Here is a 69,954-nt window from a genome sequence, read left to right on the forward strand (position 1 = left end):
TTGATGGTAGCTATCCCGATGGTGTGAGGGGTTGCTGCGGAAAGGTGTTTTTTTAAAAGAATTCTCACTCCAGGACGTGTTTACTGATTTTAGAGAGACAAAGGAAGGGACAGAGAGAGAGAGAGAGGTCGATGTGAGAGAGAAACATCCATCGCTGGCCTCCCATACATGCCCCCCAACAAGGGACCAAACCTGAAACCTAGGTATGCGCCCCGACCGGGAATTGGACCCGAGGCCGGTTTGGTGCACAGGACAACCTCCAACCAACCGAGCCCCCGCCAGTGCTGCCCTGGGAGGGTTTTAAGATAGAGACACACCTGTGCTTTCACGTCCCTGCGATGGCTGGTTGGAGAGCGGCTTGGGGGTGCGGAAGGGGGAGACCAGGCAGCTGGCTGGAGGGCAGGAGGGCGGGGAAGGCGGGCGGTCAGGAGATTCGAGGGCGATCGTGATGGCAGGGATAGAAAAGGCGCAGCGGGGAGGGAAAGTTATGCCTGGAAATCTCACTAGAACATGAACACAAGGCCCAGTGTCCAGGTGAAAATTTTAGGTCAACATCCCTCCATGGAATTTCCCCTGATTCATGAGCTGACTGCCGGCCGGAGTCCGAGCTATGTCTACATCAATGTCTAATAATTCATGGGGGGACCTGTTTTCTTGGAAGGGCACAATGTGCCCAGTATCCCGGAAAGTGCCCATTTACAGAACGTGAAAAGGTGTGAAGCCCTAACCGTCTGCTTTGCAGCGTGCCCGTGGTTCCTGGCTTTCGTAAGTTCTCCCCCGACAGTCAGGGTGGGGCCGTCTGACGCCCGCACTTGCCAATGCACCGAGGGCCTTGCGTATCGCCCGGCACAAAGGATGCTTCTCCAGCGGAATGAAAAAACAAATGTAACTATAAACCAATGGAAACAGTTTCACTTTTATTACTTGGTCACCTCACTCTGTGGCAGTGAGCAATTTGGGCCCCCAGGGGACATTTGGCAAAACTGTCTGGAGACAATTTTGGGGGCGCCACGGAGGGCGGGTGGTGCTACTGGCATCTACTGGGTGGATGCCAGGGGTACTGCTCAACGCGCCTCACCTCAGAAGGGCCCCACAGCACGGAGCGGGCCCAAACACGAGCAGCATGAGGCTGACAGACCCAGCGTTCTGGACACGTAGACACACACGGCAATACCCACAGCCATAGCCTGTTCTGCAGTGGATTCCGCTGTGTCATAGAAAAGCTGTACGAACAGGGCTTCGAGGGAGGTCTAGAGCTCCCAAAGCTTGTAAGCTAATGGCTTTTAGCGGAGGAGCTTCGTTTTTTCCCCTATTAGCCATGGAAAAGCGTTGGTTGCTTTGGAATAAGTGGTAAAATCTTGTTTGCGTGGGGGGGTGACCGCAGGGTGGGCAGGAACGGGGGCAGGATGCTGTGGGGAGCCCAGTGGGGGTGACCCAGGGGTGAGGCGATAGGGGATAGGCCAGGGGACCGGCCAAGGAGGCGGAGAGCTGGTCTGAAGGCGCTGCTTTGGGGCAGGGCCCGGGGCTCGTGGGACACGGAGACTGTGGACGGGCTTCGGGTTCACATCCGAGCTTCCGCCTCACAACTGTGATTGGCTTTTCCCTTCCCCCAAGAGAAGTGTATGGAGGACTTTGATTCCCCGAGACTTTGGGAGTTAATGAGCCCGGGGTTTGCTCCTTGAGAAGAAGCAACTCCGCGCATAGGATGACCGGCCCAAGCAGGACGGGTCTGGACGCAGCTCAGGCCATTTTTACTGCTCTCCCCCTAAGCCCCCTTTCCCAGGAGGCAGATTTGGGGAGCAGATCGGAAATGGCCAAGGACAAACTTCTGGATGGGTGACCCGGGGCTGGGTCACAGAGGGGCCAGGGCTCCTGCCACCACCCTATGGGGCTTGAAGTACCTGGGGGGGGGGGCTGTTTTGCATTCATGGTGATTTCTAGAAACACTGGTTGGAAATATTATTTTTCTCGGTCGCTGAGTCCTTTGGTGCCTCCTTCAGCTTTGGGAGACTCGCCTCCCCCGAGCCGAGACCCTGATGCTCTGAGAAGTACTGAGGGCTGGTTCTGACTTTTCAGCTGGGAGGACAGGGCCCGTAGGGAGAAACGACCCGACTCCCCGGGGCCCCTTAACACTGCGGCAAAGGGCAGAGCACGACGTAGCCGAAGGTTCACGATGGGCAAAGGAGAGGGAAATGGGCTGACGTCACCTCGGGGACGGTGGCCTCCTGAGTGAGACCCTGGTTGACTGGTTGGCGCCCAGAGGCAGGTGCATCCCAGGGAGTCCACCTCGATGGGCTCCTTCGTTCGCTGACTTCCCAGCGCGAGGTGCTGACGCTGACTGCTTGGCTTGCAAACGCGCTCGAGTCGGCTGAGACGAGCCATCATTGATCCGCTGAACGGGTTTAAATTGGATTCCGATGGCTGCTTGTTTCTCTGGCTGGAGACTATTCTGTCTCTTCCTGAGCTTGTGGGAACTTTCTTGTTCTCAACTTGTTTAACACCTGATGCCCCACAAGGCTGTCAGCTCCATGAAAACAGCACCGTGATCTCAATTGCTCGTCTAAATGAATCCCAGTAACTTGAACGTGATCCGTGGCTGGCACAGAGTAGGCGCTCGGTAAACACTGGAAATTATCATTATTCCATGAGAGGAGACATCTAGGTTTCTCAAATGGGGATGGCCAGCTCTGAGGATGTGCATGTATTCGGCTTCGATACCTGAAAGAAGGCAATAGAAGAAAGTGTTTTTTTAGAAAATTGATTTTTAGAGAGAGAGAGAGGGAGGGAGGGAGAGAGAGAGGGAACCATCCATTTGCCTTTAGATTGAGGAATGACAAAGTCAGATTTTCATTTTTAAAAGGCCACGGGCGATGGATTCGAGGGGGTGGAAACGCAAAGAGCCAGGATGCGGTTGCCGGCATCCGAGAGGAGGTAGGGGTGGCCTTGGCGGGATTCGAAACAATGAGACCAGGTTTGAGTAAAGAGCTATTTCAGGAAGCAGAATCGGCAAGGGCTGGTGACGGATGGGCGACGTCAGGTGTGGAGGAGACTGACAAGGGCAACAAGTGTCTACCCTGGGCCCCTGAGAAGAGCCACAGTTAAATATGTGTGGGTGGCGAGTCCTCTGCAGGCCCCGGATCGCGTTTCCACGTCCAGGACTGGCCAGAGGAGCTCGTGGAGAAGGTAGAGCCACGTGTGTTCACCCTCCGGGAAGAAAGAGGTTAACTCCTGAAGGCAGGATTGGCTACATTATTTATGGAACTCAGTGCAAAATGAAACCTGTTCCAAAAACATAACAGACTGTGCATTGAAGGCACTAAGATACTATGCTCTTTCCTTGCTCTTTCCTTTGCTAATTAATGCCATGCCCCCTAGGGTACAAGGATAGTTGTGGGGTGAATGCAGACCCTCCCAGGCAATTGGGGGTCCTCTCCATGATTCAGACACACGTGCAGAACCCACTGTCGGCTGGGTCTCTCCTCCCGTTGGATCCAGAGTGATGTATCATGCCCTGGGCAGGGCCCGGGAGGAAGCCAGGTGTTTCTCCTTCCTATCCTAACACGAGGTGGGTGAGCAATTCCCAAAGGTCAGAATCAGGGGTGGGTGAGTCCTCGACAAATTGCCCGCTGAATGCACCCTGCACCCACTTCCACGTCGCTTCGCCTGTAGGTCTAGCCACCTTCTGCCTCACTCTCATAAAATCAATTTAAAAGAAATATTTAAAAGAGGTCCCAGAGAGATTCCCTTACCCCTTCGTCCATGTGAGGAAAGCAAAAAGACAGCCAGCGATGAGCCAGGAAGAGGGCCCTCAGCAGATGCTGAATTTGCTGCCACCATGACCTTGGCATTCTCAGCCTACAGACCTGTGAGAAATAGTTTGTAGTTTGTAAGCCACCCAGTTTATGGTGTCTTTGTTACAGCAACCTGAATGTACTAAGAGAGTATCAGTGAAAGTTTGAATGGGTTGGCCCAAGCATTCTGAATCCAGGGAACGGTATTTTGCAGTGAATCCTAGATAGCTGATAGAACTTCACCATGGCCTGGAGGAAACATTTCTCTACACTGGGCACCTCCATTCACTTTCATTCCCTGTTTTCCCAGAAACCTCATGATTTACCTTTATTTACAAGTGGTCAACAAAACCGCAGTCTTCTGGTCCCTATGGTCCCTAAACTAATCTCTTCTCATTGCTCCCTGTGTAAATCACTAACAACACTGAGCTACCCGGCCAGGGCTAGATAAAAAAAAACTTCCTCCTCCCCGACAGGCCATGAATTTTGTTGTTAATTCTTACCTGAGGATACTTTTTCCATTGCTTTTTTCAGAGAGATTGGAAGGGAGGGGAGAGAGAGAAAGGGAGAGAGACATCGATGTGAGAGCGACACATCCACTGGCTGCCTCCCGCACCCCTTCAACCGGGAGGGAAGAGAACCCGAAACTTTCTGTTCTGTAGAGGCCCCATCAGATTTTCACACTTGCATAAACCACTGATGGCGAACACTTTAGGGCTTCAGGCAGTCCTCCCCACCCCCCAGCCAGGCTAGGTCAATGCTAATGGTTCTGGCTTGTTCCTCCACAAGTGCTCTTAACTCTTGTTAGCTATAGAAAGCAGGTTCAATGTGTTACCACGGAAACCGCAGCAGCAATGGGGAAGGAGAGGGAAGCTGAGGAATGGGCAGAGACTGGAATTTTCCAGCTCTGGAGGCAGACTGTGTGTGGAATCAAAAGACCAGACCGGCACACAGTCAGTTCTCAATAAATATTTTGGGGGTGACTAAATGAAAATGTGGAAACTTGAATAAGTGACCTCCTATCTCTGAGTCACTTTTCTCATTTGTAAAAGAAAAACAGTAATTATCCTACTTCATAGGTTTCTATTGAAATAATGTAAATACAATCCTTGGCATGGGGTGAGGTACTTTATAAATCAAAATTTCTCCTGTGGTCTTCAGACCTGCTTCAGAATTGTTTGGAGGTATTTATTTATTAATTCCAGGTACCATTTCCCCCCACTCTCCAGTTCTCTTTCTAAGAGGAATAAAATCATCTTTCCTCCCCACCTCAACACATTGCCTTCTCATTAGAGTGCCAGATAAAATATAGGAAACTCAGTACACCCTGAGACATACTAATGCTAAAGAAAATTATTTTTTGGCCCTGGCCAGATTGCTCAGAGTGTCATCCTGATATGCCAAGGTTGCGGGTTTGAACCCCAGTTAGGGCACATACAAAAATCGACCAATGAATGCATAAATAAGTGGACCAACAAGTCGACGTTTCTCTCTTCCTTCCTCTCTCTAAAATCAGTCAATCGATAAAAAATTATTTGCTAATCTGAAATTCAAATTTAACTGGGTTATCCTTTATTTTTACTTGCTAAATCTGGCAATCCTACTTCTCACACTAGGCTACTTTGTGATAAATGAAAAGTTGATTTTATCCGCTAATCTGGCAGATGATTCACTTTAACAGTAACTATAACTTTGGACATAGTACCCCCTTTTAAAGACTTCAGTCAATCACTTGAAAAATATTCATGCATCATCCATTCTGTGCCGGGCACCTTTACAGGCACAGTGGCTACTGCACCAACAGGTGCCCGCCCTCTCGGCACTTGCTTTCATGCTTGTCAGAGAATCAGCTATCTTTTCCCCAGAACATAATGAAATCTAGTAAAAATATGGCCTAATAGAATTCTAAAACCGAAACTTTTTTTTTTTTTTGACATGGGGAAATGAAATCTAACAATTTTACTTTAATGAGCTGTATTTCCTAAATTTTAAAAAGTTTCCCCCGTTTCATACAGGTGTCCATGTCCCCGGTGGCCTGTGCAGATGACCTCTACACAAGGATAAACGTGGTAAAGCCTGAAGCTCAGCCAACTGACGCTGAAAACTCTCAAAGGGAGTCAAGGCTCCATCTCAAAGGAATAGTACCTTGACTGTGATTTAATAGAAGAGACGGTCAGCTTAGTATCTAATGATTTAAAAGAACCTCCCACGAGGTTCCATGCCACGAGCCCAGCCCAAGAACAAATCAGATTTCTGAACGCGTATTACGCTACACGTATATATTTTGCGATCCTCGGGTGTTTGTGCCAAATACTGTCAGTAAGTCCTCCAAGCAGTGAAACTTATTTTTGAAGAATTAGCGAGAAGAAAAAAAGAAGAGCTAGCTCATTGCCTAAATCATAATATAAAACTAAACGCGGCCACACGCAGCACACCAAGCTCTACAATAGACGGCTGCGTGGAGCTACCCGACGTCCTGCGTTAGTCCGGACGCTCATGACCCGTTTCCGGTTCCGGCGCTGAGCTCCTCGAGGAGACAAAGGGTTTGTCTCCCTTTCTTGGCCGTTTCCCAGGAGCCCCTGCGCAGGGGCATGAGAACCTTGTGAACGCTCGCTGGCCAGGAAATGCCTGTTCCCGGGCCCCACCCCGTCCTCCTCTGGGAGTGGCACGACTTGGAGACCTGGGACTCTAACGCTGCGCTAAGTGGAAGCCGTGGTTCTACTGAATGTTCTCTACAGAGAGAGGGGGCGACTAGTTCACACCTCCGGGCGAGCCGGGGAGCTGGAGGCGCCGGCTTGGGCCTACCCCGGAAGGCCGGCCGTGGCGCATGCGCAGACGCCCTCAGGGCCGGGCGCCATCTTGGGCCGTCGCAGGAGGCGACGCGGCCTCCATTGTGGAGGCGTCTACATGCCCGCCAAGTCGATGGACGTCGCGGTGCCTCCTCGGGACACGGGACACGGGCTTTCTAGCTCTTCCTGCGTCTCTCCCTCGGGCGACCTCCAGGCCGCAGGCCCGACGTCCCCGTCAGGCGTCGCCCTTCGGAACACAGGCGTCCGCCAGTGACCTCACAACCGTACTCCCCTCGCTGAGGGTCTCCGGGCTGCGGGGCCGCCTCCGGGGTCTTTCAAAAAGTGAGGAGACCCGGGCGCTTCCAGAAACGGGTGCTGAAGTCCCGGGCCGCCCCCCCCCCCTTGGTGCGCACACTGGAGAGGTCGGAACTGTTGTGAGAGGCATCGGTTGGGCCCGGAGGCGGCTGAGCGGCGCACCGCCCCGTCGGAAACGCCCGTGGGCCCTCGCGATAACCAGCTGCCTCTGGAGCTCACCCACCGTGATGTGCAGCTCGGCGGTGTTTCATGTTTTATTTATTTATTCTTTTAGCACACTCATGCAGCCCTCGCCTCAATCCCCGTTTGGAAGGTTTCCATCGCCCCCTTCCTCTCCCGCCCCCCCCAATTCCCTGACGCCCCTTTGCAGTCGTGGTGGCTCCCAACCCCAAGCAACTACTGATGTTTTATGTTCCCTTTAGAGTTCCCTTTTCTGGACGCTCCATGAACACGGACCAGTAAAATATGTGATGATTTTGCGGCTGGATGCTTACAGTTGGCGTCATGCTTTTGAGGCTCCCGGGTGTTGCGGCGTTTTTAGCAGGAGTTGGGTCCCGCGTCTCCTAAAGGGTGGTGGTTTGGGCTCAGAACTGCTCTGCCAGGAGGTTGGGTGAACTGGCGCATTGCGGAGACTGCTGACTGTGTTCTGGAGGAACGAGGAATGCTTTGGCTCGGTTTTGTCTGTTTCTGGGCCCAGCACGCTGAATTAGAATTTTCAGGGTTATTACCGTGGACTCGTAGGGAGCCTGTTAAGGATGCGGACTTTGTTTGCTGCCTGGCTTCAGGCTTTGGATGGAGGTCCTCTCACCTGCTAGTTGTGAGGCTTTGGATAACCCTTCGACTTCTCTGTCTCAGTTTCCAGGGGATAAATGTTGTTAACTTAGATGAGTTACTGCATGGAAAGTCTTAGAATAGTGCCTGGCACATAGTCCGGCTAAAAATGTTAGCCTTCATTATGTTACAGGGATTCTTTTTGGGCGGGAGAGAGGGTGATGAGTTAAGAGATGGATGCTGTTGTAACCTACTGGACCCCAACTCTGTATAAAATTTGTTAAGAAGCCTGCTTTTTATGACTCGTATCAATTTGTGGGACATAATTATTTGCTCCCTGGGAGTTGGTAGGAAGTTTATAAGCTCCACCCCCCCCCCAAGATTATTTTAATAGTTTTGGTACATTTTCTCAGGAAATTAGGCATTTCCTTAATATTTGCAGATTCATTAGGTTAAAATTAAATGGTGTGTTGTTAAGAATCTAGTCTTTGAAGGCAGAAACAAGGGTTAGAGACCTGAGCTCTAACCAGCTTTGGTGCTTTGGGGAATGTGCTTAACCTCCTAAGGCCCCAATTTCACCCACAGAATTGAGGGCCAATTACCTTCCCTGGTTGTCGAGAGGATTAAATGGAAATCTTTTACTTAGCGCAGCACCTGGCAACATAGGGAAAGTTCCATAACTGTCAGCTGTTATTTTCATTATGTAGAGTTCTTGCCAATTAAAATAGCTTAGGGATTGTAAACCTCTATGAACCAGTTAACTAAAAGGAACTGGGAAGCCCTCCACTGTTTTCTAGGCCTTGGAACACATTATGGAACAGAGAAATTATTTGTTCCTTGAAAGTTTGACGGAGGTTTCCATTCCTACTCCAGTCACCCTTTAAAGCAGGGGTGGGGAATGTTTGGCCCGCGAACCATACATGGCCCTCGAAATCATTCAGTCTGGCCCTGCCAAAGCAACCCCACAGGCGGGACTGGAAATTCAGTAAGTCTAGGAGCTTTTTTCATAGCTAATTATTAAGTTGATAATTTTGTATGGCCCCGACAATAATGTTATAAATATCCAAGTGGCCCTTGGCAGAAAAAAGTTTCCCCACTCCTGCTTTAAAGCCATGCTTTTTCTTCCTTTTGGGGGATACTTTTTATATACTCTCCTTCCATTTCACTAAGAGTTTTAAATTTAATACTAACAGGGGTCAGTTAACCTTTTCTGTAAACGGCCAAAGAGTAAACTAGTTCAGGTTTTGTGGGAAATATGGTGTCGAAATTACTCAGCTGTTGCAGTGTGAAGGCAGCATAGTATGTGAATGTGGTTGTGGCTTGTCCAGTGAAACTTTATTTACAGACATTGAAATTTGGATTTTTTTGTAATTTTTGTGTCATGAAAATATTTTTTTGATTTTTTTCAACCATTTAACCACTTTTAACTGAACTGTTTTGTCTGTGGACTATACAAAAAACAGACCTTGGGCTGGATTTGGCCTGCAGGCTGTAGTTTGCTGATGCCTATCATAGAATTTTATGACATAGAAACTAGCAATGTGATGTGGAGTCAGAAAAATTGGCTCTGATATATATTAAAAACCTTGCTGACTAGCTGTTTTGAGTCAGAACTCGCCTGGGCAGCCACCTTGGTCAGCAAAGTGTTTAAAATTACTTAAATAATGTAAGTGCAGACACAAGTGATCTCATGACTGGTCAGCAATGTTCGGACACAGAAACACGTGTATGCTTGTGACCAGTCAGCAAGGTGTTAATTGGATGTATTTGGGGAGTTTACCCAGCGCTCTGAGCCTCGTGTTCTTCATGTTGCAAACAGGCATTATGCTAACACACCTACCTTCCCCAGCTTGTTAGGTTGCGATAACACATGTGAAAGCCCTCGCACACTGTTGAGAGCCTAGTGAATCATACACTAGCTATCTCAATTCTTTTTCGAGAGTTAGTCAAATAGAATAAGTGCTAGAGGGTGGAAATAGATGACCTGGATTTAAATCCTGGCTACTTATTAGCCACGTAACTTTGGGCTGGTCACTCAACTTCTTTTTGCCTCTCTTCCCTCATCCCTAGAATAGGGATTATAATAGTACCTATTTCAGACAGTTGTCTTGAAGATTAAATAGGCAGCACTTTGTAAAGTGCTTAGAAAAGTCACTGGCACATATACATTCTTAACATTAGCTGTTATTATTTCACAATAAGATATATTTGGGGTTGAAAACCTCTGTGCCATGGTGTTAAAATCAAAGACTTCTGTTTCTTTGCTGAAGTGGTACAGTTTATAAACCTTAGGAATTATTTGTTCCTTGAAAGTGTGAAGAAAATTGCCCATAAATGGCAAGGGCTTAGAGCACTTCTTGAAGAAAGCACTCCCTTGACATTTGCCAAGTTTTTATTATCTGCCTTCCTTTCAAGAATGATCCATTTCATTATGGCTTTCAAATTTAATAGCCTAAAAATGTACCCAGTGGTGGTTGAGAGCTCAGGCGTCTGACCGATTTGGGTTTGATTCCTGACTTACAACCTACTGGCATGCAACCTGGGAAGAGACACTAGCCTCCTGAGGCTTGCCTCTGATCTATAAAACTTGGATAATAATAGTATCTGCCTCATAGAGTTGTTATGAGGATCAAACATAATGCCCATAAAGTGCTTGGTGCCAGGCGTGGCCAGCTGTAAAAGTTTAATAAATGAAAGCTATTTTATTATCCTCTAGGGCACTCTTAAAGTAAGACCCATTTGAGATTGAAAACCATTTGCTAGGTTCTTACATGGGCAGCCTTCCGCCTTATTCTAGCTTTGGAATGCTTAATAGTATTTAGTAATTACTGGTTCTTAAGAAATTGCCTTCATGAGCCTGTTATTCATAGTTTATTTTTTCTCAAAAAAATGAACTTAAAGATTTCTTAAAGATTTTCATTGTATTTGTATAGGATTGTGTTGGGAAGTACATAGTAAGCAGTGTAGACAGACCTAGCTTTGAATCCTGGCTTTCTCTACCAGTTAGATTATGACTTTGAGTTGATGACATCCTCTCTGAGCTGTGGATTTCTCATCTACAAGACAATATGTTGGTTACATTTTCGCAGTTTGTCATCATGGCAGACAGTTTGGACATAAGAGACTGGGCTTCTGTGGGGAGTTCAGTGGCAGAGGGTTTAAATTTGAGAGCTAGTGGCATGTAGGTGGTGGTTGAGCTGTGTGACCAGGTGCGACTGCGACCCGGCAGTGGGTGTTGATGGAGAAGTCCAGTCACTGAGTTCTGAGTATTTAGAGGTTGAACAGAGTAGAAGCCAGCTAAGATAACAAGGAAGAGGCCACGGACATGGGGCTGGGGGGTGGACGGGACAGGGGACGGGACGGCCGGTCGGATGGCCAGGACAGTGTAGTATCACCAAAAATAAAATAGCATGGGTTTGAGTTATTATTGCTTGTTTTAATGATGATGTTGAATGTTACTGAAAGATCAAAATGAGATTAAGAACAAATTTCCCAGCCTCATAGAGAATTGCTGAAATTGACCCGCATGTGGAACGGATGGAGGCCCACATGGCACAGTAGGGAGAGAATGTGCTGTAAGGCTGTTGAATCAGTGACACAAGACGACTCTACCAAGAAAGTTTTTATTTGGGATGGGGTACAGTGCTGAGAAAAGGGGGTAGTAGCTAGAGGAGCTCTGAGAGCATGTGGTATCTGATAGGAATAGAGGACCCAGGATCCAGAGAGAAACTTGTATCGCAGAAGATGCCTTTGGAAAGGAGAGGGAGAAGGTGGGGTCTATAGAATGTGTTAAAATCACCTCCAAACCCATGACCAGATATTTAGTATGGCCCAGGGAGCTCCAAACAAACACCTCTGGGGGATACTGGGTGTCCACAGTGATTAACAGCTCCCCAGGTTATTCTGATGTGTAGCCAGAAATGAAAACCTCTGCCCTAAGGGAAGTGCCACATTCACTTTTAGGGGTGCCTCTAAAATGTCTGTGGCACTGCTGGGTGAGAAGAGACTGTTGAAGACTGGAGTTTAAAACACCCCCCACCGCAAGCCAGGAGCTTCTTAATGTAGCAAGCAACTACGGGTTTATCTTTATACTTACTAAATATAAATTTTACTTTATATTCACTTAAAACTTACTAAATATAAATTGTGACTTGGGGTATCATATTCTATATGCTCTTCGGTAATCTGCTTTTTGTAATTAATTGTATCTTGTGAATTTTTTCCTTTAAAATTCTTATTGGCCACATAAAACTGCAATGTATGGATTTATGAAGATACAATTTAATTCTTCTGCAGAGCACATTTTTCAAATAAAAATGATCCCTGAATATGCTTGTATTTAATCTTTTGTGCATCTCTACTTATTTCCTTCGCTTTCGATCCTTGAGAGGGAATAATTGGATCAGAGGCTACATAAATGAGCTTTTTATAATTCATTGATTTTACTATGAGAAAACAAAATACAGGTTTTTGGCAGGGACGTTCAAGCCGCATGGACTGGAGGGGGAAAACGCCGCCCTCACCCTGCTCCCCACCCTTTCCCTTTTCTCTAGAAATTAACAGCTTGCTGTATACTTTTCCAGAAACTTAACCTGCCTTCGGTGTTCGTGCCTAACGGACGAACGAAAACACTTACCAGGTCATTTCTACAAACTTCACCAGCGTGTGCATTTCACTAACTACCGCGGTCACTGGTCCTGACCAGTCGGCTCTAGCTGGCGAGGTCCCCGCGCCGCTCAGCGCCTGCGGTGCCCGGCGCTGCCCCAGACCGCGGGCGGTGCCGGGCGCCGCGCCCGCCGGGGTCGCGCCGCGCGTCCGGCCGAGCCGGGTCCCGGTCCCTTCGGCCCGCCGGCCGTCGGCGACTCCTGTGGGCTGCGCTTCCTCCCCGCCGGCCCCTTTTCTGGTTTGGTCCGGTCTGTACGTGCCCGGTGTCCAGCTCTTCGCTTACTGACCAGCGAGCCCCATGCCTTTCGCGTGTCCCGGGCGGAGAAGTCTCGTCTCTCGCTTTCTTGTTTGTCTTTAGAATTCAACATACGTGTTTTTGGCTGTTTTAAAATTTACATGATTTAAAAATTTTAAGACGTACATGTTTTTTTTACCCTTTTTCTTCGATCCTTTTGTATTCCACAGTTGTTAGCGGGCCTTCCTCCGCGTCCCCCCCTTTCTTTGTTTGGGGTCGCACAGCCCCCCGCCCCTCCGTCAGGACCCCTCTTTGGGCCCCTCGCGTGGGCTCGGTTGACGTCAACCTCCGACCCTGGCGCCAAGCGGTCGCTACGGCAACTGTGTCCTGATTGGCAGGGCGCGGGGCAAGGCGGGGGGCCCCAGGGTGGCGCGCTCCCGCTGATTGGCCCGCGCCCGCGCCCCGCCTCTGCGGAGAGCTTCACAAGGAGGCGCGGGCAGCGGCTCGCCGCAGAAGCCCGGGAGCCGGAGAGCGGGTCGCAGCGGAGCAGCGGAGATGTCCACCTCGGGCTGGTGGCGCCGCCGGGCGCCGGGGGCCGTGGGGGCGCGCTAGCCGGGGCGCGGGCTGCACCCCGGGGCCGCCGGGCCGGGGGCCTTGCGTGCGCGCGGTGCGGTGAGGTGAGTCCGGCCGCCGCCCGCGCCTCCGTGCCAGGCAGGCGCGTCGGCCACACGCCGCAGGTGTGGTACCCTCGGCGGGCTGGGGTCCTCAGCGGGCGGCAGGGGTTGCCGCGCTCGCCACGGCGGCGCCATCTTGCGCGGCAGCGAGTGGAGGCGGCCGCGGAGTCGGGGGGCTGCCGCGCCACTTGCCGCGGAGGAGGTGGGGGACAAGGGCGCGGTGACCGCTGTGGTCGCGGGTTCCTGTGGCCGCCAGCCCGCCAGGGTGGGCGTCCGAGTGGCCGGCCCTTGCCGAGGAGGGGTGGCGAGGCCTCTGGGCCCCGTGCTTCCCTGGGCTGGGGGCTGCAGAACTAGACGCTCATCCCACGAGGTCCCTGGTTGGCTGGGTCCATGGGTAGCCCCACAGCCTCGCCGTGTTTGGGGGTGGCGCTTGTTTTGCCGCAGTGGCGGTGGGAGGAGCTGAGGGCTGCAAGGGTGGGGCCAAAAGATGAGCCTTCGGGGTATTTTCTCTGGGTGGCCTTGGGCTGGGGAGCCCCGCCTACCCTGGCGCCCTGATAAACGAGGGCGGTAGGGTTTGGTGTGCGGGCGCGCTCCTGATTGGTTGGCTGCGGGCTGGGGCGGAGCCGAGGGCTGTCGTCAGCCAGGCGGCCCCGCCTACTAGGGCGCCATCTTCGGTGGGCGCCGCTGAGGTTTGCCGCGCGCAGGCGCGGTTTGGCTGGCGGGCCGCGCAGGGGCGGGGCGGGGCGGGCGGCGGGCGGCGGGCGCTCTTGGCAGTGATTGAGGGCTGCGGGGTCCCGCCCATACCGTACCTTGTTTTTCCGGTGGTATGTCTGGCTACAGAGGCTTTCCGTGTCGGCCCCACGCGGACTAGGATGGGGTCTGAGCTCTGACTCCTGAGGTTGGACCTCGGCTCGTGGCCTGGTTTATCGGCCAGCGCCACGTGGCACCTGGTGAAGCCGGGCACCACCCTGGAGTTGCCCGTAGCTGTCGCCGCTGCGGAATGTCTGTCTGGAGGGACGGCTACAGGCTGTCCGTGTGCCCGGGGTTGGGGGCCTTCTGAGGCTCACTCCATCCCTTGTGGCTGTCTCCTTAGGACTGTTTTCACGCTGGGGTGTGTCTGGCTGCGTGTTTTGGTTGGTAGGGGTGCTGGGGCGTGGGAGCCGCCAAGGTGCGCTGCACGGGTGGCCGAGTGCAGCCCCGCAGAGCCCCTCCCACTCTGTAGCTACGCATGCTGGCCGGTAGGTGGCAGCCGAGGTTCGTTGCGAAGGCGCCCTCGTGAGTGACGGCGGGGTGCAGGGGCGGGCCTGCGGGAGGGGCTCCTGAGCCCCGCCCACGCTGGCGAGCGCTGTGTTGGCCAACAGGTAGCAGCAGAGACTACTGCGCAGGCGCCGCCTTGAATGACTGCACGGCTGGCCCAGGGGCTGAGCCAAGGGAGTGCGGGGTGTCTTGCGTGACCAGTGGAGGGCTGCAGCCCCTCGCTTCCTCCAGGGCTATGTGGGCTGACCGGCGGCCGCGGAGGCTTAGGATGCAGGAGCCATCTTGAGTGATGTTGGAGCTGCCGGGGGCGGGCCCGAGGGAGAGGATGACGTAGTTTGAGTGACCGATGGTGGGGGGTACAGACCCCAGCCCATCTTGCGGTGTTTGTTGGCCAATAGGTGGCATCTGAGGCGTACTGTGCAGGCGCCATCTTGCACGGTCGTGGGCCTGCAGGGGGTAGGTCCACAGGTGGGGCTGCCTGTCTCGAGTGACTGACGGGGGGGCACCCCCTCTGCCCACTCGAGCCCTGTACTGGCCGACAGGCCGCAGCTGAGGCTGACGGCCGGGGCATCAAGATGAATGGCGGTGGAGCTGCAGGGGCGGCCGTGGGGGCGGGGCCATTGGAGCCCCGCCCACTCCAGTACCACGCTGCCCGAGGCTTTCTGCGCAGGCGCCATCTTGAATGACGGCCCTGCTGCCTGCAGGGGCCGGGCTGCCCTGTCCTGAGGGACGGATGGGGCCGAAGAGCCGCGCTCGCCCGGGCGCTTACAGTGCAGGCGCCGTCTTGAGTGCCAGCGGCGGCCTGCAGCCAAGGCTCCCTACGCAGGCGCCTTCTCGAGGGGCAGCAGGGCTGTGGGGGCGGGCGGGGGTTAGGTTTCCCGGGGCACGGCGGGCTCTGCTGGCTACTGCGCAGGCGCCGAGAGGGCCGGCCCGGTGCGCCCGCCGCAGCGGCGCCATCTTGGGCGGCCCGCCACGTGGTGGCAGGCGCCTTGTCTCCTCCGGGGGGCGCCAGAGCCGTGTCCGGGAATGTGGGGACCAGATTCAACTCCGCAGTTCTGGGGTCATTTAGGAGAGAACTAGGGTTCAGGACTTAAGGATTTTAATAGCTTTAAGGAAAGACAGGCTCTTAAGCTGAGAAAACAGGCGCGAGCTGTGGGATCTGTGGTTTGGGGGCTCGCGGGACAGTGTAGGAAGGACAGGGCCTGGATCCCGTGGGACAGAATGTGGAGCTGAGGATGGCCACCAGGGGGCACGGCGGGGCCGTGCGGGGAGCGGGCTCTCGGCGGCTGGGGGCGGGGCTCGATGCTGGGAGGGGTGGGGAGGGGGGGGCCTGCCCTGGGGGGCGGGGTGAGGGGCTCTCAGCAGCTGGGGCGGGGCCTGCCCTGGGGGGCGGGGAGCGGGGCTCTCAGCAGCTGGGGGCGGGGCCTGCCCTGGGGGGGCGGGGCTCGCTGCTGGGAGGGGCGGGGGCAGAGGCCAAGGCTGCGCAGAGCCCTCCTGGCGCTCTCCGTGGTCCTCCAGAGGACTGCAGTTTCCGACTCTGATTTTATTTTAAATTATACATCCGCTGATGACTGATAACATTAACATAAGCCAGAGCCATAGCACGACTGCGCTTTCCCCAGGGGCCTCTGCTGGAATGCATGCTCTGAGACAGAGGGACTTGAAATGAGAAACGTTAATCCACTGGGAGCATGTTGAGAACCTATAAAATGTTAAGTGATGATACCATTACTGAATAATAACGGTGAAACTAGCATTAAGGTCCTAATAGAAGCTGGTCTCTTCATAGTACTTACATTTGCAGTAGAGTTAAATTTCTGACCCTGGGTCACAGCCTATTAAAGGGCAGAGCTGGAGCTTCACCTCACTTTTCTAAGGGATACCTATGTCATTATTCCACACGGTGTCCCTGGGAAATACCAGTAGGTGTACTGTTTTTTTCAAAATGACATTAGGTTTATCTATAGTAGTTTGCATGAGCTCTGAGATTGAGTTCTCAGAGCCTCTGTTGCTTTTCTTTGAAATGTGAGCTAGAAAATGAATACTGGTATGGTGATGACCAACAGAGACAATAAACGTAAGGTGCTAAGTGCTGGACTGAGCATGTGACTAGCAGTAAATAATAGTACTTTCTTGGCCATTTTCTCTCCAGTTTTTAACCTGCAACGTGTCCCTTGCCTTTAGAGAGTGGCCAGTGCCATGTAGCTTATAAGTGGAAAGTGATATTCTTAAACTGATATAATCCAAAGCCCTGTGTCTTATTAGTTTTCTTTGCTTGTTAGAGAAGCTTCTAAGACCTCTGGAGATTGCACACCCATTGGCATAGCCTCACTGGGAAAGGCTATGATTACAGCCCAGGGTATAACATGGGCCTCCAAGAGCAATGCCCATGTGGCCCTGCTGTCCTGGGAGGGAAAGCTGTTTTTCCTCCTCTCCTTTGACCTGTGCCCGTGTAGGAAATAAAGGTACAGCTGTTGTGGGGTCATTTCCAGCTAGAGGAATCGAGAATTGCAAAGTAAATGTAGTGTCTCATGTTTTCCTTTCCTTCTCCAGCTCTGCCTTCTCGAACTTCTACCCCTTTTGGAGAGGACTGGCAAGAGAAAAAGGGACTAGGTCCAAACGCTAGGTGGCTGAGTCCAGGTGAGCTGAATTCCCTTCTCACGGTGCCACACTCATCCTTGGAGTGAGCACACCCTTCCTTGTCCTGGCGCACACATTCCATCTTTACGGCCATACACTGTTTTCTCTGAGAATTTATGGACTCTTCTGATGATCCTTTGTTTACCAGCAGCTCTCCGTGGCCTCATCCCATCCTTTTCAGGGTCCTAACTCTTTTCCCAACACTCAGCTACTACCTCAGATCCACTTTTTCTTTTTTACTGGGTGATTAAAGAAGCATGGGAGATTCATTATTCATTTATTAGACATGGCCCCAAGTGGGAAAGGAAGTGCTTCCCTGGAACCCATAGTGTACTGAGTAATGAAAGACTTTGAAAAAGTAATTGTGAGATGTATGTCTTCAAAGAGAACATTCACTACCGGCCATTATCTTAGTGTAGGAGAGGCATATAGGGCCTCCCTGAGAAAGCCAGGGACAGATGTTAAGCTCCAAGTATACAGTGTCTAGTGCTCAAGCCTGTGGAAACTCAGAAACCTTTGCCTAAGGACTCATGTTGGTAGATCCCCATTCATGAAGCTCATGGGACTTACATTGCCATACTGACATAATAGTTTATGTGGAAAAACAGCTCACTCAATTTTGGCTTATTGATTTATGGTGGGAGATCACTATAGCAGACACCCAGATACTCAAAAGTGTGTACGATCAGCATATCCTCTCCCTGTAGGCAGACCTACATAGGAAATGAAACCATAATGAGAAGGTTGCTTGGTGAGTATGGAATCAGAACAAGGGCACTTGGACAAACCTTAATAGCACTGGCCTGCAAGGTAGTGGGTGGTGTCCCCAACCCATTCATATTAGGTCTAATCAGGGAAACACGTCAAGAATGGACAAAAATAAGGAAGCTTTTCTGTGGTGTAGTAAGTGCTAAGCTTAAGTGGTAGAAGTGAGTCCAGAGTGAGGAGCTGCCTCACAGACCAGAGGGTGGAGGCTGTGGCTAGTGTGGTTGGGCAGTGGTCATTTACTATTTGCTCACATTCCCACATAAGAGTGTTACCCCAACAGCCCCTCTTATCCATAATGTGCCTGTCCATAGTTGATTGGACCAGGTGACACCTAAGCCTGGAGCAGTGGTTCTCACAGTACATATAGCTCCTGGAGTGTTTGTTGGAATGGCTCTTCCCTGGGGAACCACCAGCCTCCTATGTTGTCATACTGGAAAGGCATGTGCAGTTCTCCTAAGTGCTGAAGTCATCCCCAAGTGTGAGGCCACTGCCCTGGAAGGAGTGGGGCTGTGGTGTGCACTCAGAGACTTGGGCAGTGTGGGTGTATGGAGGGACCGACTGATTAGCCCGGCACTGTCGATTCCTACCCTGGGATGTGATGTAGGACTGCAGCTGGTCACCATTTCCTCCGTGTGTGGTCTGCAGAGAGGCAGAAAGGTACAAACCGGGAGAGAGAAAAGACCTCACACCATGCTGTCTCTGAGAAAACTAAGACAGTACAGTAACTGCCTGTGTTTCAGCCCCTTTGATGAGGTAGGTAGAAGGAGTGAGGGGCAAGTCCAGGGGCACCATGATGAGGGACCAGAGTAAGGAAGTAGAAACTGGGCTACAGGAGATACCAAGGAATGTCTCTCACCACTGATGGGACATGGGAGCCTGAGGTCTGTCAGGCAGTGGGTCACGGACTTTCTCTGTCTCTCCTCACACGTCCCAGCCACGCTTGCCACCTCGGACTCGTGTCCCTTAATGGAGTTCTTCCCAGTTCAGTTGAGGCTTCAGCCTTGACCCCCTGGTGACAGGGATGCTTGATGAATTCCATCTTTCTTGTGAAACCCATGCTTTTGTTTTCTCACTGTTATGAAATGGAAATGGAGTGTAATAAAGTATTCAAATGGTATAAGGACCACCCCATAAACCACAATGGCAACCCTGTTTCCAGCGGGCAGCGATACCGTCCCGAGGCTCCCAGACGTCCAGCGCATGTGTGACGCTACATGCAGTGCATATACCACACACCACAGAAGAATATTGAGAAACTGCAACCCCTGCCCATGTAGAGAGAGAGAGACTTCGTTACTGCTGCCCATCATTTGTCTTCTTTCCTTTCCTCCCCTTGGAATCAGTGGCCTCTCTCGGCCATTAGGACCAGGGTTGGACTGGGTCCCTGTGTGTCCCCACCTTTGTCCTCCAAATATAGTCAGACTTTTTAAAATCCTGCCCTTGGTGGCTACTTGACTCTCACTAGAATTTCTGCTCCAAAGGGAGCAGAGGGGTGTGGAAGCTTTAGTAACTTGGGGTGTGAGAGCCCCCCCCCATTCCCTGAAATGAAGGTGATGGGTTTGCCATGTGGCCAGAATTCTGCATGAACTAGGAGACAGAACAGCTGTCAGTGAGGTGAGGATCTGCAGTCCCGTCAGTGGTGCCCTGGCCCGAGAGGGTATTCAGGAAGTGATGTTTTAACCGTTTTTTTAAACCTTAGCTGTTTCCACCATTGCATTTAAATAAATCAGTGTATCCAGAGACTGGGATACTGAGAGGCCTTTAGGAAGAGTGATGTAAATCCGTATGTACTGGTATGGAACGAAGCCATCATAAATTACTGCCTTCCCATACCAGTACATATGGAAATAAACACAGTGGAACTCCTAGGGTGGTCTCATTTCATTGAGAACAACACATTTGCCCCTGCATTAAATATTCTGTAACGTTTGAATGTTGTACTATCTTTTGTATTTGTAATCAGAAAATAAAGCTACAAAATTTCTTGGAGACGTAGAACATAACATTCTATTAAAAATTTTGTTTTTATTTCTGTTTGATGCATATTTAAGGAGTTTATTACAAGTAGTTATTAAATTAGTAAGATCTGTCTCCATTGGTTCATAATATCTGAGTGCACAGTCTTCCACATAAGAGAGTGATAGTTTTAAGCCTTTTTTTATGCCTCAGATTTGTTTTTCTTTTCTTGTGATTGGTTAGAACTCTAGAATGATGTTCAGTAATAATAGTGTTCACACTTTTCCGCCTGCTTTCATAAATGAATTTGGTTGGCAGATTGTTAGTGCTAATCTTCGTTTTGTGTTTTTGAATTCTGGTTTCATAAAAAAAAAATTGAAAGCTTTTTGTTTGGTTGGTTTGTCTATGTGACATGGGAATTGGCCTTTTCTTGAAGATGATATGAAAGGCCTCACCCCTAATGATACCCACAGCCATTTCGAGAGAGAATTCTCTGACATTCTTTTTACATTTCTTCTGTTTTATTGTCACTTATTTCTTTCTTTAAAATGTCTGCAGGTCCCTGGCATTTTGACTCTGTTCCTGTGCATAGTGGCTTGTTCTGAAGTTTCAGAAAGGATCCTGTTCCCAAACAGGTGATTTACGTACCTGAGCGTGTCCTGTTGCCTCTGAGAGGTTGGGCTGGTGTCATGTAGGAGACCTGAATTTTCTCTTGAATCTGGATGCCACAGGGCAGGCATGGGCTCTGTGCTCTCCCCTGTTTCCTGTGGAGGCATACCGGCTTTTGAGGACTCTACTCTTGTCAGGGGCCATCCCTCTGAGCCAAGTCCGGGGTAAAATTGTGCTGTTGTCCAAAATGTCACTCTAGTGTTCTAGAGCCGGGACCCATGCCCTTTTCTCCTGCTCTGTAATTCTTCTGCCCTGCAGGGTGTCATCTAGTGCCCTCCTCTCTACCCTCACACCTCTTCCTGAAGGAGGGCAGGGCAGGCAGGGAGGGGGGATCAGGTTACCAGGTTGGTGCTGAAGCTCTAGGGGAGACAATGAGAGGACACTCTGCATGGGAGCGGAGTGCAGCCCTCTGAGCAAGGAGAGTGTGGGACTGAATTTACAGCATTTATTCCCAAATGTTAAAGTCTAATTTGAGACTCTGAATAATTAAAACACCCTTTTTTCTCTTTAGATGTTTAAAAAACAACTTAACTTTAGACTCTTCGCTTTCTTTTCAAAACAAAAGCAGGTGGTTTTGCTGCATGTGATTTTTCTTCTCTAGAAGAAGAAAGATTTGTTTTTATACGTTGCCTACTTAGCACCAATTGTGGCTGGCCAGTAGTAAAAAGGCTACATAGTAAAATTTACGTGCAAGTAAAGTGGTGTCAGTGGGAAACGCACAGCCTTCCTTGGTTGTGTGAGAGTAAAAAAGGATAGGAAGTCAGTTCTACACTGTCTGAGAAGTAGAAGAGTCCTTAGTGTTAAAAGTAAACCCGACTCACAAATAAATAGAATAGCGGAGAAGGTTACCAAAGGCAAAAGCTGGTTCTTTCAAGATAGATAAGGTAGATCTTTGCAGGACTGACCGAGGCAAAGGCAGGTGTAGTAGCATGAAGGGCCCTGTTGGTCCCTTAGTCACGTTGGCACCTGTGTGGGGCTCCTGTGGACTCACCAGTACTTAACTTAATTCTCCCCCAGTGCAGGAGGCCCTGTTGTAAAACCTACCAGTGCTTTCCCAAGTGGTTGTCCAGGAAGGGGCAGGTGTAAAGTGGGATGGGGGAGTGACCCCAGAATACACTTTGGACACAGTGGCATAGAGGTGAAGCCAGGATGTTCCCTCTCCCTGGGTACTGCTGTGCTTCCGCAGGCCATTGGCCAAAGATGATTTTTAACATGGGTTTGCCCATGTCCTCGGCACTGCATAGTCACTCTGGCAGATGGAACTTCCACGACAGTGGAGATGTTGCCTGCTGCCCAGTACAGGAGCCACTGCCACTTGAGGTATGGTTACTGCGACGAGCTCAATTTTTAATTTATTGAATTTTAATTTGGTCACAGTGTCACAGCAGCACAAGTGCAGAAAAATTGGTCAGCAAAGAGAAGATGATGGTGCCTGCCATCCCATTCCGTGGAGCTGAGCACTAACACGGTGTGGGTAGTGAGGGCTTTTAGGTATATTAGCTTATGGAAAGTTCAGTTCTGAAAGGGAGGTGGGTCTGTTCCTTATCTGTAGTTATGGGGACAGGCTCCAGGATGTTGAGTAAGTTGCCCAGGGTCATAAAAGTAGTTAGTAGTGGAGCTAACTCCTTCAGTCTGTGTGGTGCCCGGAAGTCACGCCTGTAACTTGCGTCCTGTGTCTGTGTCTTGGGGGATTTATGCTTCTCTCCCCCCCTTGGCCTGTTCACAAAAACATTGTTGATGCCCCTCGTAGGGCAGCCCTATACCACTGTTGAGTCCTCAACTTGTGGGCCATGTGTATATCTCCTTACGATCTGCAGGTCCCCGAGTACTGACTGTCACAGGCTGCTGCATCTTTCCTGTTGACTCATTTTGGTTGCTCCACTGAAAATTTTACTTAGAGAAATGCTGCCTCCAAAGTGCTTTTACGACAGCAGACCCAAGAAGTCTTGGGCCCCAGATCTGTATGAGCTAGACAGTGACTTGACTCAGGACCCGGATGCCATTGACTCTGAATTCTTTCATCAGAAGTTTCGGAATTACCTCTACGTGGAATTTGTTGGGCCTCGGAAGACCCTGATCAAACTCCGAAACCTCTGCCTTGACTGGTTGCAGCCGGAGACTCACACCAAGGAGGAGATTGTTGAGCTCTTGGTCCTTGAGCAGTACCTGACCATCCTCCCAGAAAGGGTCAAGCCTTGGGTGCAAGCCAGAAGGCCACAGACCTGTGAGAAGCTTGTTGCTCTGCTGGAAACTTACAAGGAGATGTATGAGCCAGAAGGTGAGACTGACGATGATGGAGGCTGCGGCTCCCAGGGCTGCTGAGCCTCAGCACTGCAGATGTGGGGCCACGCCATTCTCCGCGGGAGGGCTGTCCTGTCATAGGGTGTGTGGTGGCACCTTCTTCTCTCCACCCACAAAATTCCAGTTGCACCTCTCCCCCAGCTGTGACAACCAAACCTGTGACGTGCCTACTGTCCCAGGGGAGCAGAATCACCCCAATCAAGAACCCCCAACACCACCTGAGAGAGAGAGGACACTTCAGGTCAGGGGCTCCATGAGGAGCCTGCACAGGCCTCATGCCCTGGCTCCAGTTCCCTTTTGTAGACCTAAGGGTGTGGTGCCCCAGGAAGTCATACGTGGCTGCGGTTGTTGGGGGTGACGTAGGAGCGAACACAGCCGCATTCCCAGAGTGGCAGGGAACTAAGGCGCGATAGGCCTGGGACACTCCAGCTTCTCATGGAGGTGGGATTGTGCGCTGGGGGGCAGGATAGACCGCGTGATTATGTGGGGAAATGTGAGAGTATAGGCAGGAAATGGCCAAGCACTAACTTGATGTCTGGTGTCCTCTCAGACAACTGCAGTGACATCCAGAGCGAAGACAGCATGAGCCGGATGGGGGCAGAGTCCCCCCCGCCACACGCCGCCTATTTCTACAGTGAGTAACCAGTCAGGTTACGCCACCCATGGGGCGTGTTGCCAAACTTCAGCCCAGTGTGCCCATTGTGTGCAGGCGCTCAGTGTGCATCAAGACCTTCCCCCAGGGCAGCTGCTGCTACTCAGAGACCTGAGTGAGACGAGGTTAATTGATCACAGATGAGACAGTTTTACATCAAAGTAGACATTAGTTTACAGAGCAAAATACAATGCATATGTTTTTAACGACGGAAGCACTCACTGTTGGAAATTTGCAGTAGGCTCTTTCAAGTGGTGTCCATAGCCTTCCCAGGAGGAGCAGAGGTCATCACACCTTTGCCTCTAAAGCTATTTCACTTGTTAAAGCTTCCGCAGTGAACTTTTAAAGGGAACATTGCTCTTGGGGAGGGTATGTGCTTTGTAAGTAAAGGAACGTGCACATTAGAGAGGCCAGGGTAAGCCAGGCAGCAGAGGGGCTGGCGTCCATCCTACTGGTTGTGTGGACTTGCCTTACTAGGAAGCAGAAAACCAGCAGCAGTGTCTGAAGGGGGGGGCCAAGCATCTAAACTAAGGGTTGGAACTTGCTTTAAAGCAAGCCTCCCACTTAGGAGAAGCCTTTAGATACTGTCCCACATCTAAGGTGTTGGGAATAGTCACAATCGCCCTTGGGTGGCTGGAAACCTTGATTTGGGATCTGTTTCCTCAAGGTAGGAACAGGGATCATGCTCCTGTCTGAAGGGGGGGGGGTGCACATGGAGGAAAACAGGTGTGTCAGAGTGCTGTGTTCATGCCTCCAATGTCTGGCTTTCTCAGGAGACCGGGACCGGGACCGGGACTGGGACCAGGACTGGGAACGAGACCGAGACCGGGATTGGGGTCATGACCGAGACTGGGACCAGGACTGGGACCAGGATCGAGACCGAACCTGGGAGCGAGCCTGGGATCGAGCCTGGGACCGAGCCTGGGACCGGGGCCGGGCCTGGGAGCGAGCCCGGATGCAGGAGCGTGAGCGGAGGGGCAGAAGCAGGGAACTTGGGCTCCGAGAGCGCTGGCCGTACAACAGAAGTCTCAGAGGCAGTAAGTCCTGCGTTTCAATCTGTTCCCCGATGTACTCGCGAGGCTGGCCATGGCCTTTTCCTTCATGGTACCTCTCTCTCCCCAGGATTTCCTCACCGGGATCTTTCCCTTCCTGTGATGGATAAAGCTTTTGCCATGGAAAGAGAGCGCAGACGTAGGAGCTTCATGATGGAGTGTGAGGTATGCTTCAGTTCCTTTCTTCCTGGAAAGGCCATCTTTGTTTCATGGCAGAGGTGCCTTCTCTCCCAAGAGAGGATGTGTGTGTTCATTTGCCCCCTAAAATCCCTCCTTTCAGGAGCCCCAGTTACTCCTGAAAGGATCCCAGGCCTGCCTCCAGAGGTGACGAGTGGCCAGGGTTACTCCTACCTATTTCATGACTCATCAGTGTAGTTAGAGGGACTCTTTCCCACTCAGCACTCATTTGTGTCAGTGGGTTGGTCATGCTGGCTTACCCCAGAGCGAAGCTGCAGAACTTCCTGCCCTCATTAGGAAGCCAGGGGAGTTGCAAGTCCACAGAGCAGACTGGCAAGAGAGAGCAAAGGCTCTGGAGCTGACCAGAGCTGGGTTTGAAGTTCAACTCTGCCACTTGCTAGCTGTGTGGCCTTGGATCAGTTACCTAACTAAGCTGAACCTCAGTTCCCTCATCTGTAAAATGGGTGCAGTGATGGCCTCCCCAGGGCCGCTGTGAGGAATGAGCGAGTTTCATACATGCACGTGAATTGCCTAGTACAGTGCCTGGCACATGGCAGGCATATGCTTGATGTGAGCAGTCGTGGTAACAGGCAGTGTGCTAGGGAAATTGGTGATGGGAAAAGGACATCGGATTTGAGCTGAACTGACCTTTAGAGAGGAAGGAAGGTCGGTCACATGTGACTCGGCAGTGTGGAGGAGGGCCATAGCACCGACAGGGCTTTGAAAGGAAGGAGGAGCCCAGTGCACAGCCCGCATCTCCTTTCACATTTCAGCACCTGCCTAGGTCAGCCCTTGGGGAGTATAGGGGTGAGCAAGACAGGGTCCTTGCCCTGGAGGCTTTCAGTCTCATAACAGCACAAATCTCCAGGTAAATAGTGTCTGTGACTGCTGATTGGTCAGAGTGCTCTCAGAAAAGAAAGTTAATGAGAAATTGGCACAAGGGTCTCAATTTGGATTTGAAAGAAAATGTTTTGAAGGCAGGAGCACTCTGCATGTGAAGGATGGGAAGCTCTTGGCCAGATGAAGCGCCGGGTGAGGGGAGCCCAGGTAGAGGCCTTCAGGTAGGAACCAGACACAGGGTAGATTGGCTGTAAGCGTGGGCTGGCCTGATTCCTGATGCCCTGTGCCCTGGAGCCCAGCAAAGCACTTGGGTCTGTCTCACGCCCTCCAGCCTCAGTGTGGGTCACGTCTGCCTCCTGGAAGTACCCTCTGTTGGCAATGCACTTAGCTTGTCACAGGTTTTGATTTCTTACTCAGAGAAACCAGACTGACCAAAATTTTAGGGATCCACATAAAGATATTAATTGTAGAAATTCCCTTAAGCTCGGTTTTGAAAAAGAAGCCTCCGCAGGTACACATGTGCTACCTGTGAAGGCCATTCAGTGGTTTCTGACTTTTCTGTGAGCCGGTGACAGAGTTTTCAGTCATCTGTGGGGAAATGGGAAATGCAAATGTCTTTATTTTGGGGGTGTTAAAATACTCTTTTATGGAAATGAAGGTGATAGTTGGGTTTTGTCTTGGGCTGCTCTTCAGATGCCCTGCATGACACTAAGAAATTGTCCCCATGCCTGCGTAGTCCAGAAATCTGAAAGCCCCTGATTCCTGCTAACTCAGTGTGCTAGAGATAGCAGCTACCGAAGATTTAAACTACACTTTGGGAGTGTACAGAACAGGAATTTCTCATCATCTTTTAGCACGGTGTGTAAATCTCTTAATGTTCCATGTGTGTGGGTCAGGTGAAATTGAAATGGTGCTCTCCAGATTGCATCCATTCAGGGAGGACTTGAGTGCGGCTTGTGCAGCTCTTGGTACCCTTGTTGATTACAAATGCAGAGCGAGCAGCTGCTTCAGAGCTGCCCACTTGTGATAGATGAACAGTTTTAGACCGAAGCATCAGGTTTTTTTTCATAGAAACATTGTCATTCAAAATCTAATGTACATTTATTTTACTCAAATCAGGCAAATGGAGACAAAGAGGAAAAATGCTCCTTCCCTTTTGCCATTGCCCTTGGGGTCTGTCAACACCAGAGACGGTGACCCTTCTCCTTCAGCCCCCCGAGTTCTTGACCTCATCTGTTCTCTGCCAGCCCCCCACTAGGAGCGCTGGTCTCCTCCCTGTCTCACAGATGCATCTTTATGGTAACAAACCAGTGCTGAGACCCGAGGAAGCACCGATGTTGCAAACCTGAGCACAGCGGAGCTCTCGCTCTCAACCTTGCTATCTGATCAAGTGATGCGACTTAGCTATACTGATTTTGCAATGTCTCCTGAGCTTTTATAGCTCGTTTGTTGTCCTAAAAGTTCTCACCCCAACCTAGAGTTTTATTTTTGAAGCTCTGCTTAGTTTTGGTGGTTTCTGCTGTTTGATTACTGGACATGGACAGTTGCTGTCCTCCTAAAACCCAGTGCATGTGCTTATTTATCTTTCTCAGTAGAGATGTACCTAATTGTGCAAACAGGTTTTTTGCTGAATTTCCATGGGGCTATAATGTCCATGCTACTTTCCAGCAATGAAACTGTAATCAATCATCAAAGTATTTTACGTAGAAGTTTGGAGTAATAATAATATGTTTTGTTTACATAATTTTTCCTAATATTTAAACCACACGTCATATTGCAGGACAGCCTCACCCACAATACTGCAAGGTGGGCTGATGCCCTTCTCTCCATTTTACAGATGAACCTGAGACTCAGAAAGATTTCTGATCCCAAGGTTGCATGGCTCAGAAATGCTGCAATCCTCTTTTAACCCTAGTTTTCTCTGGCTCTGAAACCTGTACTTCCCAGGACCACCACCCTCTGAAAGCAGTCATGTTCTAGTGCAGCAGTAAGGAAAGGTTTTGGAAGATTCTGCATAGAACACTTGCCTGAGTAATGCAGGGAACTTAAAAATTCTTTCTAGGACAGTATCCATTAAAATAGAAAAGGCAGCTATGAAATGAAAGCACTCAGTGCTTAAAGTTACTTCTGGGTTATTTGGAACCTCTGTACACCTAGAATAGCCCACAGTGTAGCCAAGTTGTACAAAGCATGTGTGTGCAAGACACGGGGCGGGGGCCAGAAGGTGAGGTGGGGTGGGGCGGGATGGAGGAGGTAGGCTTAAGTCACGCGTCTGACCAGGTGTCTGCTGAAATACGTTTTCTTTCTGTTCCCTGTGTATGCCATACATAGTTGATACTTAGCCTGTTGAAGCTTTCCTACCAGCCCCGCCCCTCCAATGTTAAAATCCTGCCCACCCCTGAAGGCCCCACCCAAGGCTCTCTACAAAAGCGTTACTCACTGGTCCATCCCACCCTGAACTGTCCCTCTCCTGAGCCCGTTGAGCACTGATGATCTGTACCCACCTTACTGTTTACTGTTCTCTAATTCTTTCATGAGTCTTTTCTCTCCAACCAAATTATAAGCTGCATGAGGGCAAGGAATGTGTGTCATACGTCTTTTGGATCTTCCTCAGAGTATAGCAACAAGGTAGGTACAAAGTAGGTCCCTAGTAAAATTTGACTTGGACCACTCAGAACCCCAAGCGCTGTGAGCACTCCTCATACCTCTGTGTGTATGTTGCTCCCATGTCGCCAGCATTCCTTTCTGGATGCCATGGGGACAGACTCCATTGAGAGGCCTTTGCTTGCTGTTTTAGGATACAGTGACATACCAGGACGTGTTGGATTTCACCAGGGACAGGAAGACCCAGAACTCAATTCAGGACAACATGGAGAACTACAGGAAGCTGCTTTCGCTGGGTAAGCTGCTGCTGCTCTCGTCAGTGGAGCACTGTCACCTTATTCTTTCCAATTGCAGGATATTAGAGTCCATGTTAATATATCTGGACTTCAAGGGTAATAAAAAGCCTTTGAAAGATCTTAAGCAGAAGAGTAAATGAAGAGATTTATGTTTTTAAGAAACTACTCTTGTTCTGGGTGAATACCATATTGTACAGGGTGGGGGGAACAAGGAGATGGCTCCTGCCACAAGAGTTGATACTTTTTATAGAGTAATGACAGCAGAGATTTTAAAATGCACACTTAGAATAATGGTACCCCGAGTTCCAGTTTAGACTCTCCTAGAAGACACCTAGCTGGGTCGTAGCAGGCAGTTGACTTTGCCGGTCTAGTGCTATGAAGAGAGAGCTGTGCTGAGAGTGCTGTGTAAGGTAGTAGAGCCCTGAGGACCTCCAGTGTTTGCAGAGTGGTGGGGAAAGAGAGTCAAGAGGTAGGAGGAAAATCCTGGAGGCCATTGAAAAAGGATATTAAGGTTTAGGAGGTGGTTATGAGAAGGTGAAACCCAAAAGGATGCACTGAATTTAGGGACACGGGAAGGTCTCTGTACAAATTTGTAGGTGGAGTCAGGAAAATTGATTAAAATTCAGAATTGAATGAGCTAAGGAATGGTACTAAGGAGATGAGACTGCAAGTAGGAGACATCCAAAGGTTTGGCTATGGGCTACTTCATACTTAGTGGCTCAGAGAAAGACATCAGTTTATGGTGATGAGTCTTGGTCCCCAACTTGAGTATGAGCTGTTGTATTATTGTGAACAGGGGTTCAGCTTGCCGAAGATGATGGCCACTCCCACATGACACAAGGCCATTCACGGTCAAAGAGAAGTGCCTACCCCAGCACCAGTCGAGGTAAGCACTAGGCAGATCATGGGTAGTGGCCACTTTAATAGATGAGATGGGCACTATATATATACAATGAGTCCTCACTTAATGTCCATGGGTTCTGCGACTTTACATGAAACGTCTGATGAAACCAGTTTTACCATAGGCTAATTGATATAAATAGTTAACTTCTTATGGCATTTCATCAGTGTTAAAATGAAACGACATTGAACAAAATGATATTACTCGAGGACCTGCTGTACTGGTAAACCTTTAACAGTTTATATTCACACCACCACCATGGAAGACCTGTTATTTTGCACAGGAACTAGGGAGTATTTACATTTGGTGTTTCTTTTCAGGCTTGAAAACTATGCCTGAAGCCAAAAAGTCAACCCATCGCCGGGGAATTTGTGAAGATGAGTCATCCCACGGGATGATCATGGAAAAATTCATCAAGGATGTTTCAAGAAACTCCAAATCCGGGAGGGCGAGGGAATCTAATGACCGATTACGGAGGTTCCCCAGAAGGCCAGACCGTGATTGGAAAGAAGTGTCCTTCAACAGGAGAGAGTCAGTGATTCAGGAGAGGGGCTATGGAGGGAATGCCTTTGGGGGAGGCCTTCATTGTAACTCAAACCTTGTTTCCAAAAAGAGAGTTCTTGAAAGAAAAAGGCGCTATCAGTTTGACACAGATGGGAAGGGCTCCATTCAGGATCAGAGAGGCTGTCCACGCAAGAGACCCTTTGAACGTAGTGGAATGAGAAAAGCCGTGAGCATGAGCAGCCTTAGCTCCCCCTCCGCCGAGTCACAGCTACTTGATTTGGGGGCAATGCCCTATGTGTGTGATGAGTGTGGGAGGGCTTTCAGTGTGATTTCTGAGTTTGTCGAACATCAGATCATGCACACTAGAGAGAATCTCTATGAGTATGGTGAATCCTTTATTCGTAGTGTGGCTGTCAGTGAGGTTCGGAAAAGTCTGGCACAAGGGAAAGGCTTTGAGTGTAAGGAGTGTGGGGAAACCTTCGATAAGAGTTCCTCTCTCACTGAACATGGTAAAATTCACTCTAGACAGTCTCTCACTGAATGTAATGATGAGGAATATGAGGAGCCCTTCATGCCTAGCCCCACTTTCAGTGAGCTTCAGAAAATATATGGGAAAGATAAATTCTACCAGTGTAAGGTGTGTAAGGAGACCTTCCTTTATAGTTCTGCCCTGATTGAGCACCAGAAGAAAACCCACGGGAGAGGTGACAAAGATGATGAACAGGGGGATGCCTTTAAGCCCAGCCCAGCCTTTAATGAGCTTCATAAAATGTTTGCTAAAGAGAAAATGTATGAATGTAAGGTGTGTGGGGAGACCTTCCGTCACAGCTCATCTCTGAAAGAACATCAGAAGATTCACACTAGAGCAAACCTATTTGAAAGCAAGGGTAAAGTATGTGAGGAAACCTTTATTCCTGGTCAGTACCTTAAAAGGCAACAGAAGGTTTACTCAAAGGGGAAGCTCTATGACTTTAAAGATGGTAGGGGTGCTTTTAGGCCAAGTTCAGACCTCAGTGAGCATCACAAAGTTTATTCTCGAAAGATCCTCTATGAAAGCAGGGGGTATGGGAAGTCTGTCATTCATAGTGGGCCCTTTACTGAGTCTCGGAAGAGCCACACCATAACCAGGCCACCTGAAAATGAGGACGAGAAGCCGTTCACCATTAGCTCTAACCCTGATCCTGATGACAGCCAGAAACTTCCCACTGAAGAAAATGTCCTTGAGAGGAAAGCAAATGAGAGGTCTGTTATCCATAGCTTATCCTCAGCTGAAGCTCAGAAGTGTCATACAGTGGGGTCCAATAAACCAAATGTGATTGCAGAGTCTACCACTCAGAGCTCAGATGTTACTGAACAGAATGTCCATGCTGGAGAGAAGACCGCTGAAGGGAAGAAAAATGAGAGGTCCGTTATCCATAGCTTAGCCACTTTCAAAGTTCCCAAAAGCCCCAGTGGGAATGAATGGAATGAGAAGGGAGAATCCTCCATTTACATCCCAGAGCTTCATGATAAGCTACAGAAAACTGCCAGGGCCACTCCTACTGAAGAGGGTAAGAACAGCTACAAGGACTCTGTTATATGCAGTGCATCCAGTACCAAACCGCCAAGAAGTCTTGCTGGAGAGGGAGCCAGTGAGTTTAAGAAGGATGGCCAATCATCTGTTTCCACCTCAAATGCCCCTGAACATCAGAAGGCCCGTGCTAAGAAGAAAAACATTGAGCGCAGGAATTGCGAGACCTCAGTGATTCACTCCCTACGCTTTGGTGAACCTCAGACATTTCGCCCTAGAGAGAAATTCTATGAATGTCCAGAGTGTGGAGAGTCCTTTGTTCGTAGCTCTGACCTCACTGAGCATCAGAAGATTCACCACAGAAAGAAGCCTTTTGGAAGCAAAAACTACGAACTATCTGTTATTCGCAGCTTAGCCTCCACTGACCCTCATACAAGCTACACTGAGCAGCCAGCACAGGCGAGTTATGCTCAAGAGCCAGAGGGGATGACTTGCATTCAACAGCCAGTGCAGATGAGTTTTGTTGAGGAGCTAATGCAGATGAGTTACGCTGAAGAGCCAGCACAGACGAGTTACGCTCAAGAGCCAGTGGGGATGACTTGCATTCAAGAGCCAGCGCACACAAGTTATGCTAAAGAGCCAGTGAAGATGACTTGCATTCAAGAGCCAGAGGGGATGACTTGCATTCAACAGCCAGTGCATTCGAGTTTTATTGATGAGCTAGTGCAGATGAGTTATGTTGAAGAGCCAGTGCAGAGGAATTACTCTCAAGAGCCAGTGGGGATGACTTGTTTTCAACAGCCAGCTCAGACAAGTTACGCTCAACAGCCAACCCGAACAAGTAACGCTCAACAGCCAGCCCGGACAAGTAACGCTCAACAGCCAGCCCAGACTAGTTACGCTCAACAGCCAGCCCAGACTAGTTACGCTCAACAGCCAACCCAGACTAGTTACGCTCAACAGCCAGCCCAGACTAGTTACGCTCAACAGCCAGCCCAGACTAGTTACGCTCAACAGCCAGCCCAGACTAGTTACGCTCAACAGCCAGCCCAGACTAGTTACGCTCAACAGCCAGCTCAGACAAGTTATGCTCAACAGCCAGTGCAGCAAGAATGTAAGGACTGTGGGCAATGCTTTGCTACCATTGAAGACCTTGGTGCACATCAGAAAATCTATATCCAAGATGAGTTCCATGGGAGCTCTGTTATTCAGGGTGCAGGCCTTGACAGGCCTGAGCAGGAAGAGCCTGAGCAGGATGAGGCGGATTCTGAGGAGGATGCTGAGGACTCAATCTATGGCTGTAAGGACTGTGGTCTGGGCTTTGCCGATCGAGCAGACCTTAAGGATCATCAGAAAGTTCATGGTAGAGAGTATCTCATTGACACTCGTGAGTACACACATTCTGTAATTCACACCCATTCCATCAGCGAATATCAGAGAGATAACACTGGAGAGCAGCTCTTTGAATGCCCAGCGTGTGGGGAATCTTTTGTTCATAGCTCATTCCTTTTTGAGCATCAGAAAGTCCATGAGCAAGATCCATATTATGGCCATCGGAGGTATGATGAGCCTTTTATGCATCCTTTTGTCATTAACCCACAGAGATTTCACGCCCCACAGAAGAATCCTTCTACAGGGATGTATCTTCAGTGCCATCTGTGCGGACAAGACTTCATTCATGGTTCTGTCTTTAATGAGCATCTGGCACTTCACATGAGAGAAGATTCACTGGAACAGGGCCAGAGAAGTGGGGGCGCTGTCAGCGCAGGCTTAGCCCTCACTGAGTTGCAGAGAAGTCAGACGGAAGAGAAGCACTATGAATGTGAAGCTTGTGGCGAGTCCTTCCTCACTCCCTCAGACCTGAGGGACCACATGAGGATTCATGAGAAGGATGATGAGCCCTACGATTATGGGGCTTCCTTTGTTCACACCTCATTTCTTACTGAGCCCCCCAAAGGAGATTCTCCTTTCTTTGAGTGCAAGGACTGTGGGAAGTCCTTCATTCATAACACAGTTCTCACTAAGCATCAGAAGTTTCACGTTGAAGAGGAAGAGGCAGCAGCCCAGGAAGTTGAAGCCAATGTTCTTGTTCCACGAGAGGTTCTGCGAATCCAGGGGTCAAATGTAGAGGCTGCTGAGCCGGAGGTGGAGGCCGCAGAGCCGGAGGTCGAGGCTGCTGAGCCCAACGTGGAGGCCGCTGAGCCCAATGGAGAGGCTGAAGGGCCAGATGGGGAGGCTGCAGAGCCAAATGGGGAGGCCGAACAGCCCAACGGGGAGGCTGAACAGCCCAATGGGGATGCCGATGAGCCAGACGGTGCGGGGATTGAAGACCCTGAAGAAAGAGCTGAAGAGCCAGAGGGAAAGGCTGAAGAGCCAGAGGGAGATGCTGACGAGCCTGATGGTGCAGGGATCGAAGACCCTGAGGAAGAGGGAGATGAGCACGAGATTCAGGTTGAAGAGCCGTACTATGACTGCAGGGAGTGCGGAGAAACCTTCACTGCCAACTCAGCCTACGGGGAGCACCTGAAGACCCATGCCAGGGTAATAATATTTGAGCCTGGAAATGTCTATGGGGAAAGCTCACACTACACTGGACATGCCAGCACCAGCACTAGTGACAACGACAGGGCCGACGACAAGTACTTCAAGTGTGATGTCTGTGGGCAGCTCTTCAGTGACCGCCTGTCCCTCGCTAGACACCAGAATACCCATACTGGCTGAGAACACAAGTGTAAAGGTTGGAACCTGACCCTCCCAGAGAATTCATGCCAACCCATAATAATGTCAGAAGGAAACTTACTTTGGCATATACATACTGACTTTTAACATGAGACAATTTGGACTGGAAAGGAACAAGGTGGTGGAGGTTCCGTCGGTCTTAACTCCCCCATCGTGCACCAGTGTGCGTGCGGGGAAGCCACAGCACATCCTTCCCTTTCACCCCAGGAATCCGATCGAGTAATCCGATCGAGGGAAAGCCCCAGGGGATCCTGAGATGGAAAATAGCCCCAGCCACCTGTAAGGGACACTTCAGTAACCTATAGATAATTTTCCTGAGATGTATGTAAACTAGCAAAGCATAGCAGACAGTAATCACACACACTTAGATTTAATGATGCATAGTCACAGTTTACTGTACCTTCCTGGTACACTTTTGACTTTTTTTTTTGGAAGAGAACATGAGCACCAAATTAGAATATATTTGTAAGCAGTGTAGGTCCTGTAAAAGATTTATTGTGCATTATTTTAATCCCTTTGGCATCTTTTTGAGTAACTGTGTGTTGTCCCTGACTCTTAAATATCCCTGTAAAGGTGTGGGCATGGAAGATAAAGTGTCTCCTACTCTGCTGTTTGGAAAGAGAAGTTCTTTGAGCTTCCTTTTCAGTGTCTTGTCTACACCAACACTTTGGAGCCTAAGGCTGTATAAGCCTTTGCAATATGTGGATTGACCTTTGTGACCCAAGTTGATCCGTTGCCATATTGCACCTTGCAGTGATTCTCATGCAGAAATAATACACTTTTGTTGTTGTTTGTTTAACCAACTTAATGTGTGTTCAGTAGTGAATTCACAAAAGCTGAAGCTTTTCCCTGTAAATCTTATTTCTTTGCCTTTAAAAGAGTGGGTTGCAACCATCACTAGATCACGGCAGTGTCTAATGAAGGTTGAGAACCGCAGGGAGAGGCTCTCATGTTGTAAATAAGGGTGCAGGTGACAACTTTCATCACTTTGTGTGTGTTTCCTGCCTTAAGTAGCAGCGTGGCTTCATTAGTATGTACTGCCACAAGTAGTTTGCACCTGGGCGCCCAGGAGCTAGTATCGTTAGAGCTTTCTGTTGCTGAACTTAATTCTTGTCACCTGTCTGACCCTCAACCCCATGTCTAACTTGCGTTTCAAAAAAAGAAAAAAGCTTTCTTTACAGTCAACCCAGGCTTAATATGGACTCAGGTTCCCCAGCAGCCTTAATTTGTTTCGTTACCATCTGTCCTTTCCTCTCAGCTCAGCCCTCCTAAGTATTTCTGAGCTATCTGTTAGAGTCGCGTTGGTCTGGTTGCCTCAGTTTTCCATTAATTACAGATTGACCTCATAGCTTGCGGTTTCCTGTCTTGTTCTGTGGAACACCTGTGCTCCTCTTGCTTCCCCTCCCCTTGCATAATGACTATTGAGACATTTTCTTTTTACTTTGAGTTGCCTGGAAAAATAATTTTAAAATTAAAAAAATTTTTAAAAAGTGGATCTGTAGAAGTGAGCAAAAGATAAGAACAGATCATTTGAGAAAGAAAATGACAATATTGTCTGGGGAATGAGCCCAACTCTCACTCTCCTAGATCTGTGTGGTTAGGACTGGAGGAGAGTGTGTCAGCTGCTGGGAATGCCAAAGTCCAGGAGGTGGTTGGGCTGAGAGCATGGAGCAGAATCAAGTAAGCCAAAGAAAGGAGCCCTAACACAGCAGCAGGCCTAGGAGGGGGAGGAAGCAGACAGTGGGAAACTTCCGGAGTGGATCGCAAGGCCAGGTCACTGAAAATATGTCCTGGGTAGTTTAGAAGGGCCATTTGGGTGGCATGGTGTAGGTGAGGGCCAGCTGCATGGAAAGACCAGAGGTTGGAACAGACATCCGGGAAAATGGGGGCAGTGAGGCACTGTATCTGAGCAGGGCCCGTGAGGAGGGAGCCACTGCTGATGTTGGGGTGAACTCCGATTCATCACTGTTGGCAGCATCAATTGGTAGAACCCTCTTGGAAAGCAGCTTGCCAAATGTCAGGGTGTCTGTTCCAACCTTGTGTTAGTGAAAAATTAGAAATGACTTCAATGCCAAATGGTAGGAGGATGATTAAGTGAGCACCTGTGATTCCTACGCAGCTGTTTAAAAATGATAATCATGAAGAATTATGTAGTGATGTGGAAATATATTTACAAAATATTAAGTGGAAAAAGCAGGACACAGAATTATATTTATACTACAATTATAGCTGTTTAAAATGTAGGCTTATAGTCAGCAGCTGTTGTGGTGGTGTAGGCTTATAGCTGAGCATTATTTTTCTTAAATTTCTTGAGATCTTTATGGTAGTGTTACTAAAAAGTCTATAGTCATGTCTCCACTGTGAACATAATTTGAACTCATCAGACACTTGGAAAATAAAAGTGGAGGAAGAAAATCCCATATTCCCACCATCCAAAGACAGATACACTCTTTAGTATATTGTTTCTTGTTTCTGTGCACAGGTTTATGATTCTAACTGTCAAAAGGTGTATTCAAAGTTCCTGTTAATGTTATCTTTGTGGAATTACGGTTAAACACCTTCATCTTAATGTTTTCTAACGTTCCTTTTTAATAGTGTTCTGGAAACAAAGTTTATTATGTGTGTTTACGTTACAAGCATAATACATACCCAGAGGAAAAAATTGGAAAGTACAGTAATTTAGAAAGGAAAATAATCACTCATATTCCCAAGACCCAACAACTGTGGACATCTTGGTCTGTTTCCTCCATCTGTTTCCATGCACAGCTGGTGGTGAGTGTTGAGTGTGTGCATCCAGTCTGCGGTGAGGAAAAGTATGGAAAATCGTTAAAACTGTGTTGTCGTTGTGGGATTATGGTTAAATATTTTGTCTCTAATTCCTTGGATGATCTTTGGTGTTTTGGTATTAAATCTTATGTATGTACTTTCCCATTACAAATATAATACATACTCATAGCAAAATTTGGGGAATTCCGAAAAGAAGAAATTCACCCATATTCCCAGCACCTAACAGCTCCTATTAACACCTGTTTGTACAGCAGTCTGTGATTGTTGGGGCGTTAATGATAAGTATGCTTAGAGTCAAAGATGGGGAGAAATTGGGAAAACAATTAAGAAATAGTTGTGTGGTTGTGGGATTAAGGTTAACTATTCTGTCTTGGTTTCCTTGAATGGTCTTTATCATAGTGTTTTGGTGACCCACTTCATTACATGTGTTTCCATTGTAAACACAGAACATGCTCCTTATAGAAATTTGGAAGGTGCAGAAATGTAGAGAAACTCACCCGTATTTTCATCACCCAGAGGCTGTGGTTAACATCTTGATACATTGTTTCATCTTGTTTCTGTGCACAGGTTTTTGGTTAATATGGTTGTGGTTGTTATATCTATCTGTAATAGTGTCAACAATAAAAATAAAGTTAAAAATAAAATATTTCTCAGTCTCTTTTGTCCATTTTAAGTGTCTGGGATTAAAATTATAAATCAGAAAACTTAATGCCTTCATAGGCCTTAAAGTTTGCCTTAAAACTCTTATTTCAGTTTTAAGTATTGTATATTTCAATTCTAAGGGATTTTTAAATACTGCGTGATTCCACATTTTTAACTACTTATACAGTTAAAACACTTTTAATAGCTTTTTAAAGCTTGATAACCACAAGTAGATTTCAGTTACTTGAGTTGGCATTAAAATTTTTAATCTTATTTAAATATGAGATTCAAATAACAATGGTCCTATAACATAAAAATGAAGCTATCATGGTTTAGTTTGTATTCCTAAATCTTCCCTGGGTTAAAAAGTGTTTATCCTGAGGAGTCATTTCCCTTTTCTTTAAGCCTGATCTCACCACCAGGAACTCGGCAGGTAAATTGGGAGGTAATTTTAAAATCTGTAATTCTATTATGACCAGAGGTTTTCAGCCAGGTTGCTAACTGGGGCCACTGCTGTGGGTTGCCCCCATATCCAATGTCCCTGACTCCATGACACAAAGGATGGTAATGTACTTAATATCCCTCTGATCCTCTGCATGTCACGTGATTGAATCTACTGTTTTTTTTAAAAAATGTATATTGATTTCAAAGAGAGGGAAAGAAAGAGATAGAAACATCAATGATGAGAGAGTCGATCGGCTGCCTCCTGCACACCCTTGACTGGGAATAGAACCCAGATCGCCTGGATCCTAGGTTGACAATCAACCGCTGAGCCACACCCAGCTGGGCTGGAATCTACTCAAGACAGAAAAGTTTAGACAAATGGATAAAAAACCTGGTACCCAATAGAATACTATATAGCTGTAAAGAAGGATCTCTTACCCTTTGGGACGGCATGAAGGGACTTGAAGAGTATTATAGTGAGTGAAATAAGCCAGTCAGAGAAAGACAAGCATCACAGGATCTCACTCATGTGGAATCTAATGAATACAATAAACTGACAAAATAGGACCAGAGGGCTAGAAACATGGAACAGACTGACAGATCTCAGAGGGAAGGGGGTGGAGAGAGGGAGGGAAGAGATGAACCAAAGAACTGACATGCACATGTGCATCACCCATGAACACAGACAACAGGGTGGTGAAGGCCTGGGGTGGGGCAGGAACCCGGGGGTGGGAGGCAAGGGAACAAAAGGGGGGGACATTTGTAATACTCAACAACAAAGATTAAAAAAAAGAAAGTGTTCCCGGCCAGCATGGCTCAGCGGTTGAGCATCAACCTGTGATACAGGAGATCAAGGTTGGATTCCCAGTCGGGGCACATGCCCGGGTTGCAGGTTCGATTCCCAGCAGGAGGCAGCCGATCAGTGACTTGCATCATTGATGTTTCTATCTCTCCTCCCTTCCTCTCTGAATTCAATAAAGACATATTTTAAAAAATAAAATCCTTTAAATATTGGGTCTTGGAATAGGCAACTAGAAGACCAAGGCATGTGGCAGTAAAAGATCTAATTGTTGCCTGTGGTCAGTTATCTGTAATTATTTGGTTCCTGGGGCGAAGAGCTTGACAGCTGCTGTCAGAGACAAGTGCAGAGACTATAAAGAATGTCTAGACCTGAGGTATAAGGGAATCTAAAAACACCTCGATCCTGCAGCCAAATACATATCAGCCAAAACCATGGCCTCCCCCTATTCCTACTGTGAAAAGCTTGGGTGGCCCTAGGGAAACAGGATCCTGGCAGTCAGAATGGTGGTATCTCCTTGGCCAAGTGGCTCTGTTGAGCATCGGTTCACCTAAAGGTGAGTTCGATTCCCACTCTCACACACATCTCTTTAACATGCTACTGCAATCAGGCAAGAAAAAGAAATAAAAGGAACCCAGCCCTGGCCAAGATGTCAGACTCATCAGTGCAGGGGTTCTTGGCTCCTCCGGGCCTTTGCTTCTATGTCTGTGCACCGCAGCCAGGCCAGGACTCATTCTGTGCCACAGGGGGAAGGCAGGGATCTGCCTCAGACCTGGGTTATCCAGTGCTTCCCTGTCTCACCTGGGCCTAGCCCCTGGATGGTCAGGGACAGACTTGAGTCTGAGCCTTCTCCTGACTTCACCTGCCAACCTCGACTTCGCAGTGCCAGTTCTGTGCTTCCTGGGGGCCAACCAGTTAACCTCTGGAGCCTCCATTTACTGGGTTGCTTAACACTTCCGTGCCTCAGTCTTGTCATCTGTAAAATGGTGCTGATAATAACTACCTGCCTAAAAAGGCTTTGGGGAGGGGGCATTACATTATAGTTATACAGCGTCCTCATATATCTTGAGGCCTCAGTAAATGTGCTTTAGTTAAATATAATGGTTCCTAAAAATAGAAAGATTTGCTCTATCTTGCTCAGGAAAAGAGAAATGTAGCCTTGACTGATTACAGTTTCTATTCCCAGTCAGGGCACATATGGGAGGCAACCAATTGATGTTTCTGTCTCACATTGATGCCTCTCTCTCTCTCCCCCCCCCCTCCCTCCCTAAAATCAATAAAAGCATATACTCAGGTGAGGATTAAAAAGAGAGAGAGAAATGTAAACTAGAACTACCCTGAGACACCATTTCTCTCAGCCCTTGCTTTAGAAAACTTTAAAAAGCCTAATATAATAGTGGGAAAGCAGGCATGCTCACAGACGCTGGTGGGGGCCCAGTATGCAACATGTCTAGGGAAGGCAATGTAGAAATCTATCAAAACGACACGCACCTGCCCTTTGCCTCGGCAATTCCACTTCAGGGGATTGAGCTCAACAATGTACACACCAGCAGAACTGCTGAAGGTCAAGGTTATGCACTCAGCAAAAGCCTGAAATCACCTAAGTGGCCCAGCAGTGAGGAACAGGTTAAATAAATTAGATCACAACCATACAACAAAATGGAAACAGCTGTTCAAAATCGGTTCTTTGTAGTGATACGAAAAAATTTCTCTTTGTAGTGATATGAGAGGCTCTCCGAGATATACTGGTGAGTAGAAAGAAATGAAGGCACAGAACAGTGGGTAAAGTGTGCCACCTTTTGTATAAAAAATCGAGGAAATGAGAATACGAATATTTAAGCAAAAGCAAAATACTTGTATTACACTTGTACAAATATATAATTATAATAGTGAATATGTATTTTAACAATATATGTATTATGTATTATACAATTACACTTATATTACATTTATGTCATAGTGTATACATAAATGTGGTATTATAGCTTACATCTTTAAAATGTTATATATTTATAAAACATTTTATATTTTAAAATATATTCATTCATATTACAGATGCACTTATATACAGGATATATATTTATAGTGTAGATATACGTACATAATATAGATCAATGATAATCACACACGTAGGAATATGCACGTGTGAATGATATTCATGCATATATCTATATATTCTGATACGGGCATAAAAAAACCGAAAGGGCACAAAATAATTACAGTGGTTACCTGCGTGCATGTGCAATTAAAACATTTACATATAGAAAAGCCAAGGGGAATTGGGCGGCATAAAAATTTGGTGGATGACGCGCGCACACACACTCACACACACACACGCACACACACGCGCACACACACGCACACACACGCACACACACGCGCACACACGCGCACACACACGCGCACACACACGCACACACACACGCGTGCACACACGCGCACACACGCGCACACACGCGCGCGCACACACGCACACACACGCGCACACACACGCACACACACACACGCACACACGCGCGCACGCGCACACACGCCCCCAGAAGCCTCACTGAACACTGTTTCCCTAAAAAGTTTTTAGCCCGCCCGACGGAGACCACTGTGTCCGGCACACAAGTGAGGCCTGTCGGTGCCTAGTCGCTGTGCTGTGTGCCTGGCAGCCATACACTGCATGCCAACGGTAACCGAAAAGTAGTTTAAAAAATTCTGAGTATTTCATTAACCATCGAAACCGTACAGCATTTTAACGAGGGAAGCCCCGGGACCGTCATTGCCACCCCTCCCCCGCTCCCCGCTCCAGCCGCGGCCTCGAGCGCCCCCCAGTGGAACCCGGCCCGGCGCTCCGGCCACCCCGCAGGGCGCACGCGCAGACCCAGCACGGCGCACGCGTCGCAAGTTAGGGCGCGAAGTCCGAGCGCCGGCTGCTCGGTCGCGCGAGGCCGTGCGGAGGACGAGGTGAGCGGGCGCGGGCGGGGGCGCGGGCGGGAGGGACGCGAGGGTGAGGGCGCGCTCGCGGGGGGCCGGGCGGGGCGCCTTCAGGGCGGGAGGAGCCGGGGCGCGGCGCGGGCCTCCCTGAGGAGGGGGACGCGTGACAGGCGCGGGGTCGGGGGCGCCTCAGGGGCTGAGGAACGACCCGGAGGGAGGTTCGCGCGCGGGCGGGGGGGCTTCCCAGGTGGAGTGTGGGGGCCGGGGAGCCCCGGGAACTGGGGGGCAGGGCGCGGGCGGGGGGCTTCCCAGGTGGAGTGTGGGGGCCGAGGAGCCCCGGGAACTGGGGGGCAGGGCGCGCGGGGGCGACCTCTCCTCCCTCCCGCCGCTTTCTGCCCCCTCAGGCCCCAGTTCTCCTGCTCTTAGGCCTGGACGCTGCCGCTCCACCTGCTCCGCCCCGACACCCTGACCCCCGACACCGGGCACCCGACACCCTGACGGGACCGGAGCCTGTTCCCGGCTCTGACATCTCTCGGCCCTGTCCCTCCTCTTCCCCGCCCCTCATCCCGCCCCGTCCTGCCCTTCCCCCCCCCCGCCCTGCCCTTCCCCCCCCCCCCCGCGCCCTGCCCTCCCCCCCCCGCGCCCTGCCCTCCCCCCCCCCGCCCTGCCCTTCCCCCCCGCCCCTCGGCCCCAGGCCCCTCCCCCTCATCTCGGCCCCGCCCCCGACTACTGGCTCCGCCCCTCGTCCTGGCCCCTCCCCTCATCTCGGCCCCGCCCTTCGTCCCTCTCCCGCCCCTCCCCTCGGCCCCGGGCCCCGCCCCTCATCCCGCCCCGCCCCTCTGCTCCTGGCCCCGCCCCCTCTGCCTCAGCCCCACCCCCGCTCTCCGTTGTCTCGCCCCCTCTGCTCTTCTCTCCCAGCACCGCCCCTTTCTGCTCCTCTTAAAAACTTATTACTTACTAAAAGCTTTTTAAATTCATTTTTCAATTACAGTTGACATAATATTACACCGATGTCAGGTGCGCAACAGTGATTTGACATTTACTTAACTTAGGAAATGATGGCGCCATAAGCCTAGTGCTCATCCAGCACCTTGGTCCTGTGGTTCCCCCCTCTGCTGACCCCTCCCTCTTCCACCCCGCCCCTCTGCTCCACCTTCTCTACCCCAGCCGCTTCCCTCCTCTCTGTCTCTCCCCCTGGCCCTACGGCTCCTTGTCTCTCAACCCTGTTCCTCCCCCTCCACCTGTCCCACCCCTTCTGTCTGTGTCCTTCCCCTCAGTCCCTCTGTGGGCCCCTTCCTCTCCCTCAGCTGCGCCCCTCCTTTCTCTCAGTCCTCCTCCACCTCAGTCCTGCCCCTCTCTGTGTCTCCTCCCTGAAAACTAATGAGGCTGGGCCCGTTTCATATGCTTATTTGCCATTTAGTTATCTTCTTTGTGCAATACCTATTGTTCAAATCTTGTAACCTTTTTGCTCTTATTTTGTCTGCTTTCTTCGTACTGATTTGTATGAGTACTTTATATATTTTGCATATGAATTCAGTCCTTTGAAGAATCTTTCCTCATTCTGTATAAAACATAAATTATGTTTCAAAATGAAATTCTATGGCTTATCAAATTAGTTCAGTTCATTGTGGTTTGGGATTCAAGTCTCTTTTCCAGGGACTGAGGCAGCATGATGTCTGTAGATATGTAAATCTCCGTGAATATAAGGGTGTCCCCCCAAAAATATATACACACTTTGAATAATTATTAATTCCAATGGGTTAAATCTGAAAAGAAACATCAATTGAGCTATCATCTGTTAAAGGTGTATACATTTGTTGGGACACCTTATATATTTGTGTGAAATGAGCTAACTCCCTTTGCTTAAGATCACCTCCACCCCACTGTCAGGTCCTAATTATGCAGAGCATTTATAAGTCTCTCTGTGTAATTTCTGCAGGTCCAGAGGTTTCTGTGTTCTTTCTTCCTCTGATACAAATCTTCCACAACAGTGTGTTCTGGAGCAGCTTGCCTTTTCAAGTATCTCCGTCCTGCAAAGGACCAAGCTGTAAAGATGGCGCACATGACAAACATTTTGGATATCTTGAGAAATCCTCAGCTCTTTTGTATGCATGATCCAGAAGCCATTCCAATAAGAAATCCAGGGGTTCTGAAAATTTCTCATGAAAAATTTATGCATTTTCAGTCCCTATCTGTGACTGGGCCTCACCGAGCTGTGAGCCAAATCTGGGAGCTCTGTTGTCAGTGGCTGCAGCCAGAGACCCACACTAAGGAGCAGATGATGGAGCTACTGGTGCTGGAGCAGTTTCTGAACACCCTGCCAGAGGAGGTTCAGACATGGGTGAGATCAAGACGACCCAAGAACAGCAAGGAGGCAGGAACCTTGGTGGCAAACTTGATCCAAGCATGTCGGGAGGAAGGTGAGAGAGGAAGGAAGCACCTGACCATTTCCATTTATTGAGTATTTGCTGTTTGCCTGGCATGTCATGGGAACTGAATAGAAATGTGCCGAATGAATGAAGCAATGAATTTTATAATCCCGTCTAATCTGCCTCCTGCGGCAGGGAAGAAGCTTTTTGGTTTGGACTTTGCTTGTAATATTTATTATTTCTCTGAGAGTACCCTTCTCTCCAGCTTTGTCCTCTCCCCCCAGCTTCTTACCCAGCCTAAACTTTAGTATCACCATGAAATAAAACCACACCCAGGCAAAAAAGCAGGGTATAAAATGTGGAAAATAATGCTTAGAAGTTTAATCTCTGCTAAAATTTGATTGGTCTCTTGGACACTCAAGTTATTAGATTGAATGAAGGGCATTTCAATAATGAGAAAAGAATGCTGTTTACTCCTCATAGTCCTTTGAATAAAATTGCGAAGGGGAGAGAGAGAGAGAAAGACAAGAGAACAATAAGTTAGAATTGAAGACCATAGCTATCTCTGGAGAGAGCTGGTGTGTGGACAGGAAAAAGTACATGGGTAGATGTAAATTAATTGGGAATGTTCTTGTTTTGGGGTTGGGTAGTGAATTTGTAGGCCTTATAGTTAAAACTATAAATGAATAAATTTAAAATAGACATGAGAATCATGCAAGGCTCAATGCTGATGTCATATATCAACAAATGAAGAATTAAGATTAATCCAGTTCTGTGTGCTTGCATTCCTTAAAATAATTTTGAAGATACTGATAGTGAACATGTTGAGTGCTTCAGTGTACTATATTCTAGGTGTTATATGTATAGTAATTTATTTGCTTCTCTTAATAGCTCTTGGTATAGGTATTACTCTTGCTCTATAGACAAGGAGACAGAAGCACAAAGAGGCTGAGTAACTTGCTCATGGCCCCAGGATTAGTCATTGGCAGTCAGGATTCCTGCAGGCTCCTGCATCTGCACTTTTAATCGCAGTGTTTCACTGCCTCTGGTGGACACAGGGAATATTGTCCCAGAGAGATTAAAAACTTGGCCAAAGACGGAGTTATTGATGGAGCTGGAATTCTGGGGAAAGGAAAGAGAGCTTCCTAGGAGAAAGAAACATTAATGCAAGGTGCACTTGGAAAGACGGTCCAGGCAAGAAAGGCCTTTAGGGTTCAGGTTTCTGTCGGGAAGGTGTGAGCTGTCTTCTAGATAAGGGAATTAAAAAGATGTAGGGGAAGTGTAATAGTAAGAGCTGCCATTGTTCTTCATGCCTATTTGAGAAATGGGTTCCCTGGTGATTCTGAGTGTATAGTGAGACTGGGAACCACTGATATAGAGGGAACTTCCACTGTAGTTGGAAGGCAATGGGGAGTCATTGAAGGGTTTAGAGCTGGGAAATGACTAGACAGCTTTTTAAGAACTTGCTATATTGAGCTGAGAAATTCCTATGGTCTTTCTCTTATATGTAAGTCCAGGACTGCCACTAACCTCCCATGGCAGGATAGGGTGCTGTGGGAGTGGCAGGCCCCTCTCTCTGTCAGTGGTTGCTGTCAGACTAGACTCAATTTCAGAGTAATTTCTTTCTCTCTTCTAGGTTTCCCTGCTCAGAGCTCTGTCCTTGCAGACGGGAGGAACACCAAAGAACATCCAGAGGTGGAACCAAACACGTTGGACAATTTGCCCTCTGCTGGATGCCAGGTGAGTCAGGCTTTCCCCTGACTTGGTTCTCCAAGAGGGGGATCTCACCTTCCTGGTTTCCGAACCTTCCCTATCTAATCAGCCACATCCTCTTTAAGTTTTCATATAACTATCATGTAACTCTGCGTTTTCCTGGCTTACCTGTGTAAAATTTTCTTCTGACTCTTGTATCCCCCTTTGTGGCTTTATTTTTCTCTGTTGTACTTACCACTATCCCACATAGTATATCTTTAACATTTTTTTACCTCTCTTTTAATTTTTGACTTATTGATTTTAGAGAGAGGGGGGAAGGGAGGGAAGGAGAGAGGAAGAGAAAGAGAGAGAGACATCGATTTGTTGTTCCATTTATGTAAGCATTCATTGGTTAACTTTTTTATGTGCCCTGACCAGGGATCGAACCCACAACCTTGTGTATCGGGATGACTCTCTATCCAACTGGGCTACCCGGCCAAGGCCTCTTTCTACTTGAATTAATGTTTTTGTTTGTTTAGTATTTTGTTTTATCTTTGGTGTTGGCTTATTCAAAGCAACCCTCTGGCTTGCACTATTCTGCTCCTTTTTACATACACAACAAATGGCAGTTAGTATGGGGATATGATGCTGTTGTGGGATTTTCTTTTTTTCAAAAATGCACTCCTTAATGTTCTTGTTCAATTGTAGTTTGAAACCTCAAAGACAATCAATGAAATTAATACATTGCTCTTCCTTTAGAACCATAAATAAGTCATGGGGGGGTGATTAGCAAAAAATTGTCTAAGACGGCTCCCTGATGGGGAGGTAAGAGGGGAAAAAGGTAGAGAAACATTGTTCTAGAAGATATGCTTCTGAAAGTAGCACTTTGTTCCTGCAGAGTCCATCTCAAGGATCCCAAGTGGAGGTGCCCACAGGAACTGCCCAGGTAATATAAATGAGGAATTTATAAATGGGTGGATTATGAGAAATCGGGGAGTGCCTGCCCCACCTGAGGGCAGCTATGATTGAGCTGCAGTTCATGGTGCCATGTGAGAATGTGGGTCTTCCGACTTTTTAAAGAGAAGCCAAAACTCCAGTAAATAATATTAAATCTACCAATTTTTTTGTGTTGGTAGCTAACAATGAATTTTTAAAAATGACTAAAAAACCCATGTGAGCCAAATAAACCCCTCTGTAGGAGCTTGGCAGCCAGTTCATGATCTCTAGTTTCATGTTCATTAATTTGCATGTTTCCCTGAAAACACAAACTGTGAATATTAATAAAACAGGTGTCATAGTCTTATGTAGTCTTCTAATACCTGCTTTTTAAGTTCAACCTTAGGTTACCCAGATTGTTGTGTGGAACTGTAGTTAATTAGTTTGTGTTGCTGGGATATTCTATTGTGTGACTGTACCAAAATATATTTATCTCTTCTACTATAAACAGACGTTTGGATTGTTTCCAGGTTTTGGATGTTACAAATAGCACTGTTATAAACATCTCTGTCTCTGAGTACACATGAGCAAATATACCTAGGAATAGAATTTCTGGGTCCAGAGTGGTTTACCAATTATATTTCCTTAACATCTTTTGTTGTTGTTGTTAACCCTCACCCAAGGATATTTTTTCCATTGATATTTAGAGGGGGGGGGGGGAGAGAGAGGAGAGAGAGAGAGACAAACATCAATTGGTTGCTTCCTGACCCAGGCCAGGGATTGAACCCGAGACCCTTCGGTGCACCAGCCGACGTTCTAACCACTGAACCACACTCACCAGGGCCATTGGTTGATTCTTATATGCGCCCTGACCTGACATCGAACCCATAACCTCAGCTGCATTGGGATGACGCTCTAACTAACTGAACTACCTGGCCAGGGCCTGAGCTCTTTGTGTTTTACGGATGAGTCACTGAGGCTTCACCTAACCCACACTCACAAAGCTTATAAGTGAACCAGAGCCAGGATTTCAACCCAGCTCTCTGAGTCCTGAGGCTGAGGCATTCCTCCAACCCAAATTTGTAGTAACTGGCAGCAGAAACTGTCTCAGAAATGTTTCCCTTCTCTTGGACAAGACAGAGGTACATTGCCAGGTCGCTGTAACCCCCAGTTAGAATACTCAGAAGCATCCTCCTGGTCTGCACATGAGCTTCACGTTCAGTTGTCTCTTGTCAGGCTCCTTCCCCCCTGGGGTAATTTCTGGGTTTTGAGCATTTGTGATTGTGTTTGTTGTTTCAGGAGTTCGTGACTTTCCAGGATGTGTTTGTGGACTTTAGCCTGGAGGAATTAACCTCCCTGAGCGCTGCTCAGAGGAACCTGCACCGGGAGGTGATGCTGGAGAACTACAGGAGCCTGGTCTCCTTAGGTAAGCCTGCCTCCCCGTGGCAGTCAGCATGGTTTACAACTCTTTTCTGTCCTCTCATGAGTCACAGTGGTTCACCAAGTCAGTGAGTCTCAACCCAGATCAGAGACAATATTTTATTATCAAATTCACTGTCACTCATAATATAGCTAGCACTTTTTGGGCAGTTACTATGTGTCAGGTATTAGTCTTTATAGGAACTTATATGTCTTAACTCCTTTAATTCTTATACTAGTCCTATGAGGAAATACACTTGTTATCATTATCATTATGGCCATTTTACAGATGAGGAAACAGAGTCATAGAATGAAGGTTGTCACAGGAGGAAAACAGCCCTATGTTGTTCCCTTTTCAGCAGTTCCAGCATCAGATCCTGTGCTGAAGTAGAGAGCCTGGATCACTGCCCTCAGGCCCCCTCTTCAGTTTTCATTTTAGAGCAGAGTTTCTCAACCTCAGCACTATTGACATTTGGGCCAGGTCATTCTGTGTTGTAGGGGCGTCCTGTGCACTGCAGGACATTGAGCAGCATCCCTGGCCTCTACCAGTAGCACCCCTTTTCCCCACCAAAGTTGTGAAAACAAAAATGTCTGCAGACATTGCCAAAGGCCTCCTGGGGGCAAACTGGTTAGAAACAGGCTTCATTTTTCTTTTATTTTTTTAATATATCTTTATTGATTTCAGAGAGAGGAAGCAGGAGAGGAAGGGGGGGGAGAGAGAGAGAGAGAAACATCAATGATGAGAGAGTTGTCACTGATTGGCTGCCTCTTGCACGCCCCCGACTGCAGATTGAGCCTGAAACCCAGGCAGGTGCCCTGATTGGGAATTGAACCAGTGACATCTTGGTGCATGGGACAACGCTCAACCACTGAGCCACACCGGCTGGGCCTCTTCTGTGTTAATTAGCATCTCCCTTATTATCAGCCTTTAGAGCCCAGCCTGGGAGGTGCCGTGTGTTCAGGACAGAACCCCCAAGTCACGAGTCTTTTTCTTTAACAGGGTACCAGTTCTCTAAACCCGACATTATATCACAGCTGGAAAAGGAGTCATGCGAGATGGAGGCAGATGGTGATACAAAGACAGGTCAAGGTGAGTAGGGAGGGGTAAGCCTGTGGAGACTGAAATCACGGGACAACCACCCCACCCAGTCAGTCTGGTATGGGGCTGGGGGCTGTTGGTCAGGGAACAGTCTTCAAAGCCCACTCAGGTCAGGGAAAAAGCTGGTAGGTGCTCTCACCTCAGGCTCAAGAGGAGTCGCCACCTCATTCGTGCTCAGTGCTTCCTTTCATCTCATCTCTGAAGCTCATCTCTTCCTACAGTTCACGTTCCACTCCTGCCCAGCTCCAAGGCCAGTTTCCTTTTCTCTAGTGTCCCAAACTCTCCACTCATCTGTGCCTTTGCTCTTGCAGCTAGAAATCTCAGGTTTTTCCTCTTTCAGCGAGATGAGCAGGAAACCACGGGCTGATTCCACTTGTCTTTCCAGCTGTCTCCTGTTTTCTCTCATGCCAGCTCCTCAGGCTTGTTAACACCCAGAGGCTTCCTCCGGCTTCCCTCCTTAACCCCACAGCCTGGTTTCCATCCCCTACCTCTGCCATTGCTCTCTCTCTCCCTCTCACTCACTGTACAACTACCCCCAACATCCCCACTGACATCCTTCTGTGGCTCAAGGAGAAGAACTTTCTAGACTTTACCTTCTCCAAGCTCTATGGCTACAGTGTGATAACATTTTCCATCTTTACAAAATGCTCTCCTGTGAATGTGTGTCAGCCAGGATCATGGTTGTCATTCAGTGGCTAACAGAAAACCACACCCAAACTGGCATAAGTCATCGAGGGGTTATTAGCTTCAGTACTGGTCATTGATTGGGCTTCAGGGATGGTTGGACTTAGGGGCTCGCTCCGTGGTGTTATCAGACATAGTTTCATTTTGTTTTTTCACTTTGCCAACAAGTCCTAGAAGTGCTCTTCCGTTCCTGTCCTGGGAGGCGTGTCCAACCAAGAAGCATTCTTAAGAACCAGGAAGCTTCTGTCCTAGAAGCTGTTAACACACCCTCCTCATTTTGGGCCACAACCCATTACTGAACCTGTAGGTGTGCCCAGTGTCGTGCTAATTGACACAGCCCTCCTGCCTTTTCCTGTTTGGGCGGAGAAGTGGGTGTCCCCTCCCTCCAGACAAAATTCAGAGACGACATAGGGGACTCCTCTACCTGCCTCCTGTTTCCTTCCTTGTCTTCGCGTCTTTAATTTGTTCATTCATTCTCTGATTCTTTCCGTCATTCCACAGTATTTATTGAGCTGCTGTGGTGCGCCAGGCCCCATCAGGGGGAACAGCGTGTACAGAGGCCCTGAGGTTGGAAGGAGCTTGGGTCTTCCAGAAACAGGAAGGAGAGTGACATGCCTGAGTGAAGTGGAGGGGATAGGGGAGGAGGTTGCAGAGAGATACGGGCCAGCCCTCGTGGGGATGTATTAAGGAATGTGGGTTTCATCCCAAGTTAGATGTGGAAAAGGTATTCGGAGGTTTCAAGCCAGGAAATGAGGTATTAATGACACCTTAGAACTGTGCTGTCCAGTGTGGCAGCTGCTAGCCACATGTAGCTACTTAAATTTACAGTAATCAAAATTACATAAAATTTAAAATTACAGCAGCCACATTTCAAGTGCTCATTAGCTACATGTGACCAGTAGCTACTGTATCTGACAGCAAAGATACAGACCATTTACATTACTGCAGGGTATCCTGTTGGGCACCTCTGCTCTAGAAAGCTCCCTCTGGCTGTTCTAAGGAAAACGGGCTGTAGAGAGACCAGCAGAGGAACCAGTAGGGAGGCTGCTGAGGCCTGGCAGGCCAGAGTGGATGGAGGCTGCAGTGGTGGTCGCCAAGTGCTCGGGACTGCAGTGTTCTCTGAGAGGGGACCTGGCGGAACGTGCTGAGACGTTGGTCGTACAGCAGGAAAGGAAACAGGAGTCAGTAAGTACTTCTTCAAAGACCATTTCCAAAAATTGAATCCACTGTGGTGGGTCCGTTACCCTCTTCTCCTGATGACTCCCAGGTCTGTTTCCTTGCTCGGCTGTTTCACCTGCACTCTGCTCAGGGATTTTGAGTGTCCGCCAGGATGCAAGCACTGTGTTCATTATTGTCTCTTCTGGCCTACAATCTTATACTTGGTTTCCTTGGCTTCAGTCTCTTTCCCACCCAGGGAGTTGCCTTTATAAAGCACAAACTTTTGACCAGCTTCTTACTTCCTCAAAAGAAAACCCAAACCTTTAGCAAAACATTTAAATCCCTCCCAATCTCCACGAGATCGGTCCTGTTATTTTTGGTCCCTTTCTCCTGTTTCTGCTATAATAATGTGTCTCTGTGAGTAACAAGAGTAGAGGAACTTCTACATTTCTTTTAGATTGGGAGAAAGGACCTGAAACCAAAGATCTAACTCCAAAGCAAAGCCCGCCTGTAGAAAAACCATCCTTGGGGGCAGGAGTGGAGGATCTGGAAGGAGGTAACTTCTGGCACGTGGGACACACGGTAGAGCCTTCTGATGGCCCACTGGATTCAAGTCGGGTCAACAAGGAGAAACCTCTGAGCCCTGTAACAGAGAGTGAGCCCAAGACCCTCGCTCAGGAAGGAAGCCTCAACAGTGATGAATTTGAGAGAAGTTCAAATCTTCCTGAACAATCAGAGGGGCCTCTAGGAATGGCTCCCCAGGAACATGCTGCTCCTGGGGCTTGCACCAGTCCCCCGCCGATAGTCAGCAAACCTTCCCTCCAAGAAACCAGAATTAACAGATGTGAATTTTGCCAAAGAACCTTTTGTACCCAAGCGGCCCGTAAGAGGCACGAGCAGATCCATACTAGGAAGAAATCCTTTAAAGGTAAGCAATGCGCAGAAGCCCTCTGCCTCCTGCCGGGACTCACCAGACGTCTGGGGTCACCTTCCGATGACGAGTCGCCTGGAAAGTCATTCACCGAGCACCCAAGTGTCCCTGAGAGGATCCACAGTCAGGAGGGCTACTATGAGTGTGTCCAGTGCGGCAGAGCTTTTGTCCAGGATGTGCATCTTTTTCAGCATCTCCAAGCCCACGAGGCTGCTAAGGCCCTTCCACCTGTGTTGCCCGGCAACAGGACGCATCTGATTCGATATCAGCAGAGGCACGACTATGTTGGGGAGAGAGCCCACCAGTGCTGCGACTGCAGCAGAGCCTTCAGTCAGAGCTCGCATCTCATCTCACACTATCGGATCCACGCTCTGGAGAGGCCTTTCCAGTGCCGGCTGTGTGGGAGATGCTTCAGCCGACCCTCACAACTCACGCAGCACTATCAGACCCATTCTCTGGAGAAGCCTGGTGAGTGCAACTGCTATTGAAAAAACCCTCAGAACATTCCCAGCATCTCTGGCTTCATCCTGGAGAGAGGCCCTCTGAATGAGAACGCCTTCTGCCAGCCCTCACATTTTGAGAACAACTTGAAAATTCACCTTCGTGTGCCCAAAAGACAGGGAGTGGTTGCAAGAATGTACAACCATCTTTTTGCACAAGGAACTTCAACACATGCATCAGTAGTCACACAGGCCAAAAAACTCACATAGGAAAGAAGCTAATTTCACCCTTGTGTTGCATAGGAAAGAAGCTAATTTCACCCTTCTCGGGCAGTATTCCTAGAATAGGGAGCCTTGAAGCCGACATTCTGACCAAAAAAACACTTGTGACCAGTAGCTGGGCTCCAGACAGGGAATCTGTTGCCTGAATTTTTATAGAAGTTTACATACATTTTCACCATACAGATGTATCGGCACAGGGCACGGTAGAAAGATTTTTGAGGTGTACCTGTATGGATTCACCCACTGGTGCAATTGGTAATATATTTACACAGTACCTCATAATATACAAAACATTGCCATGTGTATTATTTTATTTGATCTTTTAAGGAATGTTCTGTGTCCCTAGTGAGGGTATTTATTCCGTTTTACAGATAAAGCAAACTTGAAACTCCCAAGTTGTCAGTTGACTTGACCTGGGTCATACATAGTTTGGTTGGTTTTGGGTTTTTTGTTGTTGTTGTTTTTTTTTGAGGTTCCATGAGATACTTATATCTTGATGCTCAACCCAGGTTTTTATTATTATTATTCCTGCCATATCCTCTCTAAATAGAAGGTACAGCACTATACTGACCACATAGGTCTGAAAGCTTTCTTAGGGTGAAATGCTGATAGCCATTTCTCCCACGATTTAGGTGTAGATGATGACTTTTTGAGACACTAATTCAGGGAAGTATATTTTTGCTAAACATGATCTTGTTGATCGTAAATCTGTTACTGATCACAGTTCATTTTGTTTTGTTTTCTTGTATTGTCTGTTTTGAGGGGGTCTTTTCTTTCCTCTCCTTTTTAAAATTCCCATTTGAAAGCAGTATTTTTGCTTTCTTGGGCTCTGGCATCATCAGCATGACCAACCTCGCCACAAATCCTAATCCTGTGCTGGGTATAGGAGCCCTCAGTTGCACTAAAAATCTCTTTCGTAGCATGTTGCTGTAATGTGGAAAGCTTTCCGTCACTGCCTTGCGTGGTGGCCAGGTACATAGACACTTGGTAAACACCTTGGACCTGGAGTCCCTGACTGATGCTGTGCCCGGGAGGGCGGGTTGTTGCTATCGCCCGTCACTGCCCTGCTTCTCCTTATTCAACCATTTCTGAGGCTGACCTACGATGGGCAGCTCCAAAGTCATGAAATTAAGAACAAACACGACTTGTCGGAACCGCCCAGCCACATGAGTGCTCACTACACAGCCCATCTTCCTGCCGTTAGGATGGTTTCTACCTCATCACTGCCTTGTGAAGCCTACTTCTTTCCGCAGGGTCCTAGGTTTACTCAGGCCCTCATTCATCTCAGTCATTTCATTTCTCCCTTCTCCATTTTTGCTAAATCTCCATTCTAGGTCGTTACATTTTCTTTCAATTTCCTTATCTCTGTTTTCTTAAACTTCACGACATCTACTTACACAGAAAAAATTTTAAATCACCTCAAAGGTTTTACCAAGGCCATAATCAGGTTTCCCTGATCTCCGAGGTGATTTTTTTTGGCAGTTGGCTCGTTTGAATCCGGATCCAAACGTGGTGCACAGATTGCATTTGCCTGTCTGATCTCTTGAGTCTCTGTTAATCTAAAGCAATCTCTCACTTTTTTAATGCCTCGTGTGACCCCAAGGATAACGCAGAGATACACTTCCCTCCTCTTCACACCCAGTTCCAGATATGTCTGTTTTGGTACTTTTCTAATATCCAAGTTAAATATTTTTAAGTTTAGAAATACTCATTTTAAAATAAGTTTATTTTAAATTGTGGAGAAAACATATATAAAATTTATCAAAAAATATTTATCATTTTAAGTAGTGTTAAGTGTAGTCACATTGTGCAACAGATCCCCAGGACTTTTTTTTTTTTTTTAAACTATATCTTTATTGATTTCAGAGAGAGGAAGGGAGAGGGAGAGAGAGAGAGAAACATCAATGATGAGAGAGTCGTCCTGCACGCCCTGGACTGGGGATCGAGCTCGCAACCCGGGCATGTGCCCTGACCGGGGATCGAACTGCGATCTCCTGGATCCTAGGTCGATGCTCAACTGCTGAGCCAAACCCAGCCAGGCTCCCAGGAATTTTTTACCTTGCAGCATTAAACCTTTCCATCCATTAAACAAGAACTCCTCGTTTCCCCCTTCCCCCAGCCATGGCAACCGTCATTCCAGCACTCACAATTTTTTCCTTCAAAGCTTTGTGTGATTATACAAGTACTGGAAGGAACCGGGCCAGTATTCCTGTAGAATGTCCCCCGTTCTAAATCTGTTTGCTCTCTGTGGTGCCCTTAAGCTTGTTCCTCTCTCTACTGTATTTTCTGTCCATGGAAGGTAGCTCTAAACTCTGGAGACTTAGATTTATCTTTAACTTTTTGGCAAGAGCACCTCATAGGTAGTTTTGTGTGTTTTATGTCCTATCCCATCAGGAGGAACACAGGGTTGGCGTTTCCCAGAGGCCCAGCCTTTTAGGTCATCGTCTAGGCCACTGCGCCTGTCCCAGGCAATGAGGTTTCAGTGCCCACCATCCCTGGATTCTTCCTGGGCCAGCTGCTGTAGTCCCTTCTTCATTACCTCGTCTAGACTTTCTCTTCCTTCCTCCATCACTCCAGCCAGTCTTCAGACACTTGAATTAAGAGGCGGTAGAGACTCCTTGAGGGGTATGTGTGAGGACACTAGGCCAGGGCTTCAGGTGTCTTGAGCCTGAACTGGAGAAAGTCAGGAGACATCGGCCTTGACTAACTTTACTCTGATGCTTCTTTCGTGTGACAAGTGACAGCAGTGACAACAGGGATAGTTAGTTAACTCTGCCTGTCACTCCTGGACTATTTGGAACATATGGGAGAGGCTGCCTCGACACTTTACACTTGAGTTGACTGTGAGGTGGACACCCGGCCTGTTACTTTGACTTTCAACTTCGTTGTTTTCTTGCTGCTGCCCCAGCAGACTCCCCACGATAATGCTTTTCCACTTGCTTGCTTTCCAACCCAGATCCTAACATATCTGACAGTTTGGGCACTGCTCTTATAGTCAGGGGTTTTTTTCTTTAGAAATACTCATGTTTTAAGCATTTTTGTGTGATTCTGCAAGTAATACATACTCCTTGAAGGTTAGAAAATAATGTGTTTTTTCTTTGAATGTTTGTATTTCCCTGTCCCAGATACACTTGCTGCTAAAAGGAGTATAAAGTTGTCCATTTTTTCCTCTGCATAGATCAATATAGATTTGTAAATAAGATAAAGATGTTTTTATAAAATAGTATCATACCATTAATAAAGATATATTAAAAAAGTTGAAAGTTGAAAGTTGTTTTTATTCTAATATATCATGAATATCTTCTCATATCAATAAATATGCCCCTCAGTTTTCATCTTTCAGGTGTGTAGATGTGTTTTATTTCACTAGCCTTCGAGGTTTGGAAACAGGTTGCTATTAATTTATCTCTTACATGTATGTTTACACCTGCTCTCTTGGGCCTTAGCATTCCCCTTATCAATTTGCTCTAATGTCTTTGCATATGATTGTGTTTCCTAAGGGAAATCCCAGCAGTGGAATTTCTGGGCCAAGAAGTATGTGTATCTTGAAGACCTTGGAAACACTCTTGACCTCATCCCAGCGAGGTCTAAAAGTTGTGCTGATTTTCTCTCTAGGGAACAATCAAGCTATCAGCTCTCCTCACCAGCGCTTCTTACAGAACTTGCACTGTGAATCCTTGACTGAAGTCAGGCGTGGAAAGAGCCGCTGATGAAGTAGTTTGTTAGAACCCTAATTTTAACATAGTTTTAATAGGTTTCTGGTCCTCACTAAACAAGTACTAGTAAGCATTTTAGGAGGCAAAGAAGGCTAATAAACTTCCCAGTAGTCTCAGACACTGAGTCCAAGCCCAGAAATGTAGTCATGCTCACAGGCAGAAGGGAGGGTGTGGGCCAGGCCGACCTGAGACCAAGTCTCAGCCCCTTTTTAGAAGTTGGTTAGACCTTGGTTTCTAGGAAATGAGGTAGCAGTGTCCCCCTGGAACTGCTGAAAGGCCTGGAGCGCATCTGTGTAGAAGAGTCGACAGTGCCTAGTACATAATAAGCACTCATGCTATGTTTTCATATACTTTTCTTTTTAAAAAAATATTTATTGTTGAGAATATTACAGATGTCCCCCCCTTTTTCCCCCCTCCACCTGGTTCCCACCCTGTTCATACTTTTCATTTACTTTTTTAATATATCTTTATTGATTTCAGAGAGAGGAAGGGAGACAGAGAGAGAAACATCAGTGATGAGAGAGTCATTGATCGGCTGCTTTCTGCACGCCCCCGACTGGGGATCGAGCCCGCAACCGGGGCATGTGCCCTGACCGGGAATCAAACCCCGATCTCCTGGATCCTGGGTGGATGCTCAACCACTGAGCCACGTCCCGTGGGCAGACATTCTTGCTTTACTGTGGTGTACTGTGTGGAGAGGGTCCACTCTGCCACCCCACCCATTGTTGCTTGTCCCCGCATTAATTAGTAAATGATTCCTACAGCCGTCGTTTACAGTGCATCTGTGTCTGGACCATCTGCTTTCTTTCATTGGCTTGTTGCCCTAGATCATCCTAGATCTGTATTTGAATTTTGTTGTTGTTAATTCTCACCTGAGGATATTTAGATTTAATAGCGTTTATTAATCTGGTCAGGGGAAGGGTGCCTGAACTAAGTGTGTGGGGCCCCCAATCCCATGCAAGTGTTACACAAATGCCTGCGGAGGGGGGACCCCAGCCCCCTCAGGCCAGCTCGCACCGCAGCAGCTCTGGTTTCTGGCTTTTGTTCTGCTCACACTTGTTCAGAAAAATACAAATTGAACACCTACTGTGTGCTGGACAATACTCCCGCTACACACGGGATACAGCCTTGAAGAAAACAGCCCTGCCCTCCTGGAGATTACATTTGACAGTGGAGGGAATTCAGGGCAGACGAAAAAAACCTGAATAACAGGTAATTTCAGGAGGGTGACGAATGCAACAGAGATAATAAAACAGGACGAGGGGAGGCAGAGCCGCGGGGGCCGGGGAACAGCCGCCCGGTGGGGGGCCGGGCGGGCCGAGCGCGGGGAGCGGGCCTTCCCGCGGCCCCGCCGAGCCCGGCGGCCACGATGCGCGCGCGGGACAGCGCGGTGAGCGCCCAGCGGCTCAGGACGACGCAGCCGCCTCGCGCGTGGGCACCGGCGAGGCGCAGGACGGCGGGGGTGTCACGGAAGAAGTGGTCGATCGCGCGGGGGCCGCCGAAGGGCAGGGAGAAGGTGTCGGCCGCGTGGGAGGCGGAGAAGAGCAGCGCGCCCAGGCCACCGCCACCAGGGAGACGCAGGTCCCGGGCGCACGGCTGCGCGTACCCCGGGGCCTGTAGATGGCCGGGCGGCGATCTGAGCCGCGGCCGTGGCGAGAAAACACTCCGTGGACCCGAGGCTGACGAACGCGAAGAGCTGGGACGCGCTGCAGGAGGAGGACGGACACCGCCGCCCCGCCGTGGGCCGTGGCCTGTCGGGGAAAGCCCTGGGATCGCAGGGGAGCTCCCCGAGCGGCGCTAGCGGGCGGCGAGCAGCTGTAGCTACGACCCAGCGGGGAGCGGGCCAGAGGCTGGGTGAGCGGAGGCTGCAAAGGGGGCTCCGCTAGCCTCCCTGCAGGCTCCGAGTGGCCCGATCCGCGGACCCAGGGCCTGGCCGCTGTGGCTCAGCCGGCTGGGCGTCCTCCGTGCGTCCAAGGGTAGGGGTCCGACTCCCGTCAAGGGCACATACCCGGGGCACAGGCTCATCCCCACGCTGGTCCCCGCACTTTCAGGAGGCAACCAGTCCGTGCGTCTTTCTCACATCGATGTCTCTCTCTCTCCCCCCACTCTCTCTAAAAATCAGTGTGTGTGGGGGGGACATCCTCAGGTGAGAATTAAAAATAAATAAGTAAATGAAAGATTAAGTCTGTGGTGCTGTTACCGCCGCCCTAGGGAATGACACAGCCCTCTTGGTGTCTCACCAGGTTCTGCTCCTTTGGAGCCTTCCCAGGCCAAGTAAAAGAGAAACAGCACAGCCCCATCGCGGGTGCCCGTTGTTCCCTTCTCGGCCCCCACAAGATCCTGGAAACAGGCACCGTCCCTGGGTTTCCCTCAGCGTCACACGGGTACCCAAGTGAGATGGTTTCAAGGGGCAGAGGTGTAAACTCTGCTTGCTGTGCAGCTGTGAGTTATTTTCCTGCGCGTCTGGAGAGGCAGGGAACCTCCCCCACCCCCCAGCGCTTCCGATATTAGGCCCAGGGAGGAGGTAAACTGGGCACCGATGTTCCAAATAGAGCCGACGGAAAGGAACCTCCCAACAGCTGTTCCCACCAGAGAATTACGGAGCTCCTGCAGAACGCAGCTCGCAGGAAAGAACTCACGCCTCGGCCCGCTCATCCTGCCTTCTCCGGACATGCTTTCTCATCTCATTCACGTGCTTTTCAAAACTTACTTTAAAGAAAGAAATACGGCATTTCTGCGTGCATCCCTCGGAACGGCACGATCTTATGCACTGACGCGGTCCGACCTCTTATTCTTTGTTTCATCTTTTCCCCCTGCAGACCCAGGGGCTTGCAAAGGCATTTCCATGCGGTTCCACGGAGCTCTCCGGGGCCACGGAGGCATAGGGACCTGCCCCTTTCCTTCAGCTGGAGGCAATCCCCTGTTTAGTATCAAATTGTTATTGAGGCCCTGGCCAGGTAGCTCAGGTGGTTAGAGCGTCAACCCCGTAGGCCAAGGTTGCAGGTTCCATCCCCGGTCAGGGCGCATACAAAAGCCAACCAATGATGCATCAGTAAGTAGAACAACAAATCTCTTTCTCTTCCTCAAAAATAAAATCAATTTTAAGAAAGCATTGCCCTCTTTCTTTTAAAAAAAACCCTGTTATTGCATTATGGGCTCAGCTTTCATCGGATGCGACAGGATCCTGCTGAGAAAACGTAAATTTCAAACTCCCCAGCACTGGTGTTCACAGCCAAGGCAGCTTGTCACGGTTTACAGCACAGACTTAGGGAGAGGCCGCCTGGGTTCCAACCCCGGCCCTGCCACTTGCTAGCTGGGTGGCCTTAGGCAAGTTACTTAACCCCTCTCTCTGCGCGTTGGTTTCCTTCTTTCTTTTTTTTTAATAGTTTTTTTAATTGAATTTATTGGGGTGACATTGGTTAAATTATACAGGTTTCAGGCGCACAATTCTATAACCGATCATCTGTATGTTATGTTGTGTGACACCACCCCAAGTCTCCTTCCGTCACCCCTCATTCCCCCTTTACCGTCTGCTACCAGCTGCCCCCCCCCCCCCCCCCGTCATCATCAGGCTGTTGTCTGGTTTACCAGGTTTTTTGTTTGTTTGCTTGGTTTTTAATTTAATTTAATTTTATTGTTGACAGTGTTACAGATGTCTCCTATCCCCCCCTTTGCCCTCCGCCACCCAGCCCCTGCCCCACCCTAGGCCTCCCCCACACTAGGTCTGTGCCCCTGGGCCATGTATGTTTGCACGTGTGTTCTTTGGTTAACTTCTTCCTGTTCCCTCCCCCCACCCAAGACCTGTCAGTCTGTTCCATGCATCCAGGCCTCTGGACCTATTTTGTTCGTCGGTTAATTTTGCTCCCTAGATTCCACATGTAAGTGAGATCATGTGATATTTGTCTTCCTCTGACTCGCTTGTTCCACTCAGCATACGATGGAGACGTTTTCTGTTGTCGTGACTGGGGAGGATGCTCCTGGCCTCTGGTGGGCGGGGCCCAGGGATGCTGCTGAACATCCCGCAGGGCACAGGCAGGCCCACAGCAGAGTGATCTGGCCCCCAAATGTCAAAAGCACCGAGGTTGCTGTGCTGACTTAGTCCTCAGTCCTTTGTGCCACAGCAGCAGAAATAACCAGCATTTAAGGGTCACTTCCTGCCCTGGCCGGTGTGGCTCAGTGGTTAGAGCGTTGGTCTCGCACCGAAGGGTCTCAGGTTTGATTCCCGGTCAAGGGCACGTACCTGGGTTGCAGGTTTGATCCCTGGCCCTGGCCTGGGTGCATTCGGGAGGCAACCAATCAATGTGTCTGTCTCACATCGATGATTCTCTCTCTGCCTCTCCCTCCTTCCCTTCCACTCTCTCCAAAAGTCATTGGAAAAAATATCCTTGGGTGACGATTAGCAAAATAAAAAATAAAAATAAATGTCACTTCCTGAGAGCTTGAGAGTTTTTCATGCAAGCCACGTAATCCTCCCAACCACCCTCGAAGGCTGGCACTATTTTATCGTCCCATTTCCCAGACAGAAAAACTGAGGCACAGAGAGGTTAAGCAACTGGCCCAAGGTCTCATAGCTAGTAGTGGTCATGCTGGGGTCTACACCTGGCTGACGACCCTGCAGGTTGTAAAAGCTGCTCTGCGGCCCCCAGGTGTGAGATGGGAGCCCCTGGAAGATAGAGCAGCCCAACCTCCCTGGCCGAGGGCCTTGGCCACTCCCTGCAGCAGCAGGTGAAGCCGAAGTTCCCTGAGTCATGCTAGTAGAAGGCCAGGTGCTCCGAGGGGCTAGTGAGTGATAGAGAAGCCGGCTGGCTGGTGTTCCGAGCTCAGAGATGAATCCCCACTCATAAGGTGCCAGCAAGGAAGGCGTTAGGGATGGGCCAGCACTGTCTGCTTTGGGTGAGGCTGGCTCTGAGCCGTCCATCCCCTCTTGGCCGTTTCTCTCTCATCTTCTTGGGAATTTGCCCAAGGTCACCTCTGGAGACTTCCTGTCCCATAGTGGCTCTAGGCTCTGAGAACAAGACTCCCTGGTAGGCAGGGCGTCAGCCATGCCTCCTGATCACAACCTTTCTAAAATGTTCTCTGGAAATAACAAAATGTTTCCAGTATCAAAAGCCACAACAGTCCACATCATTGAACATTAAACATTTTAAAAAAGGTATTGGTTTGAGAGAGGAGAGAGAGAAATATCTATTTGTTGTTCCACTTATTTAGGCATCTTTGGTTGATTCTTGTATGCGCCCTGACCGGGGATCAACCCACAACCTTGATGTATTGGGACGATGCTCTAACCAACTGAGCCACCTGCCAGGGCCCCATGAGTTACTGGTTTGTGTTTGGATCTTGTATCTAGGCATTATGCAAAATGCACTGTATTCACATATGTGAACGGAATGGGTTCCGTTAAAGTAGAATTGCTAAATTGAAGGAAACTCACATTTTAATTCTGGTTAATTATCCAAACAGCATAAACAAGCTTTATCATTGTATACCAACTGTGTATAAAGGCATCAAGTTTCTTTGTCTTTCTGGCCAATAGTGGATCTATTAGTTTTAAATTTATGCCCATCTGATGGTCAAAATCATCTTTTTTGTTATTGTTAATCCTCACCTGAGGATATTTTTCCATTGATTTTTAGAGAGAGTGGAAGGGAGGGAGGGAGGGAGAGAGAGAGAGAGAGAGAGAGAGAAACATCAATGTGAAAGAGACACATCAATTGGTTGCCTCCCGAATATGCCCTGACCAGGGCTGGGGATTGAACCTGCAACCCAGGTATGTGCCCTTGACTGGGAATCCAACCCTTGACCATTTGGTACATGGGCTGATACCTTAACCACTGAACCACACTGGCCAGAGGCATTATACTTACATTTTTATAGTTTCTAGAGAGGCTGGTCATCTTTTTATATGTATGTCATTTGTACGTGTTCTTCTGTGAAATGCCTGTACATAAAATGTTTTCTATTGGACTATTTGATTTTCCTGATTGATTTGTAGGAAATTTTGAAATATGGTATGGGTAGTGATCCTTTTGACAAGTTTTTCCCCCAGGCTGTTGACTTAAACATTTTTCTTTAGAATAGATTTTTTTAAAGGTCACAAAATGTATTGATTTTTTTAGAGAGGGAGGAAGGGAGAGACAGAGAGAGAGAGAGACAGAGAGAGAGAGAGAGAGAGGTGAGAGATACACGTATATATTTTGAAGATGGGGTTGAAAATTCTTGCCCATGGTTGCATGTGGGTTGTGGAAGAAATAATAGTAATATAATACATGACAATACATAATATAACAATATAGTAACATAATATGATACAATAACATAGTAGTAATATAACATCTAATAATAACATGCTTACTCTGTATCATGCACCATCACATACATGTGGTATATATGATTGCATACATGTGTGATCATATACATATAGGGTTACACACACACACCCCTTTGGTCCTCACAGTAACCCTCTCTGGTAGGTCCTAATATAGTCTCATTTTACAGATGAGGAAACTGAGGCAGAGAGAAGTTGTGCCCAAAGCCACAGAGCAAGTACGTGGGGAAATCAGGATGTGAACCTGGCCACGTGACCCCATATTTTTAACCATCATGTGGTCGTGTTGGGGTGAGTTCTAGGCGTTGGGTCTCAGCACCTGGGTGAACAGTGATGTCATTAATGGAGCCTGAGAAAACTGTGAGAAGGACAGACTTGGGGACGTAAAGTCGCGGTTCTATTTGACTCTGTTCATTGTGAGATGGCTGTTAGAAATTTAAGTGGAGAAACTGAACAGGAGAAGGGCTCCGTGGGATGGGGGTCAGCGAGGGCAGGTCCTGGCTAGAGCATGAACCCGGGGCCATCCTCAGCACCTCAATGTCAATTAAAGCCACAGGGCTGGGTATTTTCGTCCTGGAAGTCATGGCAATTAAAGAGAACACATCTTCAACATTGCTACCTGAGCTATTAAGTTTAGTGTCTACAGAGACAAAGTAACTTATTAAGAACCCAGAAAGGCAGCTAGTGCCAGTTTCTCATTACGCTGCAGTTCCTGGTGGCTCCCCAGGGACGAGAGCTCTGCTGACCTGCTCGGTGCCCCCAGCAGACCTGCCCGGTGATGGGGCAGGAGAGGCCAGGTGAGACCGGAGTAATTGGCCTCTACTCACCTCCAGTAGCCAGCCGCTGGGGACCAGGTCTCTGAGCTCATTAGGAACAAGGGGCAGAGGCTGGCCTGGGAGGCCGGAAGGAACTTTTTGACATGTTGAACTCATTAGGAAGGAAGCTGAGGGTCTGGCAGGTGCGGCCTTCCCGCGGGTGTCCTTGGTCTGAGAGAGCACAGGCCAGGGCGGGGAGAGAGGAAAAGGTTTTCCGGGTGAGCCAGAGGGGCACTGCTGGGCCGGCTGCGTCTCAGCTCCTGAGGCGAGCTTTCCTCTTTGTAAACTAGGCGCCTGGGTGAGGGCGGGGGTCTGACTCTCTGGGTCCCTCTTTGGGAGAACAGTGCCCAGTCCAGTGCCCCAGACTCGATCAAAACGTGTTGCATGACTGAAGGGCTAAAATGCTCTTTGAAAAAAAAATTATTGATTGATTTTAGAGAGAGGAAGGGAGACAGAGAGAGGGAGAGGGAAACACTGATTTGCTGTCCCACTTTTTTATGCATCATTGGTTGATTCTTGAATGTGCCCTGATCGGGGATCGAACCCGCAACCTTGGTGTATCAGGACGGTGCTCTGACCAACTGAGGCACCCAGCCAGGGCCTAAAATGATCTTCGTTTCTTTACTGCAGTGGTTCAATAGGGGTGACTTTGCTCCCCAGGGGACACGTGGCAACGTTTGGAATCCTTTCGGGCAGGAGGCAGGGGTGCCGCTCAATATCCCACAGTGCCCCGGGCAGCCCCTCCTCCACACAAAGGACGGTCCTCCCCAGAGTCCGCGGAGTAGAAGCTGCGCAGAGCTCCCTCCTCTCTTCTTAGGGAGCCAAGCGGTCCCCAGAGCGCCCAGCAAGCGTCCCCCTATTTCTCATTGGCCAGAACCGGGTCACGAGACAACCCCTGGAGGCACTGGCTCCAGGGAGAGGAGGCGGCTGCCATGGGTTTGGAGCAACTAAGCCCGTCCCCGGGAATATGGAAACGACAGGATGCGGGTCCCGGTTTCACTTAACAAACCCTGCTGCCCATGACACACTCACCCAAACTCACCCAGCCCCTGCACGTGCCAGCCCTGCTGCTTAGGACGTCCGAGTATTATCTCACTGATTTTTTAAAAATTTATTTTCATTGTTGAAAGTATTACAGATGGCCCCCTGAGTCCCCCCACTGACCCCCTCCGTCCCCCCAGGCCTTCTCCACACTGTGTCCAAGGGTTAGGCACATGTGCATATAAGTCCTTCGGTTAATCTCTTCCTGCCCCCTCGCCCCTGCCTGCCCGCTGAGATTGGTCAGTCTCTTCCAGGCTTCTGTGTCTCACTGATTCTTCACAAAAACTCTTGTGAGGGAGAAGCTATAGTTCTACACAATGGAGAGTGAGCTGCACAGGGCATTACGTGGAAATGTGGCTATTCCTGCCCCGGCCAGTTTGCTCAGTGGTTAGAGCGCTGGCCGGTGGACCAAAGGGCCGAGGGTTTGACTCCCAGTCAAGGGCACATACCTGGGTTGCGAGTTTGATCCCAGGCTCCAGTCTGGGTGCAAGTGGGAGGCGACCAATTGATGCGTTTCTCTCACATCGATGTTTCTCTCTCTCGCCCTCTCCCCCTCCCTCCCTTCCACCCTCTAAAAATCAATGGAAAAAATATCCTCAGCTCAGGATTAACAGCAACGAAAAATTTATTCTCACAGATTATTCCTAACAGATAAAAACCTGGAAACAATGCAGATATCCATCAAATGATGACCAGGTAAACGGAACACGGTATATCCATAACATGGAATATTATGCAATCATAAGAATGAAGTACCGACACCCGCCACAACACGCACAAACCTTGAAAACATATGTTAAGTGACAGGAGCCACAGACAAGGGCATATGATTCCACTTATGAGAAATATCCCAAACAGGCAGATGCACAGAGACGGAAGGATGAGGGGTTTCTTAGGGCTGGGGGGCAGGGGATTGGGAGTAACTTCTGATGTGTGCTGGCTTTTTCTGGTGGTGATGAAATGTGGAATTAGATACTGGGGATGGCGGCACACTTTGTGAATATATTAAAACGCCCAGAACTGTACTTATTTGTTTGTTTGTTTGTTTGTTTATTTATTTAAATCCTCACCCGAGGATATTTTTTCCATTGCTTTTCAGAGAGAGTGGAAGGGGAGAGAGAGAGGAGCACTGATGCGAGAGGGACACATGGATTGGTTTCCTCCTGCACGAGCCCCGACCATGGCAGGGGATGGAGCCTGCAACCAAGGTATGGGCCCTTGGCCAGACTCGAACCCGGGAGACTTCAGTCCACAAGCCAACACTCTAACCACTGAGCCAAACCAGCCAGGGCTGGTACTGTATGTTTTTAAAGAGTAAAATATATGGTATGTGGACTATATCTCAATAAAAATAAAAAGTATTGCTCTGACTGGTGTGACTCAGTTGGTTGGGTGTCGTCTGGTGCACCAGGAGGTCACCTGTTTGATTCCCTGTCAGGACACATGCCCAGGTGGTGGGCTGGATCCTCAGTAGGGGGCATGCAGGAGGCAGTTAATTGATGCTTCTCTCTCTCTAAAATTAATTTTAAAAATATATAAAGTATTGGCAGTTTGAGGTCTCCCCCGTGACAGGTCAGCTGGTCAGCCTCGGGACCAGCGCAGGGTTCTCTGGAGAGCCGCCTGGACCTCCTTGTTCCGCAGGCAGTAGATGACAGGGTTGCACATGGGTGTGGCCACCGTGTAGATGACCGACAGAACCTTGTTGAGATCCAGGGCTTTGATGCGGCTGGGACGGGCATAGATGAAGAGCGTGGCCGAGTAGAAGATCCCCACCACCACCAGGTGGGAGGCACAGGTGGAGAAGGCCTTGCGGCGGGCACCAGCGGACGGCATATGGAGCACGGCCCTGCCAATGGCCACATAGGAGGCCAGGGCCACGAGGAGGGAACCCCACAAGATGACAATGGCAGAGACGAAGTCCACCAGTTCGGTCAGGGCCACGTGGGTGCAGGACAGGCTGAGCAGAGGGGAGACGTCGCAGAAGAAGTGGTTGAGGACGTTGGGGCCGCAGTAGGACAGGGTAGCGATGCACGACGTCTTGACCGCCGAGACCAGCAGCCCGCCGAGCCACGAGGACAAGGCCAAGCCCAGGCAGACCCCCGGCCTCATGAGCAGCGGGTAGTGGAGCGGATGGCAGATGGCTGCGTAGCGGTCGTAGGCCATGGAGGCCAGGAGGGTGCACTCGGTGCAGATGAGGGAGACGAAAAAGAAGAGCTGCGTCATGCAGGCCACGAAGGGCACGAGGAAGGGCCCGGCCCACAGCCCCGCGAGCAGGCTGGGCATGGTCACCGACAGGTAGCTCACCTCCAGGCAGCTCAGGTTGCCCAGGAAGAAGTACATGGGCCTGTGGAGCTCGCCGTGAGCGCAGACGAGGTAGATGATCAGTGTGTTTTCCAGGAGGGTGGCCAGGTAGAGACTCAGGAAGACGGCAAACAGGACGTCCCGGACATCTGGCCGCGCGGACAAACCCAGCAAGACAAACTCTCCCACTCGGGTCATGTTGCCAAGCTCCAGGGGCCTCTCCATCTGAGAACAAAATACACTGATAAGCCCTTGAGGGTGTGGCTAAGTGGTTAGAGCATCCGGCCCACGCACTGAAGGGGTTTGATTCCCCGTAAAGGGCACGTACCTGAGTTGCGGGTTTGATTCCCGCCCCGGTCAGGGTGCATGAGGGAAGCAACACGTCTCTCTCTCTCTCTTCCTCCCTCTCTCTCCCCTTCCTCTCTCTAAAAATCAATAAAAATATCCTCAGGTGAGGATTAAAAAAGGAAAGGGAAAGTTCTAGACAAATGAGTGAGTGCCCTTCATAGAGCTGGTTCCGTCTCTTTATAGGTGTCATTTAAAAATCTCAATTCTACAGTGAACTCTAGGGGTCCTCCTGGGTATCTTGAAGTAGAGAAACATCCTTACCTCCTCATCCTGGGATTTCTCCATTGATGGGATGTCATTTATTGAAATTTATCACCATCTATTAGCAAAGAAAGTCAGCGATGGGGATTTTCTAGGGGGAAAAAAAAAAAGGAAATTTCATTCCTGATTTTTTCTACAGAGGACCGTATCCACCCCCAACACCATCTTGTTATAAAGAAGGAAATAACATTTATTGCATATGTTGGTGTCCAGGGTGGGCTCTTTTAATAAAATATTTTGCTCATTTTCAACACCCTGTGAAACAGGTGCCATTCTCCTTCTTATGAAAGACAGAAATGCCGAGGTTCCCAGAGGCTACAAGCACGAAGCGAGAGCCCTGGGGTTTTCAAGTCAGTTCTATCAGCGCCCTGCAGGAGGTTGCGTGGTTTACGGATGATGCCCTTGTCTGTGTGAGGGAAGCCCCAGGACTCATCTAACTCCAGAAAAGATTAAGTGAAGCCGTGAGGTTAATAGCATTTTAAAAAATTTATTGTCGGCACTATAACAGACGTCTCCCATTTCCCCTCCTTGCCCCCCCCCAGCGCTGCCCCCCAAGGCCTTCTCCACACTATTGCCGGTCCAGGGGCGATGCACATGCGCATGTAAGCCCTTCGATTAATCCCTTGCCATCCCCTCCCTCCCCTTCCCCCTGAGACCCCTCAGCCTGCTCCATGCACCCAGGCCTCTGGTTCTGTTTTCTTGGTCCGTTTACTGTGTTCAGTCCGCTCCACGCCCGAGTGAGACGCTGCGACATTGTTTCCCCGACCGGCTGCTTCCGCTCAGCGCTCAGCCCTGCGCCCCTCGGCCGGCGGCGTCCGGAGCTGCCCGCGGTGCTGACCAGGGCCGTCCCCGGGAGCTGTCCGCGGTGCTGACCAGGGCCGCCCCCGCCCGGAGCTGTCCCGGGTCCTGCCGAGCGCCGGCCGCCAGGAGCTGTCCGCGGTGCTGACCACGCCCCCGGGCTGTCCCGGGTCCTGCCGAGCGCCGGCCGCCCCGGGAGCTGTCCGCGGTGCTGACCAGGGGCCCCCCGGGAGAGCTGTCCGCGGTGCTGACCAGGACCCCCTGCCCCCCCGGAGCTGTCCGCGGTGCTGACCACGGCCGCTGCCCAGCCGCCTGCGGTCACCCGGGCTCCGAGCGAGAACTGACCCCTCAGCTGCCCCCCTCGGCGTCTCCCTCCCCGCGCCGGCTCCTCTCCTCCGTGGCCGCCTCCCCTCTGGCCCCGCTTCTGCTCCTAATTCCCCTTTGCCCCGGGGTCAGGCTTGGCTGCGCTGAAGCCTCGCCTCAGATGCTCGTCTCGAGTAAGAACCCATCGCTTTCACTCCAAAGGCCACTCTGGATTTTTTTTCATTGACACGTGGTGCTTTCTTACCGCTTCTCCACATTTCCTTTATTATTATTATCATTATTTTAATTCATCTTTATTGTTGAAAGTACTACAGGTGTCCCCCACCCCCCACCCCTCTGCCCCCCTCCGCCCATCCTTCCTCAGCCGAGGGTCAGGGTGCACAGCGAACGTTTAGGATTTTTTGTTTCACCCCGTAAACATTTATGGAGCGCAAACACGGCACTGAGCACTGTGGAGATGGACGAGCTACCTGGTGCTTCCCTGCTGGCTGAGCTTGGACACGTCACATAACCTTTCTGACCCTCAATAGCACTTTCTGAGAAAAAGACGGATGTAACTACCTTCTTCTCAAATTCTGTAATATCCCCACTGGTTTTTGCATATATTAATGGAATGTACTGGGGTGACGCTGGTTAACAAACTCATACAGGTCTCAGGTGTACAATTCTCCACCACATCACCTGTACACTGCACCGAGTGTTCACCACCCCAAGTCTCCGTCCATTGCCACTTACCCCCCCTCCCCCTTCCCCTCCCCGCCCCCCTGCTATTGCCACACTCTTGTCTGTGTCCATGAATCTTTCTTTTCTTGTTTGCTCAGTTCCCCCAGCCCCAGCCCCCGCCCCCCAGGACAGCTGTCAGCCTGCCCTCCACCTGTGAGTCTGTCTGTATTTTGCCTGTTAGTTCGTTAGATCCCCGGATAGCAGTGAAATCACACAGGACCTGTTTTTTCTGACTGACTGGCTCACGTCACTCAGCACAGTGCTCCCCAGGTCCATCCAGGTCCACTATTAAATACGAGTCAGAGAGACCTGGCTCTGAATCAGGACCCTTCGCTGCAGAGCCGTGAGATTTTGGGACAAGTTACATGTCCTCATAGAACTTTGGCTTCCTTAGGTGCAAGTCGGAGATTATTTGATTACTTACTCGATTTCTGGCACATGACAAGCAGTCAGTGTTAGCTGTTGTTATTAGGCAGAGTGCCGCACAGGGCTAGGACCATCTTCACGACACGTGCCGTATCTCATTAGCCCAGGCGGTAACCACCCTCTGAGCAAAATACTAGACTCTGCATTTCCTTCAGGAGAGAGACAA

At 49.1% G+C, this 69,954-nt stretch overlaps 3 protein-coding genes across 9 annotated transcripts; 2 read left to right on the top strand and 1 right to left on the bottom strand.

Moving 5' to 3' along the window:
- The first annotated feature begins 13,063 nt into the window (after positions 1 to 13,063).
- PEG3 (paternally expressed 3) lies at positions 13,064 to 37,539 on the top strand. 7 transcript variants are annotated; one of them, XM_081119986.1, is made up of 10 exons: positions 13,064 to 13,303; positions 17,051 to 17,137; positions 20,420 to 20,496; positions 22,348 to 22,808; positions 23,382 to 23,465; positions 24,257 to 24,520; positions 24,606 to 24,700; positions 28,350 to 28,452; positions 29,249 to 29,338; positions 29,674 to 37,539. In XM_081119986.1, exons 4-10 carry the CDS (start codon positions 22,433 to 22,435, stop codon positions 34,086 to 34,088), a joined length of 5,427 nt encoding a protein of 1,808 aa, XP_080976112.1. In that variant the 5' UTR covers positions 13,064 to 13,303; positions 17,051 to 17,137; positions 20,420 to 20,496; positions 22,348 to 22,432; the 3' UTR covers positions 34,089 to 37,539. The 7 variants fall into 7 exon arrangements, with proteins under 7 accessions (XP_080976112.1, XP_080976111.1, XP_080976114.1 ...); XM_081119985.1 differs by having other exon boundaries at positions 13,064 to 13,243; XM_081119988.1 differs by having other exon boundaries at positions 13,064 to 13,243; positions 22,556 to 22,808.
- Positions 37,540 to 41,656: 4,117 nt separating this feature from the next.
- Positions 41,657 to 52,692, top strand: ZIM2 (zinc finger imprinted 2). The gene is made up of 7 exons (XM_081119993.1): positions 41,657 to 41,730; positions 43,640 to 44,120; positions 45,706 to 45,809; positions 46,660 to 46,707; positions 47,997 to 48,123; positions 49,117 to 49,206; positions 51,515 to 52,692. Exons 2-7 carry the CDS (start codon positions 43,754 to 43,756, stop codon positions 52,474 to 52,476), a joined length of 1,698 nt encoding a protein of 565 aa, XP_080976119.1. The 5' UTR covers positions 41,657 to 41,730; positions 43,640 to 43,753; the 3' UTR covers positions 52,477 to 52,692.
- Positions 52,693 to 65,211: 12,519 nt separating this feature from the next.
- On the bottom strand, positions 65,212 to 67,608 carry LOC308547381 (olfactory receptor 6Z7-like). Its single transcript, XM_081117673.1, has 2 exons — positions 67,518 to 67,608; positions 65,212 to 67,133 (listed from the first exon to the last, which is right to left on the bottom strand). The coding sequence occupies exons 1-2, from the start codon at positions 67,539 to 67,541 to the stop codon at positions 66,189 to 66,191; spliced, it is 969 nt and encodes a 322-aa protein (XP_080973799.1). The 5' UTR covers positions 67,542 to 67,608; the 3' UTR covers positions 65,212 to 66,188.
- Between the last annotated feature and the right edge of the window lie 2,346 nt (positions 67,609 to 69,954).

The sequence above is a fragment of the Miniopterus schreibersii genome, assembly GCF_964146895.1.
Source record: "Miniopterus schreibersii genome assembly, chromosome: 18".
In the NCBI taxonomy this organism is placed as follows: domain Eukaryota; kingdom Metazoa; phylum Chordata; class Mammalia; order Chiroptera; family Miniopteridae; genus Miniopterus; species Miniopterus schreibersii.

Coding starts and splice junctions, on each gene's coding strand:
- PEG3 (XM_081119986.1), top strand. CDS start 22,433: ATGCTGCCTCCAAAGTGCTTTTACGACAGCAGACCCAAGAAGTCTTGG. Junction 22,809..23,381: donor GGAGATGTATGAGCCAGAAG/GTGAGACTGACG, acceptor GTGTCCTCTCAG/ACAACTGCAGTGACATCCAG. Junction 24,701..28,349: donor GCTTCATGATGGAGTGTGAG/GTATGCTTCAGT, acceptor TTGCTGTTTTAG/GATACAGTGACATACCAGGA.
- LOC308547381 (XM_081117673.1), bottom strand. CDS start 67,541: ATGGAGAAATCCCAGGATGAGGAG. Junction 67,134..67,517: donor AGAAATCCCAGGATGAGGAG/GTAAGGATGTTT, acceptor TTTTGTTCTCAG/ATGGAGAGGCCCCTGGAGCT.
- ZIM2 (XM_081119993.1), top strand. CDS start 43,754: ATGGCGCACATGACAAACATTTTGGATATCTTGAGAAATCCTCAGCTC. Junction 45,810..46,659: donor TGCCCTCTGCTGGATGCCAG/GTGAGTCAGGCT, acceptor TTGTTCCTGCAG/AGTCCATCTCAAGGATCCCA. Junction 46,708..47,996: donor TGCCCACAGGAACTGCCCAG/GTAATATAAATG, acceptor TTGTTGTTTCAG/GAGTTCGTGACTTTCCAGGA.